General features: G+C 43.7%; 3 protein-coding genes across 3 annotated transcripts; all 3 read left to right on the plus strand.

The window, feature by feature from the left end:
- The first annotated feature begins 34,594 nt into the window (after nt 1-34,594).
- LOC134101465 (neuropeptides B/W receptor type 1-like) lies at nt 34,595-35,638 on the plus strand. The gene has a single exon (XM_062555177.1). It carries the CDS (start codon nt 34,604-34,606, stop codon nt 35,555-35,557), a length of 954 nt encoding a protein of 317 aa, XP_062411161.1. The 5' UTR covers nt 34,595-34,603; the 3' UTR covers nt 35,558-35,638.
- Nucleotides 35,639-65,374: 29,736 nt separating this feature from the next.
- Nucleotides 65,375-66,016, plus strand: LOC134101266 (leukotriene B4 receptor 1-like). The gene has a single exon (XM_062554868.1). The coding sequence runs from the start codon at nt 65,375-65,377 to the stop codon at nt 66,014-66,016; it is 642 nt and encodes a 213-aa protein (XP_062410852.1).
- Nucleotides 66,017-69,352: 3,336 nt separating this feature from the next.
- On the plus strand, nt 69,353-70,204 carry LOC134101267 (leukotriene B4 receptor 1-like). The gene has a single exon (XM_062554869.1). The coding sequence runs from the start codon at nt 69,353-69,355 to the stop codon at nt 70,202-70,204; it is 852 nt and encodes a 283-aa protein (XP_062410853.1).
- The last annotated feature ends 1,885 nt before the right edge of the window (nt 70,205-72,089 follow it).

Consider the following 72,089-nt stretch of genomic DNA (forward strand, 5'->3'; position numbering starts at 1 on the left):
CTGTATCAATGCATACACACTGTGGATGGCTTGGAATTGTATTCCAGCAAAAATGACAGATGGAGGTACGTTAGGCATTAGTAAGTCATTACAATCAAAATAATATTGTTCCTTGTGTATTTCTTAGATCATTCTCAGACAGCGTTCTCGTTTCACACTAATCCAAGAGAAGAAATCCTTTGGCATGTACATGTTGTTTTTTTTATTTTGAGGGAATGATTCACATAGTGAGATGCCAGCCTTTTCAATGGCTCCCCACTGGAAAAATCCCTGGGCGCGCTTTGGCACATAGTCTCAAGTGGCGTGGGCATGTGTTTGTACCGCATTTGTGTAAGACTGTGTATCTGTCGCGGAAGTGTCACCTATTTAGTGATGTGTCTGACTACGGGCAGTCTGACTACGGGCTTATGTATTCCATCAGGCATTACTGGGTAAGGGTGTTGTGGGCTCAGTGTGAAATTTCTTTTTTATATATACTGTATACTGTCTGCTTTTTGTGTTGGTATTGTGCATATTTCTGTGCTTGTATTTTTATATTTATTTACAGGATTTTTATGTTTACTTGGATGTGTATGCAGTACTGTATGTTGGTGTGGAGTGTGTGTGTGTGTGTGTGTGTGTTTTTGTGTGTTTGTCTATTTTTATATTGACTTATGTTTATTTGTGTACGTAATATTTTATGTTGGATTTGTGTGTGTGTGTGTGTGTGTGTGTGTCAGTGTGTGTGTGTGTCTCTGTCAGCGTGTGAGTGTGTAAATAGTGTGTGTGGAGAGTGGTGAATAGCGAAGCGAGTAGCCACGGCGGCAGGCGCGAGTGGAAGAGTGCTGATGCCGATGCTGATGCTGATCTCCAGGGCTGTCTGAGGGGGTCTGTGAACCTCTCCACAGCCGCGCAGACGAGCAGACACAAGGTCACAGCCCATCTCTGCAGATAACATCCCGCCACTGGCAGCAATGGGATACAGATACTCACACACACACACACATGCGCACGCGTGCACACACACACACACACACACACACACACACACACACACATTCATACACACACACACACACACACACACACACACACACACACACACACACACACACACAAACACAGACACACACACTCACTCACTCACTCACACAGTGCTTCAGTGCAGAGATAAATAACCAAGCCAAGCCCCATTCACTGCTATTCTAACCACTACTAGACAACAAGTGTAAAAGAGTATCTGGACCAAAAATGAAACTACTACAGTAGCCTTAAAATGTAATTATCATCTAGTGAGAAAGGGATTTGGACCATACAGGCCATAATTCTAATCAGTTACAGTACATAACTCAAAGGGTGTATTTCAATTTCTTTTAGCTTTTCAGCCCTTTCATCTTTCTGGTTTGCAGTATATTGCCGGATTAGCCCAAAGAAACTGTTGCATGTCATTTCAGCCTTGGGGGTGGCTCAGGTTGTGAAGTAGGCCACAGTATCGATGTGTTTATTTCTGAGGGTGTGTAGATTTGTCTTCTCCCTGTCGTGTGGTGATGATTCTGTTTGCTTGGGAGATGAGATTGCTCCGAGGTCAGAGCGCTGCAAATATTAATTTAGATCATGTGAGAACAGTGCCACCAGCTACTGTCACCCAGCAATTTAAAATGCAAATATCATTATAAATTCAGGTCATTGCCTATGAAGCATTTAACTGAAATAACACGGGCCATTATCAAAAATGATGAGCCGTCAGGTGGTTGCAGGCTCTCTCTCTCTCTCTCTCTCTCTCTCTCTCTCTCTCTCTCTCTCTCTCTCTCTCTCTCTCTCTCTGACTTGCTCATTAGCCACAAGAATTCCGCTACTATTATCTACAGCTTACCTGGGCTCAATCTGCCGCACATTAAAAACCTGACAAACGAAAATTAATTTTCCGTTTCCGTTTGCAGCAAACACCTGCACCCCCCCCCCCCCCCCCCCAAATCCGCGGGGGAACACGTTTGTTGCTTAGCAATATTGATCAGGGATGCAAAGAGGTATGCCGACGTTCTCCGCCCCTGAAATGAAGCCCAAATGCAGCCAAGTGGGAACATGTTGTGCATATTAAACCATCAGCGAGGGCTTGATGATTTTCCCTGGGTGTAAGCCCCCCCCCCCCACCCCATCCGCTATTAATTCAGCACACGCCGCCTTATTACTGTGCGGAAGAATGTCATAGATCAGGTTTAATAATTCATTTGTTATATTTAATATGTATTACGTAGAAGAGAAGAAGATATTGCCAGTGCAGAGCTGAGTTTTGGGCCAAGTCTTTTGAAGGGTGTGGGGTGGCTGGGGGAATGGGGTTCAGTGAGTGTGTATGTGTGTGGCAGAGGGAAAGGGGGGGGGTCACTTTTATCTCCTGTTGTGAAGTCTAACAGAAGAGACGGTGGAGCCAGGCGAGTGAGAGAGGTTGGTTGAGGTGTGCCGACCAGGTGAACATGAGAGGGTGAGGGGTGCTCTCTTGTCTCCTCCTCCAAGTGCCAGCCTTGCGCTTTTTGTACGGCTTTAGAGGAAATAAGATTCACGGAGTCACCGGGGAAAGAAAATAGTCCAAAGTTGTTGCTCTAGGCCCTGTACTCCCACCCGCCACACACACACACACACACACACACACACACACACACACACACACACACACACACACACACACACACACACACACACACACACACACACACACACACACACACACACACACACAAGATAAGAAACGATGGTGGGGGAATGCGGTTCATGAATCAACCAGCCTTGTACCCTCCCAAGCCTTTGCTCTCACCCATGGGAGTGGTATGGGCGGGGGGGGGGGGGGATGGGGGGGGGGGTCCCTGTGGCTACACACCATAAGAGCCACCACTGATCCCCGGCCCGAATCAAGAACAAGAAAGACAGCTATGAATGCAGCCTAATGAAATATAGATTGCTGGGGAACACTTTCACTTTTGATGTGCCGGCCATCGGGCGCCATGCGTCGCTGGTCTTGCGATTCAGCGCCAGGCTTGAGGCGGTTAGTGGCCGCCACACGGTTTCATGACAAGGGGACTTGTGCAATTTCAAATCCACAGAGAGACACACACACACACGCTGAAGGATGACATGCATCTTCAGGCCTTCTAGAAGCAGCAAACGGCTTTATGCTTGTCAATGATTCAGGAAGAAAGCCTAGGGGAGAACGGCACCAGCATTCCCGATGTGACTCCACAGTGAGTCCCTTGACAATCACACTGCACAACCTCATCTTTGTCTCTCTCTCTTTCTCTCTCTCTCTCTCTCTCTCTCTCTCTCTCTGTCCTCATTCTCTCGCTCTCTCTGCCTCCTTCTCTTTACAACCCTGCTTGCTCTCTTCTTTCCTTGTCTTTCTTCCCCTCTCTCTTTCCTCTACCTCTTTGTGTCTCCTCTTTCCATCTCTGTCTTTCCAGGCTGAAGAAGTTGGCCCCTCTGTGTCTCTCCTTCTCACCTGCTCTCTCTCTCTCTCTTTCTCTCTCTCTCTCTCTCTCTCTTTCTCTTTCTGTGTGTTTTGATCTCTTTCCATCTGCCTCCTCTCTCTTTCCCGAGAGCACTGTTCCTCTATGAATGGAGGACGACACAAGCTGTGCTGCTGCACCAACTCTGTGAGAGAGAGAGCGAGAGAAAGAGAGAAAATGCCCTCCAGGGAATCATTCTACCGCTGTTGGACAAACTCTGGCAGAGGACCGCGGCCCCCGTCTGCCTCCTCCGTCTCTCCTCTGCTCTTCCGTCTCTCCTCCGTCTCTCTTCCGTCTCTCTTCCGCCTCTCCTCCATCTCTCCTCTGCTCCTCCGTCTCTCCTCCACATCTCCTCCGTCTCTCCTCCGTCTCTCTTCCGCCTCTCCTCCATCTCTCCTCTGCTCCTCTGTCTCTCCTCCACATCTCCTCCGTCTCTCCTCCGCCTCTCCATCTCTCCTCTGCTCCTCCGTCTCTCCTCCGCTTCTCCTCCGCTTCTCCTCCGCCTCTCCTCCGCCTCTCCATCTCTCCTCTGCTCCTGTGTCTCTCCTCCTCTTCTCCTCCGCTTCTCCTCCGCCTCTCCTCCGTCTCACTTCGCTCGTCATTTCTCTCCTCGCGCCTCTTGTGCAGCTGCCAGTGAGATTTAAGGTTTGGCTCTGGGACTGAATGGTGGTTGCCACCAGTGACTTATTTTTCATTAAATGTGTGTTTCAGACAAAAAAATACACTAGAATTGTTTCCTGTGTCCTTGGGGATGTCCTTTAGCTGAAGGTAACTGCTCAAGATGATTTAAACAATATAGAAAGACACACAGAGAATACAGACCTCCACAAAAGGACAAATACGGCTTCTTGCAATGTTAAAGAAAATGGAAAATAAATCATGGATCTGACCTGGAATCTGGACCCACTCCAAAATATATTGGGTTCTTTTTTGCTGGCCTAGTCTGCACCGGTTAACAAACTTCCATGAAAATTGGCCAAGTAGTTTTTGCATAATCCCTCTAAAAGACAGGAATGGAAACAGCAACAAAAAACATCACCTTCGGGGCGGATTTAGAGAATTGCAATGCAAATAGATTACGACATTCAAACTGTTCAACAAGAAATACTCTAACTCAAACTAATCAACAAACTAATTTTTGACACATTGCCATAGGCTTATAAACCTGTAATCAGCATCATCTGTTATAATGCATGAGTACACAGTTAGAATAGAAACTTAATCGAATAGAAGCCATTACTGTCTACTGTAGAATTCATCATAGACACTGATGAATTTCTCAGCCCATTTAGTCCTGACCTGTCAAACGAAAACCTAATACCCATCAACATTTTGTGATGACATTTTGTGTCCCATCAGCGATGGATCTGTGTCGACTCCTCAACTCTGTCAAAATGCTGATGGCTATTGATCGCTTCACAGGTATGTTGACTCTACTTTGAATGCAAAGCCCAGTGCTAAGTTGGAAAATTGCTTTTAAGAGCACTCCCTCGAAATATCAATAAATGGACAGGATGATTCCTTGGCTGTGCTACTTGAGTCGCTCGCATATGGGATTATTATTAAAAAGATATTTCACACACCACTGAAAGAGCTTTCCATGAGTATCAATTCAATGGTGAGCGCTTTGACTGAGTTCCCATGATGCTCCACTGATGTGTCACTCAGCGAACAGCGAAAAGTGGAATAGGCAAAAAAAAAGAGAACAAAATCCTTGAAATGCGCTCACCCCTAAACCCATCTGTCACGTTGAGTAGGCTAGGCTACTGGTCTCTCTTTTTTACAGCTGAGGTATTCTGAACGACTCTGGTTTGGTTGTCATGGAGCTTTGACTGATCAAAACATGTATGAAATGTAAAGTTCGTGCTCACAGATCCCTGACGTAGCTTTATTTCGATGCCATCTGTATTCTGTGCAGCAGCGATGTGCCTTTGGGATACTGTGTTGAGCTTTTATGGTGCAGAATTATAAATGTGCAATTTTATGATGCCGACTTGCAATTTCTCTGATTCATAACCTTTCTGCTTTATATCACATATAGTATACACAGAACCCTTTCATGAGAAGCAACTTACATTCTAACTAACTCTATCATGCAGTGGTCTTGTTTTTATATATGCAAAAACCCTCCTTTCTGAATGGTTTCAGATGAACTTAGTGCTTTGCCGTGTTGTTTACTTACTTACTGCTGGGTCAAAAGATTAGTCCATTTATCAGACACCCATCTGTGCAAAAACCGGAGGTGAGAGCATTACTGTCCACCTCTCTATCACCAGCAGTTCTCTCTATCTCCTCTATACCATTAGCTCTCCTCCACTCCCGTGATCTGTTTTGCTCTTCACAGATCTCAATCTGGATTATGATCTTCCGCTGTATGTTCCACAGACTTAAATATGACGTTCCAATGAGCTGAACTGCAAAATCTCCCTCCTCTCTCAGTCTCTTGTATACCAATTCGTCAGCCCCAGAGACACTCTGTCTTTATCCTCCTTGCAAATGGACATGGACTCTGCAGCCGCATGCAGGCCACTTGTTTTTTTTTCAGTCTCTCTCTCTCTCTCTCTCTCTCTCTCTCCTCTCTCTTTTCGCTACCTTCTACCAAATTCAATTTAGCCACTGCCTGCAGCCGACAGTGCACCAGTGACACTGGCTCTGGTGTGGTCATTCTCTTGCATAGGAAGGCTGGCTGAGAGACTGGCTGCCTTATTGGCTAGATGCACTCACGACTTGTTGCCTCCTGCGCCTGGCCTGATATGGCAACTTGCTGTGGGGCTCAAGGGACCATCAGCCTCTCTAAAAACACTTAGTCTCTGGCTCAGAAAAATGCACCTGCTGCTCGGTCAGTTATGCAGTAGTAGCATACATCACCTCAGAGAGAGAGAGAGAGAGAGAGAGATACGCACCATCACTATCCTCTGTTTAAAAATGGCATTATTCCCCAGTAACAATAGTTCATACTATAGGCTGTCTATATGAATGTCTGTTTAGGCACATTACATTCTGATTATTTGTCTGTTGTTATGTCCATGTCTTACACCTGTATGTTCAATGTATGTAATAATTGCTTTGGCAATGCAAATCTCTAATTATTTGTCATGCCAATAAAGCACTTTTTTTTAATTGAGAGAGAGAGAAAGAAAGAGGGAGCTGAGAGATGGATGTGGTTCCAGTGTCACAGAGTAGCCCCTGACCACTGCACATGCCCGTTAAGACTGTTAAGTGCCTAGAGTGGCTCTCTATCCCTATCAAGTCCATGGGTATCAGAATAGGGATGAGGAGGAAAATACGAGAGACAGAGAGACAAATGGCCACGCTAAGAGTTCCATTATAGCTTGACGCACAACGTGCATTCAATAGCAATGTTTGCAGCGATCTTGCCCGTGTGGAAGCAGTTCTGTCTGTTTGAATATTCATTGGCATGCCCCGTCCCGCTTGGGAGGAAGTGGAATATCTCCGCCACACACATTTTGTTTTCCAGATTGATTTATTGAATTATGACGACTCTGTATATAGCCCTGTTCATTTATAAAATAGCTCATTAGCTCTGCTCTCTGTTTCTATAGCCTATAGCCTAAATATGGTAATAAAATATGGCAAACGAAATTGTGTTAATGCCTTGGTTACCTGGACACACAGAGGCTTATCAATTGTTGCATCTTTATTTACCACGGGTTAAAGCCGATCTCTTTTTTTCTGTAGGAGGAAAACAGGCCAAAGGCCTTAAAATAAACCCAGGTGTTATTATCAGTCACTTTCAATATGATGGCCTTGACAAGTGTGTGAAGTTGTGAAATTTGCATGAATGGGCTAAACAGCCCCCACCCCCATAACCATAACCATAACCATAACCATTGGCCTACTATATCAAACAAACATGACCATGACAACATACACCAACCCGATTAATTTGCTTCCAGTACTTCCAATTCAATAGCTTGTCACTTTAGTGAGCGCAACCATGACAGAAAAACAACAAAGTCATCAATGAGACTGAATAATACCCGGCTACATCTTCTGTCTTGGTTTAATTGTGTTTGTGTCTGTGAGAGGGACACAGGGTAATTATATAATTCCTTCGGTGTCTTAATGATATGCGGTTGGTTTAAACGCGCAGTTATTCGGCTCTTTCCTTCTACAGCAGCGTCAGACACACTTCACTCACGCGCTATACAGGGGCGCGAGGCGCAACTGTGAGCGCGGAGTCGTCGGACTCTCCGTCACGAAGGGATTTCTGTCCTCTTTTTTTTTTTAGTTCAGCAAAGCTCAGTTGCGCTGACTGTTTAAACCGGAACAGTAACACCTGCTCTTCTCTCTAGATTTTTCTGTTTCGTCCCTGTTTTATATTTTATGCGCTGTTGCCGAAGGGAGACCGGTGAAGGTAGAATGGGCGAAACCCTCAGGTTTCCTCCGTAACTCTGGAAATGGATCCGACACCCTTGCATGGATACAGAGGTACAAATCAGGATGTAATTCCACATTACAAATAGCTTACCCACGGTTCGGTGTTGTTTGTGAATCCTATTCTTGGGGAGAATAATGGAGAGTGGCGATAGACGAGAATAGACAGCAGCGTTTGTATCGACTGCTTGGCTTCGTTGCACTTGTTGAGTGAACGTGGGGATGACCGTGTGCTCGAGGTTACTGCAATAGCTCTGACATGAATGGGTCCTTCGCCTGTGATTCCCCCCGTTATTTCATATTTGATCGCATCCCTAAAATCACTCAACATGTGCAGCTTCTGATTTATGCAGACACAGGTATTGTTTATTAACCGTCTTTAATGCGAATGATTAGCTTCATCAAAACACCGAAAGTGTTGCTGTAGCCTATGCGTTACACATTTGAGCTTGTTGTTGAATGCGGTTGATTGACATGAATTATGAGCATAATGCTGAAATCTATTGTTTTTTTTATTCGTGAACAGTGAGTATGTTATGTTTTCTATGAGGATAGACTAAATGTGTGCATGCTGTCAAATATTTAGGGTGGAGTCATCTGCACCTTAAACTGGATCGACTGATAGCTCATAGAAGTTTCCTGGCATGTTGAATCACAATTACTGCGTGCCTCATATTGCAAACACATTTCGCACAAACTGCCAACACCATGTTTTTTTGTTTGTTCCAGGATACAGCGATACGATGACAGAACGTAACAAGCGCGGTAATGCGTATTTAGTGTCTTGTAGTGCACAGCTGTCCACCAGATGTTCACTACCTGGCTGCAGCGAGAACCGTTATTTAAAATGCACAAGGGCTTGCTCAGAGCTATTACGCATCATAGCTAATCAATACAAATTCATATATTAAATCACTGCGTCTCACTATAGTCTCTTCAATGCTACTGGGCAAGTGTAATATTAAATGACATGGGACTATGGCTGTGATAGAATGTGTGCACATTTGCTTTAATATCACTAATATGTTCACTAGTTATTGCACAGTTATCCATGTTCAAGGGCAATATCATGCAGTAGGTTGGCTGTTGTATGACAGATCTGATGAATGTAGTCTTGGATTTTGCCATTGAGATAATTCACTCTCAGGTTCTCAGAGGTTTTGCTTGCAGCAGAACCACTGCCAGTATGCCTTTTGTAGTTTTAAGAGATTGCAAATCTTGCCTCTTGCAACTGATTTATTGCCTACCTCCCTGAATGGAACAGACAAGACTCCAGAAAGCCAACATCAACTCAGCAAACATAAAATACGCATCTGAATTTCAAGCCTTTATGTAGGTGTGGCCCCTGGGGGCATATGCCTACAGTACATCCTGTTGAGCACTTTCCTGGCTTTTTCCAATTGCTTGACCTTGGGCTCTAACTTCAAAGGAGAAGTGAGTGAGCGTTTCATAGGGCTATTTGAAGTGTCCCCACAGAGCTATGGTTTGTCATGTTTGACATAAAGCCTATGTTACATGCATCACTGTTATAGCTGGCCTCCAGCAGGCTTTGTTTTTATTTATTTATTTTGTTTTGATTTACCCAAAAATAACACCCCGTGGAGGTGTGAGTATCGTTTTCTAGTGTAGAAGGACAGCAACAACAAAAACATTTGGACATTTGAAAGAACCAAGACCGAATAAAAATAAATAAATAGACTGAAAGCCATTTTACGAGTGAAGGGCAGTGAGCAGGAGGGTTTTAATTTCTGTATTTCAGTCTGTATTTGAACGGGAGCAGATTGGTCACAGATGAAAATAAACCCTATTGTATCGTTTGGTCATCCGCATTTACTTGGAGGAATTTGATTTCATTCTCATTAATTTCCTAAGTGGAGTGAGCCATTTTGTAATGAAGCTGTTTGATAGTGAAGAGATGCAGTGGCTTCAGAGGAGCTCTCTCTTCTCCTTCTGTCCTCCTAAATTCTAATCAGGCAGAAAATGGGTTTACTGCCATTTGGTAATTGCATCATGTACCGCGTGATTAGGGTTGCACTCACTGTGTGTGTTTTGACTGGCTGGATCTGTAGGAAACATCATGTGAGCATGGGTCTATGGAATCTACATGTATGTGTGGCATAGGATGGGTATCCATCTCTATTTGATTGCATATCTCAATGTGTTTGTGTGCATATTTTTTTCTCTCTCTCTCTATCTCGGTGTGTGTGTGCGTGTGCGTGTGCGCGTGCGTGTGCGCGTGCGTGTGTGTGTGTGTGTGTTTATGTGCTGTGCTGTGTCAAGGAATGGATACAGTATCTTCTTGTGAAAATAGCAATTGAGGTCTACTTGTTGATGGTGGAATTTGTCATAATGTAGAAGTCAACAATGATTTTCCAGGGATTTCCATTTCTTAACCCATATATTTCCATCAGGAATACAGATTCCCAAGTATAGGGTAAAGGGAAGCAGTTGGCTCTGTGGCTCCGCAGCAACAGGAATGCCCCTCGCTTCATTTATGGAGCAGTGAACTGGATTGTTAATTGTACCCGTGTCTATGCATACCTGTTTGTGTATGCGTATTGGGTTGTGTGTGTGTGTGTGTGTGTGTGTGTTGTGTGTATATGCATTTGTGTGTGTATGTGTGTGTGTGTGTGTGTGTGTGTGTGTACTGTAGCCTATGTACTGTATAGCGTGTGTGTATGTGAGAGAGAGAGAGAGAGAGAGAGAGAGAGATAGAGAGAGTGCACACATAACAGATTCCACTGCAGTGCAAATCTGCATTTGCTCACAGTGCAACTGTGGCCAGGATATTTTAATCCATTAAATATCAATTACCGCACAAACCATTTCCTCTGCCCTGAATGAAAATGAATATTGATTTTTAAGAGCTCTTAAATCAGTGTCATTCTCTGTACCCTGGCTTTATACCTTTTTTTTGGTTGTTAATTACCGATAATTCCAAACCCAATATTTGTAATTTATGAGAGGTCTAGCGGGCAAGTCCTTGGGTGTTTACCTTCTTACCCAGACTAATTATTCTGTCCTTTATCAGACAAGCACACAAACAAACAGACACAAATCTTGCGGGTGCTGAACTTCAGACCTATTGATAATGGATATGGTCAATAACTTTTACAACAACAATTTGCTTTCATAACTATTCAGTAAGAATTAAAATGAATTATGTAATGAGCAAAGAAACAGTACTAATACATAGCACCCGTGCCTTCGCCATCACTGATATGGTACATTACCATTGCAGTGTCTCTAAAGTGCTCTGATATGTTTAGTTTCTGTAATTGTAGTATTTTTCAATGTCCTAATTCCATGCAGTGTTTTATGTACTTGTTGCTTCACATTTCTTAAATACATTATAGAACTATATACAATTACATTAGTTATACATTATATGCTGTGTATAATGATATATACAATTGTCGTACACTAAATTGTGCTACATTCACTGTAATTGTTTGCAATAATGTTCCTGACACGCAGTCTCTGATGCATATAGCTCATAGCTATGCTCTTCCTTCTCCAGTGGAGAATATTATGGTAATTCTGTAGCATTGTTTCCTATTGCATCTCTTGATCTGCCCCTCTCTTGTTCTTTCTCCATCTATCTGTACATGCTCTCACTAGAGCCAGTGTTTATGCAAGGACTGAGCACTGCAGTGCTGTAGTTCTTGCACCTTGGCAATAAAAATTGAGATCCTTATATAAAAAAAAACACACCCTCATGTGGGATGTGAGGCAGCGTGTGTGTGGACTGTGATATTTGAGAGTTTTTTTGAGAGCAGAACAGAAGAGAAATGGTCAGTGTTTGTCTTTTTATGAAAAGGGTCATCTTACTAATCAGCCCATCTCGCTTTTTGTAGCATTAGATTTTTGTTCTTGTCAGGAACTACTTTTTTGCCTATTTTTCTGAGGATGTGACAGCTGACAGCACTACTCGTGTATATATATATATATATATAAGTGTGTGTGTGTGCGTGTGCGCGCGTGTGTGCGTGTGTGTGTGCCCATGTGTGTGCCTGTGTAGATTTGTGTGACGCCCAAGGTGAATACACGCACTCCGCCTGTTTGTATTCCGCCCCTTTTTTCCTTCCCCCATCGCTGCCCTCCTCTCATGGCAGCATCTGTGTGTCTTTGGCTCCGTTACCCGCCGGGCCACCTCGGGCCCCGGGGCCACACACATGCGTGCTCCCCGGGTTAGACAAACAGGACACGGAGGTCTGGAACGGGGGACGAATCCCACCCGGCAGACTCATGGCCTCATCGTCTTTGTCCCTCCTCTGGGGGCCGGAGGAGGACGTGAGGTGTGTGTGTGTGTGTGTGTGTGTGTGTGTTTGTGTGTCTCTGTGTGTGTGTGTGTGTGTGTGTGTGTGTGTGTGTGTGTGTGTGTGTGTGTGTGTGTGTGTGTGTGTGTGTGTCTGTGTGTGTGTGTATGTATGTGCAGGGCTGATCTGATTGAGCATTCACATCCAGACCGCCTGCTGAGCTCTGATCTGCGCGACATTGGCCTTGACAATGGCAGCCCCCACCCACCAACCCACCGCCGCCACCAACACCCAGCCTCCCCCACCTGCCGAAAAAGGGCTAAGACACTATTAGACAAATTTGTGGATGAGGCAGACAAAACAAACCCGGCGGGTCCGCTGGCGGGCCTATTTACAGAGCGAAATTAAACCAGGGCCATTCAGGACAAAAAAAGAGAAAGTTTCTCTCTTGGAAACCCACACCAGGGAGCAATCAATACCCGTGTTTGCCTGCCATGGCCTCCGTCTTGCTTGAGTCCTCCGGCGGGGAAGGCCCCTCTGAAGTAGGCGCCCATTCTCTTGGCTCTGCCATCGCATCCATTGCCTCCATTGGGTCGATATTTGACCAATTAGAGCCAGTGTCTGTTCGATTTGGTTGATTGTGATCTATCTTTAGTGGGGGCTGCGTTGTCACAGTCCATCTACAACTCATTTGGCCCCAGTGCTGAAGGACTTTTTTAGAGACCTGTAAGATATTCATCAAAGCAGCACATAGAGTTGCCAAATTTGATGTTTTTTCCCTTTTTTTTACCCAGGCAAGACATTTTCCTCTGCAAAATACTCAGGCTCTAAATATATCCCCTCGCAACATCTTTTGTAGTGGGAACAGAAACTGGCAGCTTCAGTAAACAACATAGTCAATTGCCATATTGTACCCATTCACAGCAAACATCACACGATAAGCCACTGCAGACGAAAACAGACTCTCATTTTCTCATTTAGTGATCAGAAAACTCTCAATTTGTCACTTGGATCAAATCCCAATGTTCCAATTAAAGCGCTGTAGTTTCTGACAGCAGCCGACATCCTGTTGAGCAGAGTTGCAGGTGTGCTTCTACTTTGCGGTGCGGATGCTGCTGCTGCTGCCTGGCAAATGCACTAATAGGTCTGAATCCAAAAGCAAAAAAAGATTTGCAGAGGCACTCCGAGATTTTTAGAAAATATAAGAAACCTTTAATAATACATGCACTAATGCACTAATAGGCCTATTTTGCTGGGGGGATACCTGGTGGCTTTATGTGGGTGAATCAATGAAGCTGTGTATCAATGAAGCTGTGTTTCCATGACATTACACTAGTCAGCTGTCTGCTGTTTGGGAGTGTTCATGAAGTCTCCATTTGCCATTCGTAATTTTCCATTTGTGTGTCTTACGCTGATGATACGCAAGGCAACTTTTTGAGTAATTTTGCATATTGTCAGTATATAAATATATATTATAGAACTGTTCTGGCACATTCCCTTTGATAGTTGGCAACAGTTTTTAGAGAACTTTAATTTTTCTGTCAGAGTACGACCATTGTATGACCCCTTGTACTTTGCAACAAAGATGGAAATGGTCATAATTCAGACTCATTTCCCTTGATATCTGTTGCCCAGATCTTCTTGTTGCTGTTGTGTGTATTGTTTTGTAAGGGTTTCCCTGCGAAAGCATCGGCTACTTGGATGATAAGTTATTACTTCTTGAAATGAATGCCCTCATACCATTGTTTTGAATGAGAGCCGTGATTAATGGTATACGTTAATAAGCCTCTCCAAATATTAATATGCGATGTGTCTGTTACTCAGTGGATTGTAAGCAAGCCCCATGCTTTATTTGAAATTAAATCAATTACAGCGAATGGTGAATGACACTGATTAGTTTTATCGTCTAAATGAATATGAATCAGGGCCAGGATTGTAATTAAAACGAGTACTCAATGCGTTTGGTTCGCCTCAGTGGAAAACAGTGATTCTCTGAAGTTCCCTCATGAACTCCAGACAGGCAAGAGGGAGGGAGAGAGAGATGGCAATGCATATTTGATGAGTGAGGTTGCTGGACCCTCCGTCTGAAGTTGTTATGCTGAGGTACTTTGACTGAATCACTGACAGACACACAGAAGCCTCGGTGGTAGTTATGTTGATGGTCCAGTGCAGCATCATTAGTTTAAAACTTGCTGTATTCCTCCCCTTTGGCAAGAGTTGGCGGAGGAGTCAAATGAGTAACTTTTCTATTAAGTGTTGAAATTTCTACAAATGACAGTGTGCCTTTTAAAACATCTTTTGTTCGCTTTTCTAAAGACCTAGACATTTAACAGATCTCGGTCCTCTGTGGGCTGAAGAAAAACTTTCATTTCCCGGTCTTTATCCCAACTTCTCTCTCAAAGGGAGCGATTTTCCATTAGTCTATCACTCAGATGTACCAGATTTAAACTATCTGCACATTTCCAATCCCCCTCCACCTCTCTTACAGCGAGTATCTCAGTCATTAGAAGGTGAACTCCATCACCCAGATTTAATTACGCCTCGCTAAATTTGTCCTCACGCTGCTGTATCATCTCAAACTCATTTTCTTGAATCGTCAAAGAAGTGGTATGCCGGAACTCAGACCTTTTCCCGATTAATGTTGTCCTTCATTGAAATCGGTTTAGCGACCTCTTCACGAAATGAGGATATTAGACAGTTTCTGGACATTTTCACTTTGTGAGTGTCGTCTCACATAATGACGGGGTATGTCTCCCCGTCTTGGATCTCATTCAAGTAGCTCATTTTTCATCTTTGGTGCAAGGAAATGACAACAATTACTTTGACATAAATCAATGCCCTTTAACATACAGCACCTTGTTAATTGTACTCGATTCATTTTAACACAAGAGTAGGACTATGCAGGGTCATTTCTGCCTTACGGACTGCCTTACAGTAAGTTACATTTGTGTTAAAACCTTGAGGAGAGATGAGAATTGATGTCAAAGACTCACTAACACTCCTATACTACAGAGTCAGCATCTGTAGATGATCGTTTATGGACAAGAGAAATCAGTGTATTGGACTTTGAATCCTCTCAACAGTTTGTTACTCGTCAGAGATGTACTCTAGTCTGACTCTGCAGCCACTTAGTTGAGTGTGTGTGTGTGTGTGTCTGTGTGTGTGTGTGTGTGTGTGTGTGTGTGTGTGTGTGTGTGTGTGTGTGTGTGTGTGTGTGTGTGTGTGTGTGTGTGTGTGTGTGTGTGTGTGTGTGTGTGTGTGTGTGTGTGTGTGTGTGTGTGTTTATTCAGTGTTCTGTTGTAGAGTGCCCCCAAGTGGCCTGATGATCTCTTTACCAATCCAGTGATGTGCAGCTGTTCATTTTGCTGTTGTTACGGTAACCATGTTTATGTTTTGTTAACCATTCACCAATGATTTCTATCTCTCAAAAAAGAAATCAGCATGTAAGCATACTTTAGAGCAGAGAATAACAATCACCTCTAGGAGAGATCCCATTTACAGTTTGAAGTGAAACAACCCATAGCACACTGAATGCCTACTTGCCCTGTGTTTGAGGACAATTCAAATCGAGTTTGAATTTTGAATATGGCTCAATGATTAGGCAGATTTGCCTATAGGTAGTTAGGTAGGCTCATGCCGCAGCACAGTTTTTCAGAACAGCAGATGTTGTAGCCTACATGCCTGCAGCAACTGATAGCTGAGGGCTGAACTGTGCTAGAAGATTCTCTCTCTACCTCTCTCCCTGACACATACACAGAGAGAGAGAGAGAAGGAGAGAGAGAGGGAGAGAGAGCTAGAGAGAGAGGAGCACCTCCATGATTCATTATTCATCTCCTCCCTCACAGCACATCAACAGAACAGCCTGATTGCACCTGCCGCTCCGGCTCCGCATCCCACCCAGCTACCCTCCGCGAGGAGTGGAGCTCTCGCTCAGAGCACAGCAGCCGACTACGCGGCACTTACCCACCACAACACTCTGGTACAGGGACACGGCCCATATTATTATCTGAACTCCGTCCCTGTTGTGGCAGTGCACGATAAGGATAGTGGGTCAGTCCATCTCAGCGTGGCCAGAGCTATTACGGAAGTGCTTGGCAGTTTGTTAGCTCAGGGAAATGGGCCCTGTCCTGAAATGTGTCAGTTGGATTACATTTGATAGCACTTTGATTTCCAACACACACACATGCACAAGCACACTAGCAAGTCACTAGCACACACACACACACACACACACACACACACACACACACACACACACCTACACACACACACACACACACACACACACACACACACACACACACACACACACACTAAGTTCACTAAGGAGATACAGTAATATATTCTCGTATTATTATGTTATAATATATGTTGTTGAGAACAAGTATTAAACAATGTCTGCTGTCCTTTTAGTTGGACCATCTGCTTTTGTACCGGTTTGTTTATCATTTCAAACATAAAACTCTGAGGCACTGATGTGGTATAACTGATATTACAGTGTCATAACACACCAATCATAAATGTTTTTTCACTCGGGTCCTTAAAAAACAATGTCCTTGTCTGTGTCCTGCTTGGCATCCAGACTGGCAAGACCTGCCAAATCCCAATGAAGAAAAGTTGGACTTGATAAGATAATGAAATGTGTCTTAAACACAGAATTAATATTTGATTCCACACTTTTTCTGTGCTTTTGAGGTGCACGCTGAATAAGATGTGGCGTAATCTTAGTTTTACTTGGCAGATCTATCTCTCTTCAGGCAAGCATTGTGTGTGTGTGTGTGTGTGTGTGTGTGTGTGTGTGTGTGTGTGTGTGTGTGTGTGTGTGTGTGTGTGCGTGTGTGTGTGTGTGTGTGTGTGTGTGTGTGTGTGTGTGTGTGTGTCTATTTACTGGCAGAATAGAATCCTACAGACTCTTGGCAAAGCAGGCAGTCTTGCTGATGGATGGCATTCACATTTAAATTTAAACACGCAAGTGTGTGTGTGTCTGTGTCTGTGTGTGTGTGTGTGACTGTGTGTGTGTGTGTGTGTGTGTGTGTGTGTGTGTGTGTGTGTGTGTCTGTGTGTGATTGTCTTTGTTTATATGAGAATGACACTATAGGGTAGCCCATATTTCTTGGTTGACAAAGCAGGCTTTTTTCCCTCGCAAGGCATTGTCACTGTCAATTCCTCTACTCTTCCATTTGCACCTGTTTTTCACCTGCTTGGGAGCGTGAAGAGAGAGAGAGAGAGAGAGAGAGAGAGAGGGAGAGCACAGGTGACAGGAAAAATAAGAGAGAGAGAGAGAGAACAACAGAGTGGCGACAGGTGTCAACTACTCACCACTCAAACTGCCTCCATGCTGTTCTAAGGAGAGAGTGAGAGAGAGAGAGGGAGAAAGAGAGAGAGAGAGGGGGGGTGGGGGTGTTGGAGAGAGACTCTTGGCTGAGTAGAGCTCTCAGGCAAAACACGAGACCTGCTTCCACTGATGATGACTGAAGAGGCTGCAGCTTCTACCTGTGTCAGTGGAGGCTTAAGCAGAAGACAACTTGCTGTGTTTTAATCCACTTCAAAATCCTTATCTGCAGGGATTCATTCCCTCTCTCTCTTCTTTCCCCCCTCTCTCTCTCACACTCCTCTCTGGCTGCCAGGCCTGAGAAGAAGGGATTTGCCTGAGATGTCAGCTCCTCTACATATTCCTCCTCTCACTCTATCTCTTCTTCTTCTTCTTCTTCTTCTTCTTCTTCTTCTTCTTCTTCTTCTTCTTCTTCTTCTTCTTCTTCTTCTTCTTCCTCTTCTTCTTTTGTTCTGCGAAACATCAAGAACCTTTTGCTTCACTCATTTTCCATTGCTCACCAATTTAGTGTCAGAGAGCTCACCAAAAGAGACAGGCCCTCTTGAGATTCTGCAAGCTAGGAAATATCAGTATGATGTTGACGTTCTCTTGTACAGTATATCTTGAAGTTTTTGGCTGTACCCATGGCCATGGCCTTACGTAAGAGCAATAATCCACTTCCTCCTCCCTGACTCCTACATCTCCTGCTCCCTGTTTGTACCACCTTGCAGTAGCGCGGGGTAGGGGGGAATCGTCTCAGCAAAAAACAAACCGACAACAGAAAACAAAAAAAAGCCCTTGATCTCAACTTGGAGAGCAACAACAAAAGAATACCACCATCTTGCCCAGTGGCAGCAACAGCATCCGCCTCAGCCTCATCTTGTGTCCAGTCAGTGAGAGGAGAGGGAAAGGACACATGATGCCGGACTTCAGAGGGCCGCACTGCCGGGTCAGGACGGATGTGTGAATCTGCGGTGACGTCCTCCTCCACCACCACGCAGTGATTTGCACTTGCCAGCTTCGCTCCTGTCATGCACTCTTGCGGCGTCTAGAAGGGTCGCCGGGGCTCAGGGAGCTCTCCTGGGGGGGGAGTGGGGTGTTGAGGGTGGTAGCCGAGGACGTAGCTGACAAAGTCCGTTATAGCTAATGTCTACACACACACACACACACGCACACACACACACACACACACACACACACATTTCTCGCCTTCTCTTGCGTAGATCTCATCCAGCCCACCAAAGCTAGCCCCCTGGGGTGCCGGGCGACAGAAGCGCCGGGCTGATGCTTTTAAGATGGCAGATTGACCACTGAGTGTCAATTAAGAAGTGCCAGAGCATCTCTGCGGGATAGACATTTGGGAACGGAGAAAAGTTCTTCACTTCACACAGGTCTTCCATGTCTGCGAGTTGAAACTAAAGAAGTGACAGCTTTTACTAGAGTCAGGCATTTGATTAATTCTCGCAATGTTCTTCTGAAACAGTGCAAATTTGTTTTTAATTCAGTGACATGGATATAATTGGAAAAAAAAGTCAATGACGGTCAGTGAATCAAAGCTTAGAAAGTGTCAGATGATCAAGCTGGCCTTTGTAGCTGTCGGAACACCCGAGGGAATCCAAGCAACTTGCGAATGTCTTAAATTCAAATTCCCTGTGGCATAGTGGTGGTAAAAAGGTCAAACAATGACACACAAAAGCACACTGGTGCTTCCGATCTCCGTCTGCGCTAATACACTGCTTGGCTAAAGACAGAGGACTATGAGCTTTGTGCTTTGCATTCTTTCTCTCCATCTCCTTTTATCTTCCCCAGTTTCTCTCTCTCTCTCTCTCAGTCTCTCCCTCTCTCTTTCCATGTCTCCTATGGGAGATTATGGTGCATATGTTTCCCTAATTGACATAATCGAGTTGTTTTTCCCCATGTAAACTAGCATAATACGTTAATATGAGAGATTTCATTAATGTTTTAACAATGAACTACACTTAACCCTCTCTTTCTGTCTCTTCCCGTCATCCATATTTTTTCCTTCTCTCATTCCTTTTCTCATTACATCTCTCTGTGTTTCCTCCGCTGTTATTTTCCCTTCTCCCGCGCACTTTGGCTACCAAACACCCTATACACATTATTGTTGTCATCTATTTTTATTTCCTGATCTCTTCCCCTTTTCCTCGCATCCTTTCCTCCGCACCTCCCTCACTTGTCATCCTGTCTGCTTACTTGTTCTTCTTGTTGTCATTGTTGTCATTCCTGGATCTTACTCGTGCTCTTGTCCTGTGATTCTATTTGTTCTCTTTTTGACATACCTCCACCCTCCACCCCCCCCCCCCCCTCCACCTTTTCTCTTGCAGACCATGACGTGTACCCGTGGGGGTGGGGGCGTGAGGCCGGCGGCTCTCGCATGAGGATGCCACTGCGGCTGCTGCAGTGGGAGCACGCCTCTTCCTTCTCCTCTTCCTCCTCCTCCACCACCTCCTCTTCTTCCTCCTCCTCCTCCTCCTCCTTCTTCTACACTACCTCGTTCAGCGTCGCCTTGCCATCCTCCTGCTTGTCCTGGTGGTCGTGGCCCATGGAGGCAGAGCCCTTTACGTTCGCCTCCTCTTCCTCCTCCTCCTCCTCCTTCTCCTCCTTCTCCTCCTTCTCCTCCTTCTCGTCGTCGTCGCTGCTGCCGCCGCCGGCGATCCAGATCCCGCACGGCCACTCGCCGCCGTACCCGGCCGCCGGCATGGTGACGCTGGAGCAGAAGACCACCTTCGCCCTGGTGCTCTTCCTCTTCCTGCTGCTGGGCGTGCTGGTCGTGCGCTGCTTCCGCATCCTGCTGGACCCCTACCGCAGCATGCCCACCTCCACCTGGGCCGACGGCCTCGACGGCCTCGAGAAGGGACAGTTCGACTACACGCTGGCGTAGAGCGGGCGTAGAGAGTCTCTCCGCGCCGACTGGCCTGGCGTAAAAAGGGGACCATTTTGACCACGCGCTGGCATATGAGAGAGACCGGACGGCTCAAGACTGGACAGTGTGACTGCGCGGTTGTAGTAGTGCCTGAGCGGATGACCTGAAGGAGGGACACATGCTGTCAGAGAGGGAGGTGGAGGATTTCACACACACACCTACAGTACACACAATGTCCAAAGGCTCTTGTGATGTTTGAAAGTGTTTAACATGACGGTTATAGGGTGGGCAAATGCTTAGTGGAGTTTGGTGGCTTACAGTGCATACATTAGGCTACACAGAGGTGTAGAGTTATACATATACTGTAGAAAATAGATGTAGACAGAAACATAGACATAAACACACACACACACACACTTATGTGAGAGGTATTGTTATAAGGATATGTGCCTATGCACAACTGATACAGATACACAAGGATGTAAAAGTAAATGACTATGGAAATAACTTTCATATAGAATTGTATGAATTGGTTACAGGTACTGTGTTCCTAGATGACCATTTTTATTGAGACCCAGTGAAAATGGGTTTTTAATGGACATCACTAAAAAACATCTTGATGACGTTTTTTCTAAACAAAGTTTATGAGGAGCCCTCTGGATAGTTGACAGCCATGCATCACGCTTGCCACTTAACACTTCTCGGAGAGTTAAACCGTCCTTACCTGCCTTGCAAAGCCTGCCACCTCCTCCCATTCTCCTACCCGCCACTAGGAGCGCTAACCCCACATTACCCCGCCCTTCTCCATAGGGGGTGTCAGTGGACATCGCTCACGTGCGATTTCCACTATAGGCATCCCGGGAACCGTGGCCTAACCAAGCCAAACATGCTTGTCCTCAGCAATCAATATCAAGCATTCCGATAAGGCAAACTAATGAAATAACTGTAATTTATTGAACCGGCCACAGAGTGACTAACCAGTCGGAGGGGATGATGACATTATAGAGGCTCCCATCATTTCTTTTCTTCCTCCACCAAAAGCCCTGCCAGGAATGGGGATTCTATTCTCTCCTACTCTGTTTCTATGATTCCTACATGTTTTAAGGGGCACTCACACCAAGAACGATTACCATAACCATAATGTGATGAAAGCATCCACACTGACTATACACTAAGAAAAGTCTCTCCTTGTGTGGATGAATGTGATGGCTAAAATTTGTTGGGTTCTGATTGACTGTTAGCTTTTTTATTGTTCTCAAAATCGCTCTGAAAGTGATCCCCAACAGTATCGTTCTTCATGTTGTTATCATCAAAGGTTATGTGTGAACGTCATCATTCATATTAACAGGAGCGATATTTGTTTATAGTTATTGTTAGTTAGCATTGTTGGTGTGAACGGCCCTTTAAGCATGGAGAGGTGAGGATATGTTCTCATGGGAGGTGTGCAATAGTAGGCAAATGAATACTGACATACACTTCTCCTCCAGAGTAGAGACACACACAAAGAATGCACGCTGATCAATGCAACTACACACTGATTTAGTCGAATGACGAATGGAACAGCATTCAGATTGGTTTCAATGAAGAAAAATAGTCTTGCCAGTAACCAACACACAGGAGAATTTAATGTGTTTACACACATCTCCAAAAGATCACCGTCTGTAAACGCACACACCTGGTCTCTGACACACTGTTGTTCACACTCTGAAACACACACACACACACAAGCCAAATACGTGCCCACCTTGGACAAATATCTGTGTGCACCACACACCTTCTTTATTTATAGGGTGTGTAAGAGGAACTCTGCTCTGCCACAAGAGACTGCAAATAGCCTCTGGCCAGTTCAGTGGCCCATGACTAGAGGCTACAGTCATACTGGGTAGTTCACTCTTTCTGTCTCTCTCCCTCTCAGTCTCTCTTTATCACTCTCTGCCACTCAGCAGACTGCGTTCTACTGCACTTTGAAATTCTCACCAATGCACCGATGCACATAAAGTGTTTGCCGACTGGCATTGATAAACAAGTGGTCCTTATCTATGAAATGGCAGGCTTTATCTGCAGGCCTCCGAGCAGAAATTCATCAATGGAACTTTCAGTGGTCGTCTCAGCTTCCCTGATTGGATTGCGTGCCCACTGGCTAATCAAAAAATGGCATCCCCCCTGTTATCATTTAGCAGTAAATACAGTGCATTAATTTTGATTACGGATCAGACATTCCGTGGCTGCTCCACTGAGCTGACTGATTAGCACAACAATACAAATAAATAAATAGATAAATAAATAAGCATACACATTTGACACACACACACACACACACACACGCTGACAAAGCGATTTAATGTCAGTGGCTGTAATTAAGTCAGTGGAATCCTATTCATTAATATCTTGCGGCTATACGCTTCTATTCATCCTGAGGAAAGAACACACGACTGAAGAAACATACACTAAAATTGCTCTGTAAAACTAAGAACATATTTTACAGCACATATGTACTTACACACCCTTACAGAGGGTACAGTACAGAGGGGTGCACATAGTGAGAAAACCACTGCCAGTCTCTTCCAGGTCGAGTAACAAATTACTTTTATTAAGGTTTTCAGAGTCCCATATGGCTTTCATTTCTCAGACTCTCTGTGTATCTTCAGTGTGTTACGATGGAGTTCGCACAGAGGTCTCCGCAAGACTCGAGAGCCATTTTAGTACCATTTGAAAAGGCTCTTTCCCGGTCCTTTTTGCACAGCCCATTGATCCTCTGATGGCCTGGCTCTGCTCTGCAGATTGACAGTAATGAAGGAAGGGCCTTGCTTCCTGCTCTGAGCCACTGCACGAGTCTAATAACCTTATCCTCCTGACTACCAGAGGTTTGTTTTGTCCTAGAGGACATCTGTAAACTTGAATATCTCCCGGACCATGCATGCTACTGAGCTAACTCCTTTCGTTCTCTCTAGAGGACATTCAGGACTTTTAATTGATACCAATGTTATGGGGGTGGGGTTTTGGGAACTTCCTCTTTTTTTCTTGTAATATCATGGGTCAAATTGACCCAATTTTCCAGGAAGAAAAAGAGGAAGTTCCCAAAACCCCACCCCCATATACAGTATTTGATATCATTTAAAAGCTCTGGATGTCCTCTTCCTCTTCAGAGAACAAAAGGAGTTAGCTCAGTAGTATGTATGGCTGTGTTAGATATTCCAGTTTATAAAGGTCATCTAGAGAGGACAACAAATGAACTGCTGGTAGGACTCAGGAGGATATCCAAGTGTTAGTTTTAGAGTCAAACATAAATATCTTGTGAGGTTTAAGCTCCGGTGTGGTCTTTCTCCATCATTTTTTGGTGAACGCTGCCACATGCTTTTGAGATGCTTTTGAAAATGTTATCAAAAAATGCTGTCTTTGTAAATTCAAACCGGTTCGGCACCTGTTGATGTGGAATCCCTAACTTTGTCCTCACAAAAGGCCATTTGGTGTGATGTTGGTTTCAGTGTCTCCCACTTGAATGTCAAACTTAACTGACCCCACATCCAGCGATGGTTTATTTTTATTGCACTATAATACTTCTCATCTGCGTGCCAGTCACTGCTATGAATGAGACTGACATTGCGTCACAACAAGTCAGACAGGTTTGTGATGTGGAGCAATGAACTGAACTGGGCTGGACTGGACTGAATGCTCAGACATGTCATCAGGTGTTTACTTCCTGTCGGTTGAAGTACTGTTAAAAAAAAAAAAAAAGACTTCCGATGACCTGCCACACCTCGGAGACCCCTCTGCCCTTCTTCTTCCATCAGACTGACTGCAAGCTGTATTCACACAAACACACCACACACACACACACACGCTGCTGTGACTGCTGGCTCCCTGTAAAAGCACTTCTCTCCTGAAGAGACTTGCTTCGCTTCTCTTTGAATAGGCTTGTACTCAACGCAAAGCAGTTAAGCAGTGCAGTGCTGAACACGTCTCAGCTTATGTCTACGTATGTGTCATCCAAAAAAAACAAACAAACAAACAAACAATGAAAAAAAAACGAGTCTAAGTATTTCCAACCACTTCCAACTTACAGGGTTCTTTGTGGGCAAAGGGGTAAGTGTGTGTGTGCCCTTCTTTGTGATTGTAGAGATTTGTAGACCTGCCTACTGTTAACAACTCTAACTTTTGTCTTCATTGCACTAGAGAACAAGTTTAAAAAAGATAGAGGTCTATTTTCAGTCTGTGAAATAAAATGCATAGATGGTCTATAGATCAGTCTGTGTGATTCTTTAATAGTGCTGTTGAAATCTATAGTGATTAACACTTCCAGTGACAACAAGCGTTCAGCCACTTCTTCGTGTGTCACAGCTGCATTTGTGTGCTAAGAGTAACTATGAATAAACTTCCCTGTTTTCCTGTTTCATTGGCCTCACTGTGTCTCAATGTATGTATGTGCAGTATGTGTAGATGTATGTATATGTATGTGTGTATGTATGTATGTATGTATGTATGTACAGTATGTATGTATGTTATGTATGTGTATGTGTATGTATCTGTCCATCCATTTGTCTGTCAGTCTCTTTTTTATCTTAATACTGAACATCTTTCTTTCTCTTCTTTTTCTTTTCATTCTTTATGACACTGAGCACAATTTTGTCAAAACTGTCAAAATAGTTATCTTGGTGTCTACCTGGTGTTTGCCTTCATTTGGAGCCAAAAGCCCAATGCAACACATGCAACACATATTTGGATATGTGAAACAATTTTCCTTTTCAGGAAATAATCTAAAATAACTTGAACAATTTCTTATGTTCCCTCTGGCACATACAGTATTTGTTTATGGAAATAGACCACAGTATAGAACAGGACCTTTTTTTAATCCAATGCAATATGCAAAACTTGAAATTCAAAGGCAAACATCAGTGGAGAGGGGAAGAAATCACATTGAAAAGAGGAAACACATGAACTTTAAAGAGTTCCCTTAAGCACCTTTCCCAATTCCTGAATGACAACATTGTCGACTCCATCATCGAACATCATGTACCATCACAACAACTCAACTTCGATTGTTATCTCCTCTGGAGAGCAAGCTGCTACCGCCATTCGCGGACTTTGCTTTCTGCTGGGAATATCTGGGAACATCGCGGTGGTGGTGTTCCTACTGTGCCACTTCAAGCGGGGCAACTTCACCTTCCAGCTGATGCTGAACCTGGCTGCCTCAGACATCCTATCACTTTTGACTCTGCCAGCGTGGATGTACAGCTTTCTATTTGGCTGGACCATGGGCCTTGCTTCCTGCAAGTTCTCCTTCTTCACCGCCTATACAGGCGTTCACGTCAGTGTGGTGACAGTAACGCTTATGAGCGTGCATAGGTATGTGCTGGTCCTGCATCGTGCACAGTGGACCAAACTTGGCCAACGAGGAGAGAGGGCTGTTTTGGCAGGCGTGTGGGTGCTTGCTGGTGCGCTCGCCATCTCCCCAGTGATTACTGCCAACGTCATTGAGGATGAAGGTAAACTCCAGTGTGAGCAGGTTGTCAGATCAGAGGGCGAGAAAGTGGGTGTTCTTCTACTGGAAATCATGCTACTTTATGTCACACCACTGACTATCCTGATGACTTCATACCTCTGCCTACACAGAAAAGTTAGTGACAGAGCCCTGTCCAACTACAGAGTAGGAACCCTGGTGACTTGCATCATAGTGACATTTATTATCTTTAGTACTCCCTATGTTATTGTGAGCGTAATGATGATGGCTTCCCCTTCAGAACCTGTTTATGCTGTGAGAAGGTTGGCCTTCAGGGGACCAAGACGTGCAGCGCAGAGCATCGTTTTCCTCAACAGTTGTGTGAATCCATTCCTGTATGCTTTCAATTTTCGCTCTCTGCGCCAAAATGCCAACAAAAATGTCACACACACCTCAAATAATATGACGGACAGCTCACAAACTATAGCAACGTTTTCATAGGTAAGCAACATTTAATTGTGGGTAGTGCAGCATACAATTATACAGTTGTAACTAGAAAAGCACTCAGAGATCGCAGACCTCTGCCTGTATTGTTTTTCGTTGGTTGTCATACATTTGAACCTAAACTATTCATCGCCACAGCGTGGCCATACCATGCCATTACACCGGCAAGCGAAAAACATAATTACCTCCTGAATCAAGACGGTGTTACGGATCTCTCCCAAAATGTAATCGTTTCTTCCTTGGGTCATCTCAGACCTTTCCTGAAAATGTCATCGAAATCCATTGACTACTTTTTGAGTTATCTTGCTAACAAACAGACAAACAAACAAACAAACAAACAGACAGACAAACAAACCCTGATGAAAACATAACCTCCTTGGCGGAGGTAATAAAGTAGTTATGGTTAGCAGTTTCTTGTTGTGTATGTATTTGTAAGTATGATTTGACAATAATTTGTAATGATAATAAAACAAATAATCTTCATAATAATAAGAAAACAGTCAACTGAAATGGTATTCGCTTAAGTGTAAAATATATAGTGTATGTATATATGTGTATATATATAGCTTTTTCCTTTTAATCTGATTGGACAGTGAGGAGCAGCAGGAAGTGAGTGGGGGAAGAGAGATGGGATGAGCACCTGGAATCTAATGTGGCACAGACACAGCAGTTTAAGTCACAGATCTACACAGGTTTCACTTGTACTTTTAGAGGAGAGTGAATTGAGATGTGAATTGCAGTGTATTTTTTGTATATTTTGTGTAACCTACAAAACTTGGGCCATTTCCCAATAAAGCATGATAACTCCTCTGCTCTCATCTAAAGTGTATATCTTTGTTGAATTGCACTTTTCAGGATGGGTGTATGGTTATATTCTCTTGTGAATTCTACACTGTATTTGTAACTTTACCTGGAATATAATGCAGTTAAGATGCACAAAATACACAAAACCTGTAGTGATGAGAGTAGAGGTGTAGATGGCAGCACTGTTCTAAGAAATTATAGTAGAGCCTTATACACTAAACCTAACTAGATGTACTGCATAGAGGTACAAAATATGACCGCCGCTCAGTCCTGTGCATTCTCCCACCGCCACACTGTTAATTTGGCTCCATCTCCTACTCCATCCCCAACTCTTGCAACTTTTTAAAATGCTTTTAGGTGTGTGTGTGTGTGTGTGTGTGTGTGTGTGTGTGTGTGTGTGTGTGTGTGTGTGTGTGTGTGTGTGTGTGTGTGTGTGTGTGTGTGTGTGTGTGTGTGTGTGTGTGTGTGTGTGAGAGAGAGAGAGAGAGAAAGTGTGTGCGTGTATGTGTGTCTGTGCATGCATGTGTGTGTGTGTGTGTGTGTGTGTGTGTGCATTTGTGTCTGCTTGTGTGTGTTTGTATGTACAGTATGTCAATTTGGCTCCATCTCCTACTCCATTCCGAACTCTTGTAACTTTTGTTTATGCTTTTAGGTACGTGCCTGTGTGTGTGTGTGTGTGTGTGTGTGTGTGTGAGAGAGAGAGAGAGAGAGAGTGTGTGCTTGTGTATGCGTGTGTGCGCTTGTGTGTGTCCGTGCATGCATGCATGTGTGTGTGTGTGTGTGTGTGTGTGTATGCGTGTCTGTGTCATCTGTGTTATCTGTTCTATAGAGCAGATAACCGATATATGTCGGCCAATAGTCATTTTTAACAAACACAATGTAAACATTTTCTCCCATAACAAGGTTCTAAACAAGGTCGGGCATTATGTATTTGAATAGACCTTACTAGATTCCTAGAATGAAATGCTCTTCATACATTAATGTATTTGTTTAAGAAATAAAGGAGTGTATAGAATATAAATAATAGTAATTATAAAATAGGTCTTTGTTCTGCCACAAACTACAATATGAACAGTTTATATTTAATGAGTTTCCCTTTAGGCAAGTAAAACATTTCATATATTCAGTTAGCCTACTTTACTTTACTTTTTGCCTTTGTAGCCTAAACCATGCTCTCCCTTACTTGAAACAAAAATAAAACATGTATCCATATTCTAACTAACTTTGGAAGCGCAACCTTTAAGCTTCGTTTTCAGGTCGAATGGCATTTAAAATGGACTGAGGTAACATGGAAAAAGGTCCTGTGGTTAGACCAATTAAAATTGGCCAAATCTGCCAATCACCTGGGCTAAAGAAGAGCAGGCCTATCCAAGTATCCAACCTCTCCAACTTGTTTTAGTGCTCAGTTCCAAACCCAACATCTATGACGGTGTGAAGGAGCATTAGTGGCTAAAGCATGGGCATATTGCACTTTTGGCAAAGCTTAAATTGTATTGTATACAGGTTTTCGGCCACATATGTTGCCATACAGACAAGGTATTTTCCAGGAAAGACCTTGAATATTTCCGGAGAACAATGCCAAAATGAATTCTGCAAATATTTAAAGCAACACTAAAAAGTTTTTCGTACCTTATAATAATGTTTCCAAAATCATTTCAGCAGTTCATCAACTCGTAACAGGGTGAACGGCACTTCTGCTTTCACTTCGTGGCCCTCTATCAGCTATACCCGCTCTAAGTAACTTTACGAGGTGGGGTAGTGTATCTGTAGTTCGATGAAATGAGACATCAGAAACTACATACAAATTTGACTTGCTTCGATCGATGTCGCAATACATCATTTCATAAAATCATGCAACATATTCTACCTTGTCTGTTATATTTGCTGGATAAACAAATAGCGTGTGTGCGACAGAGGAAAAGTCCTTTAGTGTTGCTTTAAATAGTTATAGAGTCCAGGTGCCAAAATGGACTGTCTGCGTCCAGATTTTCCAAATTATGCATATAATGGAATGAAAAACATGCTAAGAATACCCCACACTGTTGAGCAACTGGTCCTGTATCAGTGATGGGACAACATTTCACTTTCAAAACTCTAGCAAATGCTCTCCTTCCTAAACATTTACAGAACTTTTTTAAATGAAGAGGTGAAGCAACACAGTGGAAAACATGCTCCTGTCCCAACTTTTTTTTAAACAGGTTGCTGGTATCAAATTCAAAATTAAAATATATAAAATATCGTCAATTCTTTTTATATGCTGTCTACTGTATGTCCTTTTTTGCTTCTAAATATGGGTTTAGGAGACTTTTTCTGTTTTGGGGTTGTATTTGGTTATGGAAATAGACCACAGACAGCATAGAACATGTCTTTTTTCTAAACCAATGGAATACGTAAAACCTGAAATAGGCAAACATTAGTGGAGAGGGATATAAATGAAGGACACACATGAAGTTTAGACGCTTCCCTTAAACACCTCTCCCAATTCCTGAATGACAACAACGTCGACTACATCATCGAACATCATGAACCACACCAACTCAACTTCAATTGTTTTCTCACCCGGCGAAAGAGCTGCTACTGCCATTCGTGGACTTTGCGTTCTGCTGGGAATCTCTGGGAACATCGCAGTGATAGTGTTCCTACTACGACACTTCAAGAGGGGCAACTTCACCCTCCAGCTGATGCTGAACCTGGCCGCCTCAGACATCCTGTCTCTTTTGACTTTACCAGTTTGGATGTACAGCTTTCTATTTGGCTGGACCATGAGCCTTGCTTCCTGCAAGTTCTTCTACTTCATCGCCTATACAGGCATTCACGTCAGTGTGCTAACAATAACACTCATGAGCGTGCATAGGTATGTGCTGGTCCTGCATCGTCCTCGGTGGAACAAACTTGGCCAACGAGGAGAGAGGGCTGTGTTGGCGGGCGTGTGGGTGCTTGCTGGTGCGCTCGCCAGCTTCCCAGTGATTACTGTAAACTTCATTGAGGATGAAGGTGAACTCCATTGTGAGCAGGTTGTCAGATCAGAGGGCGAGAAAATTGGTATTTTTCTACTGCAAATCATGATACTTTATGTCACACCATTGACTATCCTGATGACTTCATACCTCTGCCTGCACAGAAGAGTTAGTGACAGAGCCCTGTCCAACTACAGACTGGGAAAGCTGGTGACCTGCATCATAGTGACATTTATTATCTTTAGTACTCCCTGCGTTATTGTTTACATAATGATTATGGCTACCCCTTCACAACCTGTTTATGCTGTGAGAAAGTTGGCCTTCAGGGGACCAAGACGTGCAGTCGAGAGCATTGTTTTCCTGAACAGTTGTATGAATCCATTCCTGTATGCTTTCAATTTTCGCTCTCTTCGCTCTCAAAATGACGACAGAAATGTCACACAAACTTCAAATAATGTGAAGGAAAACTCACAACCTATCTCAACTTTATAGGCTACATTTAATTTTGGGTAGTGCAGCATACAGTGACAGCTTTAATGAAGTAGTTATGGTAAGCCTCTCATATTGTGACACTTATCTGATATTGTGTTTTGCGAGTAACAATAATTTGTAATAATAATACAAATAACGATAAGAAGAAGAAGAAGAAAACAGTTAATTGAAATGGTATTCACTTACATGTAAAATAATTGTATAATATTGTATAATATTTATTATAATTACAGAATATAAAAATATATGTTTTAACTGGCAAGATAGTTATCTTGGTGTCTAACAGTTTGCCTCTGTTTGGAGCTAAAAACCCAATGTAACCCATTATGCAACACATATTTGGTTATGGAAATATATGACAGCATCGGCGCCTCCGCCATCAAACATCATGAACCATCACAACAACTCAAAGTCTATCTTTATGTCATCTGGTGAGCAAGCTGTTGTTGAAATTCACGGACTGTGCATTCTGCTGGGTATCCCTGGGAACATCGCGGTGGTGGTGTTCATCCTGCGCCACTTCAAGCAGGACAGCTTCACCCTCCAGCTGATGCTAAACCACGGCCCTTCCTCCTTAGTCCAGTAGTAATAGGGTTACCCCTGGAACAAATTAGTAACAAGCTGAATTTTTCAGGATATGTTCAGAACACCTTTAGGAATAACATACTAAAAGTCCCCGTGAATCCCCCTTGTGCTCTCTGAGATATTCAAGATGGCGTCAAAATCGCCGCTATTTGGAGATCTTTCCATATCTCAGGCTTAAAACCTAATACAAATGCAATTAAAAGGTCAAATCTTAAGCGATCTTAAGTCCGGTTACAGCCCCCTAACAACCGTCGTCAAGAACGAACTCAGAGGACAAATCCCATAAACACACTCCTAACCTTGTGGAAAGACTTCTCAGAAGAGTTGAAGCTGTTATTTATTTAACCTTTATTAATTAATGACGCAGGATCAGCACGTACCTATGCACACTCAAAAACGCACTCATATGAATGCCTGTATAGGCAATGAAGTGACACAGCACCTTAAGGATGGGATGTGACTGAAGTTAATCTGTGAGTCAAGGTGAGAGAATAGGCCTACTTTTGGCAATATGGTGTATGTGTATGGGCCATTTCCCAATAAAGTATAATCCAATTTGGTACTTCTCTGCTCTCATCTATATTTGCTGAATTGTACTTTTCAAGATGGGTGTATGATTCTATTCTCTTGTGTACTCTATACTGTGTTTTTATTTGTACCGGGAATATAATGCCGTTAAGATCTAAGATCTCTATACACAAAACCTGCAGTGATGAGAGTAGAGGTGTACTGTAGATGGCAGCACTGCTCTAAGAAATTAAAGCTTTTATTCTCAAACGCTGAACCTAATTATTTGAGCAGCGCACTCTACGTAAGTACTACATTTAAACGTTAAAACACCACACATGCATTGTACTTATGTGTTATTTACATTTGGGTTTGAACAAGTTAATGTTGTCCAAACCGTCCTACCTGCATCAGTGGGCCTAGAGGGCCGAATTCAGATCTGTTCTTTTCACATGCAACAGGTGCAAAGATTTTCACCAAATCAACAATCAGAGAAAACTGCGATGAGAACATTTAGGCAGATACGTAACTTAATTACATGTCATGCGTTACTCCCCAACACTGCTAAAGAGCCCATCTCTGCCTTAAACTCATCTCCTGTCATTTAGAAACAATATGCTGTGGTTTAGTCTGGAAATCAACAGAAAATGGATTTGCCATGACTTTTTTTGTTGCGTGTGCTTGGGAGCGTGAGATTGATGCTGAAACTGAAAGTGTCACGCCAGATGAGAGAGAGCTGGCAACCCTGGCACATATTTGATTATGGAAATAGACCAGACTGTATGGAATAGGCCAATACCATTTGTGAATCTTGAAACAGGAAGCCAAACATCACAGGAAAAGGAAAGAAAGGTTCAGACACTTCCCTTAAACACCTCTCCCAATTCCTGAATGACAACATTGTCGACTCTGCCATCGAACATCATGAACCTTCACAACAACTCAAAATTGTTATCTCACATGGTGAGCAAGCGGCTACTGCTATTCGCAGACTTGACATCATATCATCTTTTTTGCCCATCTGAAAGTTGAAAAAATCCTTCCTTCACAGTTTTTCAGGGCAAAAAGTACACGGAAAAAAATAGCCATGAAGAGATTAAAGTAAAAATTTCGAGATCAAAGTTAAAATGTCACGTCGACTTTAATCTCGGTGTGTCGACTTTAAAGTTGACCAGCCGATATTAAATTCAACATTACAGTTTAAACTATGCTAAATTCCCACTGCTAGATATGGGGATATGCAAAACTGATTGGGAAGTTTGTTGTGGGCCAGATGAGGGCCACTTCAGTGTTGGTGCATTTAGTGTCTTAATGTGCTCCTTCCAATAAAGCAAGATAACTAACACTGCCATTTGTGTGAGACATTACAATATTAGCCAAAGTGAAACACAAATCCCTGCATCTGGGATTTTTTGTAGGCTGAAATACAGTACAGGCCAAAAGTTTGGACACACCTTCTCATTCAATGAGTTTCCTTTATTTTCATGACTATTGACATTGTAGACTCACACTGAAGGCATCAAACTATGAATTAACACATGTCGAAAACAAAAAAGTGTAAAACAACTGAAAATATGCCTTATATTCTAGTTTCTTCAAAGTAGCCACCTTTGCTCTGATTACTGCTTTGCACACACTCTGCATTCTCTGGATGAGCTTCAAGAGGTAGTCACCTGAAATGGTTTTCACTTCACATGTGTGCCCTGTCAGGTTTAATAAGTGTGATTTATTGCCTTATAAATGGGGTTGGGAATCAGTTGTGTTGTGCAGAAGTCAGGGGTGATACACAGCTGATAGTCCTAGTCCAGTCCTGAATAGACTGTTAGAATTTGTATTATGGCAAGAAAAAAAGCAGCTAAGTAAAGAAAAACGAGTGGCCATCATTACTTTAAGAAATGAAGGCCAGTCAGTCCAAAAAATTGGGAAAACTTTGAAAGTGTCCCCAAGTGCAGTCGCAAAAACCATCAAGCGCTACAAAGAAACTAGCCGTCCCAGGAAAGGAAGACCAAGAGTCACCTCTGCTGCGGAGGATAAGTTCATCCGAGTCACCAGCCTCAGAAATCGCGCGTTAACAGCAGCTCAGATTAGAGACCAGGTCAATGCCACACAGTTCTAGCAGCAGACACATCTCTAGAACAACTGTTAAGACGAGACTGCCTGAATCAGGCCTTCATGGTAGAATAGCTGCAAGGAAACCACTGCTAAGGACAGGCAGCAAGCAGAAGAGACTTGTTTGGGTAAAGAACGCAAGGAATGGACATTAGACCAGTGGAAATCTGTGCTTTGGTCTGATGAGTCAAAATCGGAGACCTTTGGTTCCAACCACCGTGTGGGCTGCAGAGTGAAGGCAAAAGGGCCAACAAGTGCTAAGCATCTCTGGGAACTCCTTCAAGACTGTTGGAAAACCATTTCAGGTGACTCTTGAAGCTCATCAAGAGAATGCCAAGAGTGTGCGAAGCAGTATTAAAAGCAAAAGGTGGCTACTTTGAAGTACCTAAAATATAAGACATATTTTCAGTAGTTTCACACTTTTTTGTTAAGTATATAATTCCACATGTGTTAATTCATAATTCTAATGCCTTCGGTATGAATCTACATTTTCATAGTCATATGAAAGTAAAGAAGGGGTGTCCGAATGAGAAGGTGTGTCCAAACTTTTGGCCTGTACTGTATATGGTGATATCTTTGCATATAAAATTGAAATGGTACTTGTATATACAATTGTATATAAAATTCAAATTTTACTTTTATAAAATTCAAATTTTCATTCAATTGAAGGCAGGATGGCCTTTTCTGAGCTGATGTGGACAATTTCATCCTGTTTTCTCTGGCACATATTTGATTATGGAAATAGACCACAGAGACAGACTGAAATATGTTTTGTTTTTTTAATGAAACAGGAAGGTAAACATCCATGTAGAAGCAATCCCAAAGACGAGGGGGAAAACATGAAGTTTAGACACTTCCCTGAAACACCTCTATTAATTCCTGGATGATGACATTGTTGACTCTGTTATCACACATCATGAACCACCATAACAACTCAACTTCGATCTCTACCTCACCTGGAGAACAAGCGGCTACTGTTATTTGCGGACTTTGCTTTCTGCTGGGAATCTCTGGGAACATCGCAGTGGTGGTGTTCCTACTACGGCACTTCAAGCGGGACAACTTCACCTTCCAGCTGATGCTAAACCTGGCTACCTCAGACATCCTGTCACTTTTGACTCTACCGGTGTGGATGTATAGCTTTCTATTTGGCTGGACCATGGGCCTTGCTTTTTGCAAGTTTGTCTGTTTTGTTGTCTACACAGGTATTCACACCAGTGTGCTAACAATAGCGCTCCTGAGCGTGCATAGGTACGTGCTGGTCCTGCATCGTCCTCGGTGGAACAAACTTGGGCAACAAGGAGAGAGGGCTGTGTTGGCGGGCGTGTGGGCGCTTGCTGGTGTGCTCGCCATCTCCCCGCTGATCACGTTCAGCATCATTGAGGATGAAGGTAAACTCCATTGCGAGCAGGTCGTCAGATCAGAGGGCGAGAAAGTGGCCATTCTTCTACTGGAAATCATGCTACTTTATGTCACACCATTGACTATCCTGATGACTTCATACCTCTGCCTGCACAAAAAAGTTAGTGACAGAGCCCTGTCCAACAACAGACTAGCACCACTAGTGACCTGCATCATAGTGACATTTTTCATCTTTAGTACTCCTTACATTGTTGTTAGTATAATACTGATGGCTACCTCTTCACCGCCTGTTTTAGCAGTGAGAAGGTTGGCCTACAGGGGACCGAGACGTGCTGTACAGAGCATTTTTTTCCTGAACAGTTGTGTGAATCCATTTCTGTATGCTTTCAGTTTTCGCTCTCTGCGTCAAAGCTCTGAGAAACGATCTTTAAATAATGTGAACGACAACATACAAAGAATAGCAACTTTATCATAGGTAACGTAAGCATAATTTAACAGTGTAGTAACTTAATGGTTCGCCTTTATCACACATGGTGGTCTTTGTTTCTGTTCTGAAATCCCTCAATGTATTTAATACTCTCGCATAATATAACACTTATGTTATATTGTGTTGTGTGAGTCAGATGTGACAGTAATTTTAAATAACAATAATTGGTAAATTATTTGTAAATATTTATCTATACATTTAGAATATATTTTGTAGGAGGACTTTTCCCCTTTAATCTGATTGAACAATGAAGAGCATGAGGGTGAGTGGGAGGAGAGTTGGGGTGGGAACTGTCGACCTTCAACCAGGAAAAGACTGTTATAGGAATTCATAGGAATCCATATCGATTCGTTTTTTCACCTGTCCCTTTTGAGGAAAATGAAATGAGATGTGAATTGCAGTGTACTTTGTGTATATGGGAGTGAGTACAACTATTAGACTAAATAGACATTCATTTAAATTTTCCATAGGGGAGAAGTAGAAACAGAGAATACAATACTGCCTTGGGCCACTCCACAATAAAACAAGAACCAATAGGCTATATTGCTTTGCTGTTGTCATGTCATATGTAGTATTTGCTGATTTGTGCTTTTCAAGATGTGTCTGTTTCAGTTCTGTTGTGAATTCTATACTTTTTTGAAAAGTACTGTACTAGGACTATGATGCAGTTAAAGGGGAACTATGCAGTTGTTTTGTTTCATTTGCAGAGGAAGCGATCCCCATTTTGCACCTATAGACATTAACTATTTTGCTCTGCCTAAACAATCTTTCTTTCTATGCAGTTTTGGCAATTTCTTAGCTGTTTTCTCGCTTTTGGCTTGCAGTTTCTCTACGGAGCTCCCTCTACAGCTTCAGAGTTTACATTTTACAACACACCTCACAGTCTCTCTGCCGGTTCCTCTTTCCCTGTTTCTCTGACAACGGTTTCCTCACTTTCCGCTTCTTTTCACCGGCTCCACCATGACAAATGTCTGAGAAACTCCATCTCTACCTTGTAGCCAGTGCTGGCATGTATGATGCAAGGCTGATTTTTCCGCTCACAGACGCAAAAGGGAAACAAGACGGTCACCATTAAACCCAGAAGAAGTCGATAACCATTCCAATGACTCCGAAGTTAAGAAAAAAGACTGCATAGTTCCCCTTTAACTGCTCCAGAAGACAGGCTGAAACAAGACCCTTTCCAGTCTGGAGCAGAAACTGTATAGATCATCCTGGTCAGACACATTACAAACCTGATCTAGCCTAGAAATCTAGACGCACCCTAGCGGCAAAAAATATTTGTTGCCTATCAGGATGGTCTAGGGTCGCGCCGTTAAGGCCAAGCCTGCATTCGGCATCAAGTCAGCCTGTCCAATTAGAACGCTCTATCTGTACGGAGTCCTTGAGCCTGCCTTAGCTCACCTTCGGCTTCCGATATTGACGCCAGGGGGCTTGACCATGCGTCCTTGTTGGGTGTGAGACCATGTTGCAACAACCAGAGAACAACGAAAGATGGATGAGGCTAACAAAGCGCGCTCGTTTGAATCGGCTTTGGAAGAGTTAGACTTGCACTCTGTCTCAAACCGACTACTTCCGTGAGTACACTTTTGTGCAGCACCCTATGTGCCCTGTGTGCTTACTGGCATAGTGTGCACATTTTAACAGAATAGTGTCGTCACATATCAAACGCTAACGTCTGTGCACTTCACGGAAATGACGATCGTAACGTTTAAATATGATTGTATTGGTGTCCTCAATTTCACTGTAACATGGTCGTGCTGTGTCAAAACATGAACCGTTTATGTTGTAACTTGCTTGTACCTCTGTAAATTGTGTTTTCCACCGCTGCTGATTCAGATTTCTCTACCGCGAGTTTGTCTGTTTTGTTTCCTTCACAGGCATTTACGTTAGTGTGCTGACAGTAATGCTTATAAGCGTGCATAGGTACGTGCTGGTCCTGCATCATCCTCAGACCAAACTTGGCCAACAAGAGGGCTGAGGGTGCTTGCTGTGACAAGAGTCCAGGTGAAGATGGCATCATTGTTCTCAGAAATGTATGTAGGACCTTAAATGCTGAGCCCAATCATACAATGTAGGGACACAGGGCAAGAAGCAAACAGCCTTGCCTATAGTGCGCTTATAGTGTGCTTTATGATGCATTTTGGGATATGTAGTGCAGGGAGGAAAAACTATACTAAAGCAGTCACTTTCACTTTAAAAATTTTGTTTTTTGTTGTCACTTCATTTATTTGATTACCACATGGTCATCAAGGTAATTCACATCCTCCTGTTTTCATGCTGCCACTATGCTGACTGAACGAGTGAACCATCTCACCCGCTGAGGACAGTCCTACCGACTCCTCCTACACCCTCTGCCCCAGAAGACAGACAAAAGATAATAAATCAGTGGTGTTGAGTTGAGTGGTCCAGCAGACCTGCATTTTCTTGCTGAGCCAAGACTGGATTTCGCCCTGCAGCTCAGGCTTGAAAACTGTACATTTATCTCTCCTGCCTCCGGTCCACTTTTGCTGGAACCAATCACAAACTGGCTTATCCACCAGGCACACCTGGATCGTTGTAACACCATGCACAATTTTCACCTTAACTCTTTGAATGCTGCACTGTTTTTGGAAGCTATGTCCCAGAGTGCCAGCAAGCTAGATCATTTTTGTAGAGCCACAGCGTATTCTATGTTATATGGACACATACTATGGCTCATTTGAAAGGTGAGACTCTGAGCTCTCAGTGGGTGAAAACTGTTTTTTATTTCTACGTGTCTCCATTTCTCATTCCTGAGAAATCCCAAGCTAAACAGTGGCTGGTTTTCATCAAAATCCCTGTTTGTCTTCTAGAAACGGAGATATAAGCCGCTTTAAGACAGACATACATTTCCGCAATGTTCACGGACTTTTTACGGAAGGGGCTTTTTTTTTTTGTTGTGCTGTCTGAATTCATATGTCCGTATATCTACCAGCGGAACCTTTCCTGCTGCCGACCTATGTTGCCGCCACAGATGTGAATACAATCGCGGGCAAAATCTGCACTTGTCAGGGATGATCAAGGGAAGTGTTAGCCTATGTGTATTTAAAGCGCCCTATGTCAATAAACAGTTCGTCTAGTTTCGTAATTAAAAAAAAAAAAACTAAAAACGCAATATTGCGTTTTTGGCACTCTACGCATGGGAGCTAAAAACGCAATATTACGTTGTTGGCACTGTCACGACCCCGTGCCCTTACTGTCTGCAATGGTCCAGACTTGGGGGACGAGGAGAGTGTGTGTTGTGTTGGTGTTCGTTTGGGTATTGTGATCTGTCTTGTGTTTTGTATGTGCGGTGGTTTTCGAACCGTTACATGACTCAAGTCAACATTATCCCATCCCATCCACATTTCTCTGCTTAACTAAATGAAAAACATTTAGGCGACCAAACATGGACATGGATCCCTGCCCGTTCATCAGGGTCATAATAAACACACTGCCGTGCTTCTTAAAGGTAAACTATGCAACGTTTTTCAGTTAATCAATTCGTTCCACACTGTTATATATGATTAAATGAGTCATTACCGGTCGAACAATGTTTTTTTCGGCCGCCCCAAAGCCATCGATATCTCAAAGTTGCGACAGCCGTTGACTTCCATGTTAAAGCCAGATTAGAGCGGTCACGTGGTTAGTGGGTAGGCTCAGTAGTTCCCTCGGTCCCTGGTTTACTACGGGATTGACAGCAGCGATCGCATTAATATTTACGGTAAATACTCGATGAAAATTACTATAAACTGCATTTCCACATACATATACTACTCAATGAAAATGCATTATTATGCACACGACTATAAGTCATGTAGAAAAATCTTATTAGATATTCATTCATTCTCAATGGAATAGTTCCCGGAAGTGCCGCCATTGTTTGTACACGGGAGTCAATGGTAGTGTCGCAACTTTGAGATATCGATGGCTTTGGGCCGCCCTAGTGGTCTGTAGCGGTAGAACCACACTTGCAATTTCAGGAGCCCTCGGGCTCGCATCCATGATCTACTCCAGGAAGTGTCACGTAAAGTCTCATGAAAAGGCACGGCAGACTGACCGATTGAGGAGTTTTGCCAAATATAGTAGCTACATGTCCCCATGGACACCCTCTCTGAATCCAGAACAATCTTGAGGCTTTCTCAGCTGCCTTGGTGGTGTTCTTGGTGGCTCTGCTCACAAGTACTTACATATTTTGCTGCATCCATTCTTACAAATTATTTTTTCTTCTGTCTCTGATATGATAATGGTATTGAGCCCTGCACATATTATTCAAGTTTCAATTCAATTCAAGTTTATTTATAATACAGTAGCACATTTCATATGGTATACACACACTCAATGTGCTTGAAAGATATAGAAAACACTACCAACCATGTGAGGGTGGTTAAATAGACAGTAAAACACATTCAAAGTAAAATAAAAATGAAAAATGAAAAATAAATATTATAGGACTTGTTGCACTGTTGTTATGGTTTGTATTATGACTTTATTTTACAGGCACAAACACACACAACGTAAGTATACATACAGACATACAAATGACAGTAATTACAGCATACAGTGGTTTGTTCCAAGTATGTCGTGTGGCACTTAAGCGGCCACCTAAGCTGTGAAAAGTCTGTGGGAAGTGATGTACAGTAAGTGTGAAATTGTTATTTTAAGGGTTTATTTCTGTCTGATCTCATGCTGATACCATTTTAGGTGAGGAAGTTTCTCTTGAAACCATGAACCACCAGACAGATCGTCTGACATCAGTGACTACTCCACTATGCAATTCAAAATATGTACGATATCACTCAAAGCATTGTGCTGTGCTAAAGTCTACATGATTTAAAGATTCAAGAGCTTTAGAAAAAAAATACCACACAGTGTAAAAATGAAGTTATCAAATTAAAAGTTGTCATTTAACTAACTGTGAGTAGAGGTTCAGGAGAAGTCAGTGGAGGCCTGTGGGGTGTTGATCTCAGTTCCTGAGTTTTTGGCCCAAAGGCTGCGATAGTTAAAGGCATAAAGCAAAGGATTGACACAGGCATTGAGGTACGCGATTCCCTGACCCACTCGTCTGGGTCCCCGGTAGGCGACCCTCCGCACGTATTGAACTGTTTTTTCCAAGGGTGCAACCATTGTCATCACATTAACAATATGATATGGTATGCAGAAGATAAAGAAAGCCACCACAATCATGGTCACCAGAATAGCCAACCTCTGATGCGACCCTTGAGCTTTTGCTCTAACTTTCTTGTGCAGACAAAGGTAGGAAACCAACAGTATGCTAAATGGCACAACAAACAAAAGCACCGTCTCTAGCAGAAGAACCCCCACTTTCTGTTCTTCAGATCTGAAGACCTGTTCACATTTCTGCCTGGTTCCATCCTGGATGACGTCGTAAGTGGCCGCAGGAGAGAAGGCAAGAGCACCAGCCAGTACTCATACGAACACCAAGACGCCGCACTCTCCTCGTCTCCCAAGTTTGGACCACTGCGGACGGTACAGGACCACCACGTACCTCTGCACACTCATCAGAGTTACAATAAACACACTGGCGTGAATGGCGATGTGGGTGACAAAGACGAAGAACCTGCACAAATGGACATCTATGGTCCAGCCCAAAAGAAGGTTGAACGTCCACACAGGTAAGGTTACCGAGCACAGGGTGTCCGCGACTGCCAGGTTCAGCATCAGTTTTAAGGTGAAGTTTTCCCTCTTAAAGTTGCGCACAAGCACCACGATAACGGTTATGTTCCCACACGTGCCTAAAAGGAAGCAGAGGGCACGAATGGCTATGCCAGCTATCTCCCCTTTAGGAATGAGGGCAGTGTCTGAGCTGTTGATTGGCGTGTCCATTATCTCAGGAGGCAAACTAAACAGTGTTGCAAGACAGGAAGTTGTGGACATACTAAAAGGAACCATTGTAGTCTTGCCCTCCCCTTTCTAAAAATGTCAGCAAAAAATATAGATAGAGAGAAAATAATATATGAGTCATTCCGTGTCAAATCAGATAAGGTTGTTGCTGCATTGTCTCAGATTTTGCTCAAACTTGTCTACAGTATATCATCAACGGGTCCTACAATCATGGCCTGAATATTTCTGTGCAAATCATCTGTCATATCATATTTTTTTCAGACCTTGAAATGGTTTCCTTTTTTAAAAACACATGCCATGTTTGGGCATTAATATCTTGATAATATGTTCCTTAGCCTCCGCAAATTTCAGATCAACTCATAATATGCATATGTAAACAATTTAGAGTCTGTAGTAAATGTCATTAAGTGTGATATTGAGGGTAAATAAAAAACAGTTAATTTTTTTCACTTGGTATCAGTCACTATTTTCTATTAAAATCCATCAGTTTATTAATGTTTTCCCACGCATGGGGCTCGATACAATATTGATACTTTACACACTAAATGTCCATATACTTTGTGCTTTCCACATACATTTTCATGGTCCTATTAGCCTACCTATCCCACATAGCATTTCAGGTGTATGAAAATGACACAAAAATACAAACACGTCTTGTTATATCGTTATTATTGTCATGACCTAGCCTGGGTGTTCCCATGCTGGCTTGCGCGCGATTTGATTCATGCTGCTAAAGCAGCGTGGAAACTACCCCCCTAATTTTTACCTCAGATAGGGGACCAATCACAGAACAGGGGGGAAAGCAAGACGATGATGAGCTATGCACAGACGCATTTCATAGACATCTGTGGCGTCCAATAAACGGATCTGGGCATTTTTTTCAAATACGACCATTTGAAAAGTGGTGGCGTTAGCCAGGCTAGTCTTGACCATATGTTTTGGAGACTTCACATTTTCAGACAACATTAACAAAGGATTGTATTTCTAGAGAAAATACTCATTGAAGGCAGGTGTGTCCCAATAAAAGAGTTTTGAGACTCCTCAATATTACTTTTTTTCATGTTTTTTCAGAAACTAGGGATTTCTATACAACCAATGAGACTGTGGTACAAACTTTTAATCACTGAATCTTTCTGAGAACATGCTTGTCTTCATTCTACGTATAAAGTTTAGTCTGGCTAGGAATAATACTTTTTTAGATATTAATACCTTAACATGGCAGCCTCCAAGATTAGGCCATTTAAAGAGTGTAAAAAATCAAGAGCAAAAAGACTAAAACAATAGAATTTAATAAAAATATTTTATAGGTTTTAGTTATGGAACCTAAAGATTGTGTAGACAAACTTTGAGGAAATTCGGAGTCGGCGCTGTAACCATTTTCCTGGATTTTGTCTGATTTCACACGGAATGACTCAAATTAAAAGCCAACCTTGTTATTGTTTGTATTATGGCTTTATTTTAAAGACGTAAACTCCACACACACACAAACTCCACACACACACAACATATTAAATAAGTACTGTATGCATACAGAAATACAAATGACTGTCCACAGTAATCAAAATGCATACAGTTGTTTGATACAATGGCACTTACTGTAGGTGGCCGCCCAAGCTGTAAAGCGCTGTGGGTAACATTGGAAGTGTGAAATCGTTATTTTGGGGGGGTTATTTCTGTCTGATCTGATAGCAACCATTTTAGGTGAGGAAGTCTCTCTTTCTAGCCTACCAGAAGATTTATCTGACATCAGTGACTCACTATGCAGTTCAACATTTGTACAATATCACTAGTATTGTGCTGTGCTAAAGCCGAGTTTGCATGATTTAAAGATTCAAGAGCTATAGAAAAAAATATCGCACAGTGTACAAATTGTAAGTTGAAGGTTTACAATTGACAGATTGATTTAAAAGTTCTTATTTAACTAGACCCGAGAACTGTGAGTGATTCAGGAGAAGTCAGTGGAGGCCTGTAGGGTGTTGATCTCAGTTCTTGAGTTTTCGGCCCAAAGGCTGCGATAGTTAAAGACATACAGCAGAGGATTGACACAGGCGTTGAGGTACCCAATTCCAACAACCACTCGTTTGGGTTCCCTGTAGGGGATCCTCCACACCGACTGGACCTGTTCTTCCATGGGGGCAACCATTATCATCACATTAACAATATGATATGGCATGAGGAAGATAAAGAAAGTCACCACAATCATGGTCACCAGAATAGCCAACCTCTGATGCGACCCTTGAGCTTTTGTGCTAACTTTCTTGTGCAGACAAAGGTAGGAAACCAACAGTATGCTAAATGGCACAACAAACAAAACCACAGTCTCTAGCAGAAGAACCCCCACTTTCTGTTCTTCAGATCTGAAGACCTGCTCACATATCTGCCTGGTTCCATCCTGTATGACGTCGTAAGTGGCCGCAGGAGAGAAGGCAAGAGCACCAGCCAGTACCCAAACGAACACCAACACGCTGCACTCTCCTCGTCTCCCAAGTCTGGACCACTGCTGACGATACAGGACCACCACATACCTCTGCATGCTCATCAGGGTCACAATAAGCAGACTGGCGTGAAAAGCAGTGTGGGTGACAAAGGCGAAAAATGGGCACCAACGCACATCTATGGTCCAGCCCAAGAGAAGGTTGAACATCCACACAGGTAGCAGTGCCAAGCAGAGGGTGTCCGCAACTGCCAGGTTCAGCATCAGTTTTAAGGTGAAGTTTTCCCTCTTGAAGTTGCGCACAAGGACCACGATAACGATTATGTTCCCACACATGCCTAAAATGAAGCACAGGGCACGAATGACAGTTCCAGCTATCTCCCCTTTGGGAATGAGGTCAGTGTTTGAGATGTTGATTGAAGCGTTCATTATCTCAGGAGGCAAAATAAACAATGTTGCAAAACAGGAAGTTGTTAATATACTAAAAGGAACCTTGACCTTGCCCTCCCCTTTCAAAAGATGTCCGGAAAAAAATATATATGTATAGAGAGAGAGAATTGTAAATACATGTAGTTATACAACACACAACATCGTGCAAATACATTATGTAGCCATACGTTACTGTAACTAGTCTCTAGTTGTCACATTATTATATTCTGATGATCTCAGTGGCAAAATAGACTATTCTGCAAACCAGGAACTTGTGGACATTCTAGAATGCGTCTGAAGTCCACAGTCTATTCCTCGCTCTTGCTCTCCCCCTCTTTTGCTCTGTTGTTAGACAGTGCTCACTTGGGCTACTCTACTGTATTGGGAGGCTGAGATGCCGTGACCCGACTGGCAGCAGTAACCAGCGTCTCTTCTGTTCCCTTCTGAGACGGGCTACCGTCAGGGTATGTTTGTCTCATATCCATGGGGTCTGTGTATCTGTGTGGCTTCAGCAGCAGTGGGGTATACGGTAGCAAAGCAGCAACAGACTTTTCAATGTGATGGCAATTACCTTAAATACAGTATACACCTTGTGTTTTAACATAAAAACCCTTTTAACTAAACTTGGTCACCAGTTGAGTTTCGTCTTACCCCCTGGGATCCGAATGGAGATAGTCTGACTTCGGGCCCTGTCTATCGAGGCACCCAGTCAGGTCAAAAACCTCTCAATCCTATTCCCTACTTAGGGTAATATGGCAGAGTGCTATTTTACTCACCGCTATCAGAAGGCAAGACACATGGACTGGCAATAGAGGCGGGAGGTCAGTTTTTAAAAAATGCAGCAAAAACATTTGTACTTTTTCTCAAAACACAAGCACTTGTATAGACCCTTTCAAACCGTTCTGGTTGAAACATGAGATACTTTGAAATGAAAATGGATCAAAATTGGACTGGAGGAAAGCTTAATCTTATTCAAAATGCTGCTAATTTAAATTTTTGTTTATCCCTAAGATAACATTAGCTCAACATTGTTTTCTGTGCCACCAGAAATGCCTTGGAATGCACATGTTTGTTCTCGCTGTTGAAAGGGTCTATACTTCTCCTCAATAGTGAGAAGTGTGGTTAACATTAGAGGCACTACTGTTTTTATAACGTCAGAACCAGGCACATTTTACCAAGTTCATTGAGGCATGTGTCAATATTCATACACAATATACCATCCATGTACTGTAACTTCAACTCTTATATGGTCTTGTTGTAAACAAGGCTAAATCGAGACAATTTGCAAAGTTTGGTACAAACTATGTAATATATTTTACATTCTAAGCAGCTAAGGCACTTTATGAGCTGTGGGAGAGGCTTCGGCCTTCTATGCTCACATGCTATTCTTGTCTTCCTCTTTTGCACATGAAAACTATTAGTGCATGATGTTGCAGATGTACAAGATAACAATCCCTAGACCAGGTCATGTACTGACTGTACAGTATGTGGCTGAGCTAAGAACATTATAAACATCAACTAAAGCCTACCACACACTGACAGACTTTGACAAGATTTGGGAGAGATTCTTGTCTTTTGAGTAAAGCTTGTATGAGGGGCATTAGTTAAAAGATTACAATCTTTCAAGAATCTTTCCCAAATCTTGTCAATGTCTGTCAGTGTAAGGTAGGCTTAATACAGCAGCATCTCCCAAGTATTTTGCTTTTCTTTCATTATATGACTTTTATATATCACTTTAATAGATAGACTGTTAAATTTCTGTTGTTTTACATCATCATTAATACTTTCACAAATTATTTTGTAGCATGGCCTGTTTTTTAAAAAAAAAACTTAACTAATGCAAGTGTGTGATTCAGATACTTTATACAACTCTGATCACTGGTTCCGGTGTTTATATATCACTGATCTTCAATCATGTATATAATATTCATGCAAATATTTTAGCTAAGTATTCATGTGTGCTGGATCACCTACAGAGAAATATTTCCACAACACAATGAAAACCTTTTGTGTTAGTTTTGAATTTGTCACAGGCATCTGTAGCACTTATGTTTTGATCAGATAGGTTTCTTTGATTGTCACGAACACAAATGAAAAAAAGCTGCATTGGCAATATGGAGTATGGAGCAATACGCCGTGGTGCAGCTAACCAATGCAGAACTTGCAAGCCAAAGTTGTGTCTATGTTGTTAGTAGTGTAAAATGTCATGTTTAACGTGTCTTGAACAGGACAGGAATACGACGAGAAACTATGACGTGGCACAGTAAATATGACGAGAAACTACAATTAATCTGAAACTGGAGCTCTTTCACAAAGGGGTCAAACACGCAGGAATTTGAGGTTCTCCTCCTCAGTAGATGATTGGCGTCTTGGCAAACCAATCTGGGATGTGATATCAATCCACCTTGCAGAGCATTTTTTTTTTTTGTTGTTGTCCTTTTCTGCATTTGGGTAACGTAATGCCCTCTTCTTTTGTTTTGTCTTCTTATTAACCAAACATATCCGTGAAGTTGTGGTCACAACCCGTAACTGTCTATATAGCCGGCAGGCAGCGGTCATTACGTAACAGTCAGCAAAACAAACTGAAAAACCTGAGTTATGGAAAATAAAGAGCTGACGGACAAGGGTTTCTCCGACCGCAAGCACTTTGTGTTCAGAAGAACCTTCTCTGCAGAGAATACAACTTTGTCCTTTGCCCTCTGTGCACATACATTTTAGGCTATAATACTCATTCAGGTGTTTTGCAGTATACATGTACCAACTTTCACACCCTACAGTACATGCTCAGTGTCTTTTCCAGTCTGCTTTTCCACTGCTCAGTAGGCCTTTTTGGATATTAACTCTACTGCAAACTGCTTTTCTTTCTTCTTAGAGAACGTTTACAATGTGAACATGCACCAACAGCATGTTACAGTACATACAGTACAAGGATTATACTTTTTGGGTCCTCTCAATCTCCACTAGCAGTAGACCTAATTTCAACATTAGGCCTACACTACTCCATTTAATTTGTAACATGCGTACAGTAGAAGAGGGAGGTACAAGCGGTCCCTTGCTTGACTTAGGCAGACACTGATGATGGGGTTCCTTTTATGTCCACAACTTCCTGTTTTGCAACATTATTTATTTTTGCCTCCTGAGATAATGAACGCTTCAATCAACAGCTCAAATACTGACCTCATTCCCAAAGGGGAGATAGCTGGAACTGTCATTCGTGCCCTCTGCTTCATTTTAGGCATGTGTGGAAACATAATTGTTATCGTGGTGCTTGTGCGCAACTTCAAGAGGGAAAACTTCACCCTAAAACTGATGCTGAACCTGGCAGTTGCGGACACCCTGTGCTTGGCACTGCTACCTGTGTGGATGTTCAACCTTCTCTTGGGCTGGACTATGGACCGCCATTTGTGCCCATTCTTCATCTTTGCCACCCACACTGCTTTTCACGCCAGTGCGGCTATTATTACCCTGATGAGTGTGCAGAGGTACATAGTGGTCCTGTACCGTCAGCAGTGGTCCAGACTTGGGAGACGAGGAGAGCGCAGCGTCTTGGTGTTCGTATGGGTACTGGCTGGTGCTCTTGCCTTCTCTCCTGCGGCCACTTACAGCGTCATCCAGGATGGAACCAGGCAGATATGTGAGCAGGTCTTCAGATCTGAAGAACAGAAAGTGGGGGTTCTTCTGCTAGAGACGGTGGTTTTGTTTGTTGTACCTTTCAGCATATTGTTGGTTTCCTACCTTTGTCTGCAAAAGAAGGTTGGTAAAAAATCCATGGGGTCGCATCAGAAGTTGGCCATTCTGGTGACCATGATTGTGGTGACTTTCTTTACCTTCTGCATACCGTATCACATTGTTAATGTGATGACGATGGTTGCACCCTTGGAAAAAGAGGTCCAGATGGTGCGGAGGGTCGACTTCAGGGGACCTAGACGAGTGGTTCAGGGAATTATATACCTCAACAGCTGTGTCAATCCTCTGTTGTATGCCTTTAACTATCGCAGACTTCGGGCTAAAAGCACAGGGACTGACATTGACACGACACAGACCTCCAATGACTTCACTTGAAACTGTTTTTTTGTCACACAGAAGAATATACTACCAGGTGGTGTGCATGCATGTCTAAGTCTTCATGCGGAAAAAAATAGAAAGAAAAAACATGGTCACTGCTGTAAAAAGTAAGCTATTTATCAACCTTTAAATTTGCCAAATACTTTAAGTCTACAGATGTTGTACTTAGCTGTGTTATTTTGTACTTCACTGATAAATGAACTTAATTTAATTAACTTAGGATAAACTGCCAGTTTATGTCCTCCTTTGCTGGTATTTCATAAGTGGAATTCAATGACATTACTTAACCTAAGCTGTTGTTCTACCATAAAAACTGATACATTCATATTATGTTTTATTGCTTATGAATGAAAAAATAATATTAAAAACAAATGCGCACGTTTTTGTAACCATCAGTGTTTTGAGTCTCAAATCTAGCAATATGCGCCCTAGTCAAAAAATGTAATCGGATATGTCCAATTGGAAACCGAAAACGAATGCAGTGAGCGTCATAATCGTGATATACTCTTGATCCATGTCAACAGGTTACGATAGCCACACTGCTTCCGTCGTATCTACGGCTCTGTGACACAGCTAGAGAATAGAAAGGACATCTTTTTTCCCCACTTCTGTGCAAAAATACATCGAAATGACTACTGTAGATGATAGTCATAACTTGTGTTTAAAAGGGGAAGTTGAGGGTACATGTGCATTATAAAAGGGAAATAGGGTGACCACCAACCAGACAGTACACATGTAGCCTCCACACGTCTTCAAGATCTCTTACATACTTTTTGTGCTGACTGGGGCAGGGCTGAGTGTGGTCCAACACAACACAGGCTAAAAATGCATATACATTTACTGTAGGCCTATATCCATATTATGTATGATTACGGTCATTATGGTTGTAATGTAGCCTATTAATTCCTAATCACTGTCAAACAGAGCTATTAGCAATATTAATAGACATGTTTGTAAAAAAAAAACCAAATAAACACCCAAAATCTTCAATGTCAGTTTTTGGTTAATGAACTCCAATGAAACCACTATAAATAAATAAAATAAATAACATACGCTAACTGATGCCATTTGTTTTATACCTCTTGGAATGACATCTTTACTGGTTTCCGCAGACTATGTTTGCTTGCTTACTAGTCTTCAGATTACTGACAGGGGAGAGTACCCATGGCATGCACATGCTTCTCTAACTTTGTTGTCAGGTGCCCTCTACAGGTCATCTCAATTATGGAACGACATTTGTTTCATTATTGAGCAAACAAATATATAACTGCAAGCAAACAAATATCAATATTACATATGAATATAATATTTATACTGGTCCCTGCTCCATCTGTTATTAAGAATACTCTATTTTTCCTCATGCGTGTCACGTGATTGTGCGTTGAGGCAAGGATAATGGTCTCGTCAACGACTTTTTACTTGATAAATAAAACGAAACTTGACACCGCAATGTTACTGCAACTAGTCTACGTGTCAACTGACGGTGAGTACAGACAATAATAATGGTCTCGTCAGCTACTGTTACTTAAGAAATGAAACGAAACTTAAAGAAAGAACTGCCGGTGTCCTCTACGATAGATACGGCCATGACCAACTGCAAAGTTATAGGCTACGTGACACCTGACGGTACGTTGAGGCAATGATAATAGTCTCGTTGGCCAGTTTTACTTACAGTTTTTTCTGTGTTTTTTATTTGTTTGGCTCATTGATTGAAAAATATATTACATTCTCAAAACGCTATGGTCATTCAGCAAAACGGTCTTACAGTTCAGCACTAACTCACTTGCAAAAGCTATTTACCTCTCCCAAAGCTGTAGTCATGTTCCAAAACGACATGCCTTTCCCATATAAAAGTGCCACGAAATTGCAAGATCCTTCTCAATTGCGTTGACTCATTTCTGAACGCTCTTGGTGCTTTTGCCAAAATAACCTAGATGGTTGAGCACAACTCCGTGGTTCACTTGCAAAAGCTTTCATCTCTCTCCTAAAACGCTTACTCATGCGTCAAAACTAGATTTCTCTCTCATGTAAATAGGCAGTGCATCTAGGCTACTAGCTAACAGAATGCAATGGTGTATAAAACTGGAAAAAAAACAAAAAAAAACAATAAAATAGGATTTTACAGTAAGAGTATGCTCCAAGGTTTGACATCACACATTGCACTCACACTGCCAAGGAAAATGTAACCATTATTATTCAAACACATAAAGTAACTTCCATACATCAGAGTAAAAAGAAAATGTGTACGCATAATATCTTGCAATATAAATAAACACATTAACACAAAGGGAAATTAGGCTATTTCGCCTAAAGTGCTGTAAAAAAAAATTCCATTCCATTGTTGCAGAACGGCAACATTCTTTTACTGTCTTTTACTGTCTATGCATTCCACTGATCTATAAGGTGCTGTGTCCACCAAATGCGTTTTTTACAGCCAGAGCGCCCAAAACCTCCTCCTCTCGGCGCTTCGATAAGTGTTTATTGTTGCTAAGTTACCAAAACCAGAGACGGTTTATAACGAGACGTGCCATTGACGAGCCCGGCGCTGTTCTAAAAGTTGAACAGATTTCAACTTTGAGCGCTCTGAGCGCTGCGACAAAAAACGGTCGGCGCCGACTTTTTTTTCCGCCGAGGGCGCTCAGCGCTGTGAGCGCCGAGCTACATAGACTTAACATTGAAAATTGTCGCCGTCGGCGCAAAAAACGCGTTTGGTGGACACAGCACCTAAAGAATACCTGGATAGAGCATCTACAGTACGTCAGAATTCTGGGGCCGGTTGCACCAACATGCTTACGCCCGGTCTTAAGCTACGTCGGTCCTAACTCAGCGTTCTAAGTCCAACCTGATAGATACGCCAGTTGCACCATCTAGGCTTAAGCATTCTTTTCGCTAAGACCGGGCGTAGATCTTACGCCTACTCAGTAGTAGGCGTAAATTCTTAAGACCAACATTTGAGCACTTCTCACAGTCGTTTCTACAGCGCAAACTACATTGTTATTATTCCCATACTCGCTTGTTGGTCAGCTAGCATTCGTTTTAGGTTGACACTTCGCTACGCCAGCCTGGCAATCATTTAGGGGCTTTCGGTATCATTCACGAATTAAAAACCTTTAGTAACAGCTTATTGTACATTCCTAATAGGGATAACCAGGCTACACTTGGAAACATTTGAAGATGCATAGGTAGGCTATTTAGCCCGCCCTACAATTAAGTTTAGTGCATAAAAATAAACCGTGTAAGCTAACGTTACATTGCCTACCTGTTACGGCATTCCTAGCACAACGTGGCTGGTTGGCTGACGTTATTCCGTATTATGGGTCTAGCTCTTTACATAACATAAACTTTTTACTTGCATTTTACAGTGCAGATAACGCTTCTACCAGTTAGTGTTGTTCTGCCACAGCCTATTGGTAGCCTTATCTCTGAAAGGATAAAGCTGTAATGCGTCTCCTTTGCTTATTCTTGACATAATGAGAAGGAACTACAGTAATTGTTAAGTTATTTATTTAGCGAGTTAAATAGGTGCCACGCATTAGGCATTAGGCTACATGTCATTCACTTTAACAGCGGTTTCCTCCGAACGGGGGACGTGATTGACAGCAGATATAGTTCTAATCTTTAAAACAGGCAAGTTGTCATTGTTCCGTAGGCATTCACATGGACGCGCATCGCTAAGACCGGGCGTAGTTAAGACTAGGCGCAAGTTCTGCTGGTGCAACCGACTTTAGTTGAATTCTAAGGACTGGTCTTAACAAAGACCAACTTAGCAGTTAGGACCAGCCTTAGTAAAGACCAGTTGGTGCAACCGGCCCCAGAAGCCTACATGGGGGCGGCCATTATGGGACCACTTGCCATAGGAATGCAAAGACAGTAAAAGAATGTTGCCGTTCTGCAACAATGGAATTGGAACACATCGCCGCCATTATGGGACCACTTTGGACAGTTCCATTGGCTTCATTGTTGATGGGTCAGCAACAATGAGATAGTCTATCCAGGTATTCTTTATAGATCAGTGATGCATTCCTATGGCAAGTGGTCCCATAATGGCCGCCGCCATGTAGGCTTCAGAATTTTGACGTAGATGCTCTATCCAGGTATTCTTTATAGATCAGTGGCTACAGGTGGGCTGGGGAGCAGGTGGCCACACTGCTGATGGAGAGCCTGCTGCTGTTTGTGCTGCCGTTCTCCATCATGGCCTCGCTGTACATCGCCCTGCACCGAAGGGTGAAGCAGACCGTGCGTTCGGCGGGTCACCGGAGGATGAAGAAGCTGGTGGTCAGCATCATTGTGGCGTTCTTCATCCTCTCCATTCCAATCCATCTCGACAACGTGCTTACCATCGTGGCTGTTTCTTTGGGATCAAATGACCTCCTGCAGTTTTCGAAGGTTGCTAGCAATGTTGCCGGGACAATGACCTTCATGAACAGTTGTGTGAATCCCTTGCTGTATGTTTTCTCACACCGGGCGTTGCGTCAATCCACAGCCAAGTCGCCAAATCCTGAACTCCACCCAAATAACACACCGGCAGAGGAGATCAAATCCTCCAATCTGTAAGTAATTACACTATATTGCCAAAAGTGTTTGCTCACCTGCCTTGACTCACATATGAACTTGGGTCACATCCCACTCTTAATGCATGGGGATTGATATGACATCGGTCCATCCTGACCAAACTGTTCCCACAAAGTTGTGAGCATGGAATTGTGCAAAATCTCTTGGTTAATGTTGCAACAATCAGTTTCTTTCACTGGAACTATTGGACCAAGCCCAGCTCGGGCATGGCCCCTTTCTCTTCCAACATCACTGTGCTCCAGTGCACAAAGCAAGTTTCATAAAGTCATGGATGACAGAGTTTGTTGTGGATGAATTTGACTGGCCTGCACAGAGTCCTGACCTCAACACCTTTGGGATGAATTAGTGCGAAGACTGAGAGCCAGTCGCCTCGTCCAACATCAGTGTATAACCTCACAAATGTGCTTCTGAAAGAATGGTCAAAAGTTCCCATAAACACACTCCAGAGGAGTTGAAGCTGTTATAGCTGCAAAGGGTGAACCAACATCATATTACACCCTATGGATTAAGAATGGGATGTGATTGAAGTTCATAAGTGAGTCAGGGCATGTGAGCAAATGCTTTTGGCAATATAGTGTACAGTATGTGTCCAGCAGTCATCTCAAACAGTGACCTGAAACTGGAGTAACTGATAGAGTACTGATGCATTGATGTTGTACACAATAAATACTAAAAAGAGTGCTGTGCATGTATGTAAAATATCATGACAACATAAGAATTAGTTTATCTCAAACTTTTCAATGTGATTCAATTCATCTCTGTAAAATTTCTGAAAACCAATTTCTGTAATCATAAATACTTTGTGTCACTTGTCAGCTGTCTCTGACCACTATTTTAAAAAGCCAGAAATTATTATTTGAGGTGATACTGTAAATATCAATTCAGCATACTGTATGTCTTGGTTCTTCACTTCCTCTCACAGTGTGGTTGTTAGTGCTTGTTTTTCCCCCCCACAATGATGGTCTTGTCTTGCATTCTATTTCTAAACTGATCTATTCTGAAAATAAAGATCACGGTTTCCTTACACAGATGCTTTAAGACATGCATTGTCTAAAATAAAATAGAGAAATCAACCTGAAATTGACATGCAAGCAAAAGAAATGCCAAAGAAACATAATACTAAAAAATGAAGATGTACATTTAAGAGAAAGACAAACAAAGGAGAAGGAAGGCTAAACGCCAGATCTACCTGTGCTATTTGATGAGGATAAGCATATTATGGTCCAAAAGGAGCAGCATATACTGATTCTGAAACTGCCTGTCACTGTTTGGGGTTTTGCGTCACGCTCTTCATGTCACTTCCTGTTCCTGTGTCTTACTTCTGTCATCCATGTGCTTCTTTGTTTCATTTGTCATGTCTCTCTGTTCCCTGTGTCATGTCTGTGTCCCTCACCTGAGTGTTTGTTGCCTTATTACCTTGTTACCTGCTCTTTAGTGCTGCCCGGTCCTGAGTCTCAGTAGCCAGCTTTGCATATTTTCCTCACCTGATCTCCAGCCTACACTCCCAAGCTTGTTTTCCAGCCCCATCCATGCCTTTCCTCAGTCCCAGGACCTGCCCAGATCTCAGTCTTAAGTGCAGACCCATTTGGGATGAGCTGTGGCTGACTTAGGCTGGCTTTATATAACAATGTTAGCTTGAGATTTTTACCGGGAGGAGTTAGATGGCCCCTTGTCCCAAACAGTCCTGCTGCAGTTTGCCTGACGTGGCTCGCGGGAGACATCACGGGAGAATTTTGTGTGGAACAAATACAGTATAACTTTCATTCTTACTCGCTGAAATGATCATGATGACTGAAGAAAACTAAATTGCTATGATTTAGTTTAAATAAACCACGGTTGTCATACAGTTAACAGGCCTGCATTGTAGCACATTCATTCAATATCAAGTGTTATCCGTAGGCTCTGTGTCTATCTGTTTAACCAACAGCATAAAAATGACAGAATATCCAAATATTTTCAGTACGCTAGCCTAGAATTTTTCCAAAAATCACCTATAATCACCTGTATCCCTTTGATTTCTGCTCATTTCCGCACATTCCAACACAATAATCCAGGTGTGCCTGACCTCAGTAGTCACCAGTGATGCCAGTAACGCGTTACTGTATTTTCACCACTTTTTTCGGTAACGAGTAGTCTAACACGCTACTATTTCCAAACCAGTAATCAGATTAAAGTTACTTATCAAGTCAATGTGCGTTATTATTTTTGTCATTTTCATTTTGCTTTCTTCTTGTCATGTATGCTCACGTTTTCAGCATGAGGACAACTCATGTGTAAGTACTTGCATGTGTAGGCTCCACGCAGCGACACAAACGTAAACAACAATGCAGGGAGAAGAGAGATGTGCGTTTTTTAGATGAAAATAGTCAGTAGACATATTTTGAGTTTGTGTCATCTACACATGACAACATTAAGGTACGTTGTATACTCTGTGTTGGCGACAAAGTGCTGTCTAGTAGTAAGACATCCCGAGTTTGTATACTGTATAGCGGCTCCCCGACGGCCGCAACGGAGAGGGAGAGAGAGGGGTACGTGTGCCCGAGACGCATCCAAAACAGAGTGCACCCTGACTGGGCTGTTTCGCTATATCAACCGATACGTTGTCAGTGTAGGCGGGCTTTTATCTCTTTTCTCCCGAACTAAATTAATTAGTTCAATGTATATGTTACAATAGCGTCATGGCAGAGTCTTGCACACTGCACTATGACTTTAGCATCGCCCATGGTGGATTAAATGATTGCAAAAGACTAATTTCATTGACATATTCTAAAAGGCTGTAGAAGGATATACAGATATTTTATTACCAGTTCCTATCTATAGGCCTTCCTTATTTGGTATAGGCTACTGACTAGACATTATTGAACAAACATACTCATCTGATAGATAGATAGATACTGTAGATAGATAAGGGGAAATTTAAGCCAAGGGGAAATTCAAGAATCTGTAGGCTATTAGGCTATCTCAGTAGGTTAAAGTATTTTTAGATACCTCCCTGAAATTACTTTTTGCAGGTTGTGATGTCTTAGCCTACATATTGTAAACGTTACTGCAATAAAGTGAATATTGGCAAAACCGGTTGCCATTTTTATGTTGAGGCGGCGGGGGGCTTAGTTTAAAAAGTAACTAAGTAATCTAATTTAGTTACTTTTAAAATCAAGTAATCAGTAAAGTAACTAAGTTACTTTTTAAAGGAGTAATCAGTAGTCAGTAATCGGATTACTTTTTCAAAGTAACTGTGGCAACACTGGTAGTCACAACAACAATAATCAGGCACACCTGGTTTAATCAGTTTGTCCAGTAATGGCAGACAGGAAACAAAGGAGCTGGCTGAAGTTCAGGAAGTAGTGCAGCTGTGCATAAAGCTGATTGCAGTTTGTAAGTGGTTGACAAGTGGTGATTTTAGCTTTCTTGTAGGCCTGTATGCAAATGTAAGGGATACTGGAGCTTGGTTGGGGTGGTGGGACTGCTCGCGGCAGGCGCCGGAAAATTTCCTGTATACTGTATAACTACATGGTGCATAGTTGCTCGATGTTCTGTAACTACATAATGTTGCTTGTAATAGAGTCTCTCTCTCTTTCAATAGATATACACACACAAATACATTTCTTTACGTCATTATTTCCGTCATTAATACAGAGTGGGAGACCAAGACCACAGTGGTTGTTTCCTTTTAGTACGTCCACCAGTTCCTAATTCGCAACATTGTCTATTTTGCCTCCTGAGATAATGAACGCTTCAATCAACAGCTCAAACACTGCCCTCATTCCCAAAGGGGAGATAGCTGGCATAGCCATTCGTGCCCTCTGCTTCATTTTAGGCATGTTTGGGAACATAATCGTTATCGTGGTCCTTGTGCGCAACTTCAAGAGGGAAAACTTCACCTTAAAACTGATGCTGAACCTGGCAGTTGCGGACACCCTCTGCTTGGCACTGCTACCTGTGTGGATGTTCAACCTTCTCTTGGGCTGGACTATGGACCGCCATTTGTGCCCATTCTTCATCTTTGCCACCCACACTGCTTTTCACGCCAGTGCGGCTATTATTACCCTGATGAGTGTGCAGAGGTACATAGTGGTCCTGTACCGTCAGCAGTGGTCCAGACTTGGGAGACGGGGAGAGCGCAGCCTGTTGGTGTTCGTATGGGTACTGGCTGGTGCTCTTGCCCTCTCTCCTGCGGCCACTTACAGCGTCATCCAGGATGGAACCAGGCAGATATGTGAGCAGGTTTTCAGATCTGAAGAACAGAAAGTGGGAGTTCTTCTACTAGAGACGGTGGCTTTGTTCGTTGTACCTTTCAGCATACTGTTGGTTTCCTACCTTTGTCTGCAAAAAAAGGTGGGTAAAAAATCCACGGGGTCGCATCAGAAATTGGCCATTCTGGTGACCATGATTGTGGTGACTTCCTTTACCTTCTGCATACCGTATCACATTGTTAATGTGATGACGATGGTTGCACCCTTGGAAGAAGAGGTCCAGTTGGTGCGGAGGGTCGCCTTCAGGGGACCCAGACGAGTGGTTCAGGGAATTATATACCTCAACAGCTGTGTCAATCCTCTGCTGTATGCCTTTAACTATCGCAGACTTCGGGCTAAAAGCACAGGGACTGACATCGACACGACACAGACCTCCAATGACTTCACTTGAAACTGTTTTTTTGTCACACAGAAGAATATCCTACCAGGTGATGTGCATGCATGTCCTGCAGTGTTCATTAAGTCTTCATGTGGAAAAAAATAGAAAGAAAAAAATGGTCACTGCTGTAAAAAGTAAGCTATTTATCAACATTTAATCTTTCTAGAAATTTGCCAAATACTTTAAGTCTACAGATATTGTGCTTAGCTGTGTTATTTTGTACTTCACTGATATCTTTCAAATGAACTTAATTTAATTAACTTAGGATAAACTGCCAGTTTATGTCCTCGTTTGCTGGTATTTCATAAGTGGAATTCAATGACATTACTTAACCTTGAAGCTGTTGTTCAACCATAAAAACTGATACATCCATATCATGTTTGGTACTTTGCATGTTTTATTGCTTATGAATGAAAAAATAATATTAAAAACAAATGTGCAACGTTTTAGTAACCATCAGTGTTTCGAGTCTCAAATCTAGCGATATGCGTCCTAGTCAAAAATTGTAATAATCGGATATGTCCAATTGGAAACCTAAAACGAATGCAGTGAGAGAGTCATAATCGTGATATACTCTTGATCCATGTCAACAGGTTACGATAGCCACACTGCTTCCGTCATATCTACGGCTCGAACCTGCTTCTGTGACACAGCTAGAGAATAGAAAGGACATTTTTTTCCCCCCACTTCTGTGCAAAAATACATCGAAATGACTATTGTAGATGATAGTCATAATTTGTGTTTAAAAGAGTAAGTTGAGGACATGTGCGTTATAAAAGGGAAATAGGGTGACCACCAACCAGACAGTACACATGTAGCCTCCACACGTCTTCAAGATCTCTTACAGACTTTTTGTGCTGACTGGGGCAGGGCTGAGTGTGGTCAACACAACACAGTCAACAAATACGTATACATTTACTGTATATCCATATTATGTATGATTACGGTCATTATGGTTGTAATGTATTCATTCCTAATCACTGTCAAACAGAGCTATTAGCAATATTAATAGACATGTTTGTAAAAAAGAAAACAAATAAACACCCAAAATCTTCAATGTCAGTTTTTGGTTAATGAACTCCAATGAAACCACTATAAATAAATGAAATAAATAACATATGCTAACTGATGCCATTTGTTTTATACCTCTTGGAATGGCATCTTTACTGGTTTCCGCAGACTATGTTTGCTTGCTTACTAGTCTTCAGATTACTGACAGGGGAGAGTACCCATGGCATGCTGCACATGCTTCTCTAACTTTGTTGTCAGGTGCCCTCTACAGGTCATCTCAATTATGGAATGACATTTGTTTCATTATTGAGCAAACAAATATATAACTGCAACTACTTCACTCGTGGCTGTCCTCCCTCCCTCTCCTGACGGCCGCCCTCCTCACTCTTCTGGCTATCCACAACGCTGCTGTCTGTCTGGCCACAAATTCTCCTCCACATCACAGCGTATGTTCTCCCTTGCAATGCAATAAGGGAAGAAACGGTGTGCATATCGCAACCAACCCCTACACTGATCTCCTGTAATATCTTCACACGCAGCAGCGTCCATTGCATGGAGCAGGGACCTCTACACTGTCCACCTCCAAGCGGAGAAAAACGTTAGGCTATTTCATAGCCACGGTTCTCTGAGGGAGATGAGTGAGACACAGACCGTGACTCTATGGGATAGCGCCCTCGCGCGACCGCTCTTGAAGCCCTTTTAAACACGCCTATTGGTGGAGAGAGCTGTCACTCACAGGTAGCCCCGCCTACCTATAATAAATTACAGTGACGCTCGCTCCTCATCACATTGACCAGCTTCTTCAAGACGAGCATGCAGAAGGGGCATCGTTGGTCTGTGTCTCACTCATCTCCCTCAGAGAACCGTGGCTATGAAATAGCCCAACGTTCTCTTTCGGTCGACTCGTTCGACACAGACCGTGACTCTATGGGAGCCTTAAAAACGCCCCTGATGCCCAGCCGGTACAACATGACTATAACCGGAGCCAACTGAGTCCTGCACTAAGCAGTGTCCGTAAGCCCCGGCCCACTCACCCCGAGTACAGCGTGCGCAACAGCCGGCGCCGTAACATCAAGGCGGTAATGCTTAACAAAAGTATGTGAGGAAGCCCAGCCAGCGGCCGCACATACAGTCTGAATAGGCACACCTCGAAAGGCAGCCCAGGACGCAGCCACACCTCTAGTGGAGTGCGCTCTGACCGCACCAGGGGAATCCTTACCCTTGGCCCGATAGGCCATAGATATAGCCTCCACAATCCAATGGGACAGTCTCTGTGTAGAGAGTGCGCGTCCCTTAGCCCCAGTTGCGAAGCACACAAACAGTTGCTCACTGCGTCGGAAAGATTCGGTCCTTTCCAAATACACGCGTAATGCACGGACAGGGCACAGCGCATGAAGTCTCTCCTGCACCTCCGAAGAAAACGGAGGGGGGCAAAAGGAAGAGAGCCGCAGATCAGAGCAGCCATAAGACATAGGCACTTTAGGCATGAACGCAATGTTAGGTCGTAATGTAACACTGTCGCCACCTGCACCGAACTCCAAACATGATGGATGTGTGGAGAGGGCATGAATCTCGCTCACTCTTTTGGTAGAAACGAGTGCGAGCAAGAGCGCTGTCTTATAGGAAACAACCTTTATGTCCGCTTGCTGCAAGGGCTCGAATGGTGCATCGCAAAGAGCGTCCAGCACCATGGCTAGGTCCCAAGTCGGAAAATTATGTCTGGCCGCCGGACGGAGGCGGCGGACGCCCTTAAGGAACCTGCTCGCAAGGGGGTGTGCTCCAGGGGAGACGCCGTCATAGCCTACATGACAGGCTGAAATGGCTGACAAGTAGACTTTAAGCGTCGAGTGAGCTTTGCCTTGTTCAAACAGTTCTTGAAAGAACGTAAGCACTGTCGCGATCGAGCACTGGAAAGCGACAATGCCTCTATGGTCACACCACTTTTCGAATGCTGACCATTTCAAGTCATATAGAGACCTCGTAGAGGAGGCTCTGGCACTCTGAATGGTTGCGATAACATTCTGCGGCAGCCCTGCGGAGCTCAGCGCTTCCCGCTCACGAGGAAGGCGTACAGGTTCCAAATGCACGGGTTCGGATGGAGGAGCTCTCCTCCCATCTGAGACAGGAGGTCCGTGTGGTTGGGGAGGCGCCAAGGCACTCCGACCAAGAGCTGGAAGATTTCCGCCAGCCATGGCCTGTTCGTCCACCACGGGGCGATCAATATGAAGGTGAGGCCCCCGTCCCTCACGGTACGGCCAGATCTGTCCGGCACTTCACTTTGTCGTGTCGCAACCCGCTATTTCCCTATGGGTGACGTCAAGCGACTTTAACGGACCCGCAAAGCATTCCGGGAAGGCAGCGCTGCATTTGAAAACCTGTCGCGCGACAGAAAAGCTGGCCGATCCCCAGCTCTATGCAAATGAGTCCGTTGAACGCGAGCCGTCTGTCCAATGAAAGCACGAGGTAGTAGGTTCGTCGTTGTAGGCCTAGTACAACAGTGCCCGTGAAACTAAATTCATGTTTAAACGAACTCTTCCACGACCAGCTAGTTGTCCATAAAATAAACGAAACTTGGATTTGGAGAAATACATTGACTGTTGGTGTTTCTGGTGAGGATTTGAGATTGCATTGAGTAGTTTAAATAAAACAATATTTCAAAATGGCTTGCATAGTTTGTGTAGGCTATTAATATTTTCGTATGCTGTTAAATACACGCCTTAAATGGTGTATATTTGTGAGAAACACTTTAGACAAGTTAAAACGAACTGCTTATGAACTGCTAACTGACAATTCAAACGAAACGCCCACTCACGACAAACGAGGGGAAGACGTGCGACACCTTCCGACACATATGTAGTGCATATGTGTCCACACCGTCACCCTCGTCAGCACGTTCGGGACCAGGTGAACTGGGGGGAATGCATAGAGAAGGACATTCGGCCACGTATGCGCCAGCGCATCCGTGCCCAACAGTGCGTCCCAGTCCAGGATGGAGAAGAACAGTTCGCAGTGCGTGTTCTCCTTCGACGCAAACAAGTCGATCTCCGCCCGTCCGAACCGAGCCCATAGATGTTCTATTACTGACGGATGAACCCTCCATTCCTGGTTGGAGAGGGAGAGTTAACACTTTGCGCACAGCTATCAGGCCCATTGAAGCACCCCGCGACAGCAGCGAGGGGTCTCGCCACATTCGCAGTGCTTGCATGCACGATGTCGAGACGGATATCATTTTGTTCATGTGTGCGCCCCGCTCCGCACACAAGCCCAGGGAGAACACCCATTTTTGCATATCCCTCATAAACAGTTGGCCCAGTGGCACTACTGCTATCATTGATGCCATCAAGCCTAAGAGGCGAAGGCAAGTGCGAAGGGGGGCGGTAATCTGAAAGTCGGCCGAATATCTCGACTGTCCCAAGTGAGTTAAGGCTACGGGACTCATTACAGAGCAACCGTGTGGGTGCGCTGATTTTATTCTCACCACAGACAGGGATTTTGTGTTTGTGGGGTGACAAGTTTGTGTTTGATCTAAACCCAGAGGAGTAACCGTGGGACTTAGATAATCTGAGTGAGGGGACACTTGTGGGCATGAAGCCTTTATTTTTGTCACGTAGAAGGGACATGTGCTTGTGTGACACGATGAACTCCCCCAGAGCTGAGCGTGGGGGGGTTATGCATGAGTGTCGGGCAAGGCGTGATATAGCCGGCCCGACACCTCGCATGTATGTGCGGGGCTCGCACTCCCGCTACGCCGGTTTCTTTTTCTTTTTCAGCCATTGGGCCACGGCGTGGCGGTCGGCCAGTGTCGGCGTCGAGCTGGATCGACGGACGTCGTGCCCAGGCGCCCTGCACCACCGCGGGGGATGGTTGTGGCTGTGGCTGGGACTGGCGGGGTGTCGTCGACTGAAAACGCTTGCTCGGCCACTGGCGTGCGGGCTCAGCTGGCTGTGGCGAGGGAGAGCGTTGTGCAGCAGCCGAAGTCGAGGTCGACGGGGCAAGTCTGCGGGGGAGGAGGTAGCTGAAAGCCTCGTTCTCCTTCTTCTTAGACTCACAGCGGGTCTGCATGGCCTAGACCGCTGAACCGAACAACCCGCTGGGGTCCACAGGGGCGTCCAGGAAGGCGTGCCTATCCTTGTCAGGGACCTTAGACAGATTGAGCCAGAGATGTCGCTGGGCTACCACTGTCAGCCCCATAGCCCTCCCGACAGCCTGGTAGGAACAGCGCGTGGACCTCATGACGAAGTCCATCGCGGTGCGGATTTCAGTCCACAAGTCTTTCACCGGTTTGCCATCTTCGAGGGCTACACCCATCTCAGCCTGCAACTCAGCCACATAGGCGAGGAGCAGCGACACAGTGTTTTGAGCTCGGGCTGCCTGACCAAGAGCTTTGTAGTTCTTCTCCAGTAGCTGGGAGGTGAATTTAGGCTGCTTGTGCGGCAGTTGGGAGGACGCGGTCAAGCCCATGTTGGTGTCCGAAGCCAGGTAGGACGCCAGTGACAGTTCAGCCCTGGGACAATCCAGCAGCCCCCTCTCAGCGGCGCCCTCCATCTCCGTTAGAGAGCCGAAACCACCGATGACCACCCGGTTAGAAAACGGCTTGCCCCAGGTCTTCGCCACGTCGTCCAGACAGTCCTGGAACGGGGGGACCGAAGGCTTGGGAGCTGGTAATGGAGGGGGGAGGAAATTCCCATCTAGCCTGTTGATCACAGGCGTCGGCGGCGGACGCGGCCACTTGACGCCAAGCCGGCTAGCAGCGCGTTGGCACGTGGCAAGGAACAGCTTGCCCGCTGTGGTGTGAGACTCCGCCGTAGCAGACTCCCCCATAACCGACGCAGCAGTCGAGGCCGGTGCGGGCTGAGAGAGGGGGAAAAGCAGTTCGCCGTCCACACACTCCTCCATTGCTACGTCCTCCTCGGAAGAGTACTCCAGCGCTTCCAGAGCGGGGAGTGGCATCGGCGATGGACGCGCCTTGGAGGAGGCTCCTTGCGACCCAGACAGGTTGAGGAGCTGAGCCTCGTCCTCCTCGCTCATTACGAGTTCGGAGAGCAGGGGGTCCGAACTGTCCTGAGTCGGGAGATTGAGTCCAAAATCGTCAAACCGGCGCTGTAGTGTTCTGAGCCCGAAGCGAGAACAGGCAGCGCATCCCTGCGGGTTGTCCAAGGCCTCTCGGGCATGTTGGAGCCCCAAGCAGAAGACGCAGGCGGCATGGGTATCCTTCCTCTCAATCGAGTGGCCACAAGCATTAGGGCAAGGTCGAAGTTTGGGACGTACCGCAGAATGCATGGCTTAATTTAAGGCAAATATCTAGTTGCAGGCTACAGTAGCTAGTGGAGAAGCGGGCAAAACGCGGCTAGTCTCCAGGCTACACGGCAACGTTAGCAAATTAGCTAAAGTTCGAAAAGAGGCGAGCTGAAGCGGCCAGATATTTCGAACTGTCCTTTTTTCTTGTTCTTTTTCTTTTCTTTCTTTCTTTCTTTCTTTTTTAACTAGTGTCCCGACGTTTCGTGGGGTCGAGTATAGCCTCTTCCCCAAGGAAACAGTTTAGCCGGAACACTCGAAGTAAGATTCGTTGGCGTGGGTAGTAACTCTTCAGTTACGGCTTCTTAGCGAGTCTTGAAGAGCGAAAAATGTGATGAGGAGCGAGCGTCACTGTAATTTATTATAGGTAGGCGGGGCTACCTGTGAGTGACAGCTCTCTCCGCCAATAGGCGTGTTTAAAAGGGCTTCAAGAGCGGTCGCGCGAGGGCGCTATCCCATAGAGTCACGGTCTGTGTCGAACGAGTCGACCGAAAGAGAACTCCTCAATAGGATTGAGGAAAGGAGAGTACAGTAGGTGGTAGGAACACCCTGACCATCCTTGGATGAGTAGTGAACCTGGCCCTGATGAGTGGTGGGCTTCCTCGAGCAGGCAGTTGCCATTGTTCATGTACTTGGCCAGGTGGTGCCTCCATGTTCAGAAATTGAATTGGTAGATGATGAATAACCCAATTTCATAAAACAGTGGTGTGTTCCTTTACGTAGACACACTGAACACTCCTGAAACGCAGACTTAAAAGCCCCTTTTGTTTCTCGGTAAGAAGGACAACCTATTTTTACTATTTAGTTATCAAGCAATAGTACACACACAGACACACATACTTTCCCACAACCGAGGGGTCAGACAGAGAGGATACAAAAATGGAAACAAGCAAGCAAACAAGCAAACCACAAACATTACACTCTTAAAAACAAAGGTGTTGTCCCTATCTAGACACAGAACGTGTTAAAAAAAATAACTTTGTTGTGTTATTTTCAACACGTATTGTGTAACAAATTTTTTAAAAAAAGGAAATGACAGAAAATGTGTTGTCCATATCCATAACTTCAGTTATATTGTTTTCAATATACATGCTTATGCTATTGGTTCTTTGTCCATAGCAGCTTACGGTGACCTCAATAAACATTACACTGTAACATGAAGTACAGAATAATGGCAATGACCAAAATATATACAAGATCAGTAAGGCAGATGCGCTCGAACTCCGAATTTTATAAAGTCTTTGGGTGCGTAAAAAGAAAAACTAGTTTAAAGCAAAATAAACGCACTCTCGAATATGTTAGCCGAAACGCGTCCGTCTTGTTCATGCTTTCAAGATAAATAAAGTAACAAGATTATATTCGAGAGTGCGTTTATTTTGCTTCAAAATATATACAAACCACAACTCTGCACTCTGCAAGAAGTATATATCAACAGCTTCCTCTTTTTTGCTCATGCTGCTGTCAAGGACTGCAGTGATCACACTGCTCCAGCAGCGGCAACAGCCATGTCCACCAACACTCAGCAGCAGCTCAACACCTCCAATGCCAGCTCCGCTGTGCAGGCCTCGCTCGAGATCCGGGCGGCCAGTGGCCTGCTGGGCCTCTGCTGGGCTCTGGGGGTACCTGGGAACCTGGTGGTTCTGGCCGTCCTCCAGCCCCGCCTGGCAGGGGGGAGATTCACGCTCTGGCTGATGCTGAACCTGGCTGTGTCGGACCTGCTGACGCTCCTCACCCTGCCCGTGTGGATCCACACGCTGCTTCACGGCTGGAGTCTGGGCGCCGTGCCCTGCAAGCTCCTCTCGTGCCTGGAGTACTGGAGCCTCTACACCAGCATGCTGTGCGTGACTCTGCTTAGCGTGCAGCGCTACCTCCAGGTGCTCCACCCGCAGCGCTGGGCCGAGCTCAAGTCCACGGGGCGCCGGATTCTACTGGGGCTCGTGTGGGCCCTCGGAGGCGTGATGTCCTCTCACGCGCTGGTCCAGAGAGAAGTGAGAGCGGGCATGGACGGCTTGCTCCACTGCCTGCCACGCTACAGGTGGGCTGGGGAGCAGGTGGCCACACTGCTGATGGAGAGCCTGCTGCTGTTTGTGCTGCCGTTCTCCATCATGGCCTCGCTGTACTGTACATCGCCCTGCACCGAAGGGTGAAGCAGACCGTGCGTTCGGCGGGTCACCTGAGGATGAAGAAGCTGGTGGTCAGCATCGTTGTGGCGTTCTTCATCCTCTCCATTCCAATCCATCTCGACAACGTGCTTACCATCGTGGCTGTTTCTTTGGGATCAAATGACCTCCTGCAGTTTTCGAAGGTTGCTAGCAATGTTGCCGGGGCAATGACCTTCATGAACAGTTGTGTGAATCCCTTGCTGTATGTTTTCTCACACCGGGCGTTGCGTCAATCCACAGCCAAGTCGCCGAATCCTGAACTCCACCCAAATAACACACCGGCAGAGGAGATCAAATCCTCCAATCTGTAAGTAATAACACTATATTGCCAAAAGTGTTTGCTCACCTGCCTTGACTCACATATGAACTTTGGTCACATCCCATTCTTAATGCATGGGGTTTGATATGACATCGGTCCATCCTGACCAAACTGTTCCCACAAAGTTGTGAGCATGGAATTGTGCAAAATCTCTTGGTTAATGTTGCAACAATCAGTTTCTTTCACTGGAACTGATGGACCAAGCCCAGCTCAGGCATGGCCCCTTTCTCTTCCAACATCACTGTGCACCAGTGCACAAAGCAAGTCTTGGATGACAGAGTTTGTTGTGGATGAATTTGACTGGCCTGCACAGAGTCCTGACCTCAACACCTTTGGGATGAATTAGTGCGAAGACTGAGAGCCAGTCGCCTCGTCCAACATCAGTGTATAACCTCACAAATGTGCTTCTGAAAGAATGGTCAAAAGTTCCCATAAACACACTCCTAAACTTTGTGGAAAGCCTTCCCAGAGGAGTTGAAGCTGTTATAGCTGCAAAGGATGAACCAACATCATATTACACCCTATGGATTAAGAATGGGATGTGACTTAAGTTCATAAGTGAGTCAGGGCATGTGAGCAAATACTTTTGGCAATACAGTGTATGTGTCCAGCAGTCATCTCAAACAGTGATCTGAAACTGGAGTAACTGATGCAGTACTGATGCATTGATGTTGTACACAATACATATTAAAAAGACAGAGTGCTGTGCATGTATGTAAAATATCATGACAACATAAGAATTAGTTATCTCAAACTTTTCAATGTGATAATTCATCTCTGTAAAATTTCTGAAGACCAATTTCTGTAATCATAAATACTTTTTGTCACTTGTCAGCTGTCTCTGACCACTATTTCAAAAAGCCAGAAATGATTATTTGAGGTGATACTGTAAATATCAGTCCAGCATGTCTTGGTTCTTCACTTCCTCTCACAGTGTGGTTGTTAGTGCTTGTTTTTTTCCCCACCACAATGATGGTCTTGTCTTGCATTCTATTTCTAAACTTATCTATTCTGAAAATAAAGATCACGGTTTCCTTACACAGATGCTTTAAGACATGCATTGTCTAAAATAAAATGGAGAAATGAACCTGAAATTGACATGCAAGCAAAAGAAATGCCAAAGAAACATAATACTAAAAAATGAAGATGTACATTTAAGAGAAAGGAGAAGGAAGGCTAAACGCCAGATCTACCTGTGCTATTTGATGAGGATAAGCATATTATGGTCCGAAAGGAGCAGCATATACTGATTCTGAAACTGCCTGTCACTGTTTGGGGTTTTGCGTCACGCTCTTCATGTCACTTCCTGTTCCTGTGTCCTACTTCTGTCATCCATGTGCTTCTTTGTTTCATTTGTCATGTCTCTCTGTTCCCTGTCTCATGTCTGTGCCCCTCACCTGAGTGTTTGCTGCCTTATTACCTTGTTACCTGCTCTTTAGTGTCGCCCGGTCCTGAGTCTCAGTAGCCAGCTTTGCATATTTTCCTGACCTGATCTCCAGCCTACACTCCCAAGCGTGTTTTCCAGCCCCATCCATGCCTTTCCTCAGTCCCAGGACCTGCCCAGATCCCAGTCTTAAGTGCAGGCCGTCCTCCCTACCTGTTCTGGTGGTCTGTCCCGCATCATGGCCACTCTTCCGAGCTTGATGGTCTTTTTTGGCCCCCACCGTCAACTTTAAGGCAGCACTGCCATCATCGACTTCACTGCCTTGCCTAACCCAACCCTGGCCCAGACCCAGACCATATGTCCTTCCGAGCTGCTCCAGTGCCATGCCCTGCCCGCAGGTCTTCCGCCTGACCAGACCCTCCTTTCTTCTTCCCCACCTGGTCGTCCTGCTGAGCTGCCGCGATTGGCGCCTGGTCTCTCAAAGTGCCGGCCCAGAGAGCATTCTTGTCATGCATTTGGACAGACCTGTCAAGTATCCCGTTTTGGCCGGGAAAGTCACGTATTTTATCCTTCCTTTCCACTGTCCTCCCATATTAGTATTTTCACGTAAATATCCCATATTTTACCCTGCTTTGTTAAAAATTATTAGACCCATTTGGGATGAGCTGCTGACTTTGGCTGGCTTCATATAACAATGTGAGCTTGAGATTTTTACCGGGAGGAATTAGATGGCACCTTGTCCCAAACAGTCCTGCTGCAGTTTGACTGACGTGACTTGCGGGAGACATCACGGGAGAATTTTGTGTGGAATAAATACAGTATAACTTTCATTCTTACTCACTGAAATGACCATGATGACTGAAGAAAAATAAATTGCTATGATTTAGTTTAAATAAACCATGGTTGTCATACAGTTAACAGGCCTGCATTGTAGCACATTGATTCAATATCAAGTGTTATCTGTGGGCTCTGTAAGAAGGTATCCCTTTGATTTCTGCTCATTTCCACACATTCCAACACAATAATCCAGGTGTGCCTGACCTCAGTAGTCACAACAACAATAATCAGGCACACCTGGATTAATCAGTTTGTCCAGTAATGGCAGACAGGAAACAAAGGAGCTGGCTGAAGTTCAGGAAGTAGTGCAGCTGTGCATAAAGCTGATTGCAGTTTGTAAGTGGTTGACAAGTGGTGATTTTAGCTTTCTTGTATGCCTGTATGCGAATGTAAGGGATACTGGAGCTTGGTTGGGGTGGTGGGACTGCTTGCGGCAGGCGCCGAAAAATTTCCTGTATACTGTATGACTACATGGTGCATAGTTGCTCGATGTTGTGTAACTACATAAATAAGTTGCTTGTAATAGAATCTCTCTCTCTTTCAATAGATATATATACACACACACATACATTTCTTTACGTCATTATTTCCGTCATTAATACAGAGTGGGAGACCACAGTGGTTGTTTCCTTTTAGTACGTTCACAAGTTCCTAATTCGCAACATTGTGTATTTTGCCTCCTGAGATAATGAACGCTGCAATCAACATCTCAAACACTGACCTCATTTCCAAAGGGGAGATAGCTGGCATAGCCATTCGTGCCCTCTGCTTCCTTTTAGGCATGTGTGGGAACATAACAGTTATCGCGGTCCTCGTACGCAACATGAAGAAGAACAACTTCACCCTGCAACTGATGCTGAACCTGGCGGCCTCTGACATCCTGTGTGTGGCAATGCTGCCTGTCTGGATGTGCAACCTTCTCTTGGGCTGGACCATGGACATCCATTTGTGCAGGTTCTTCATCTTTATCACCCACATCGCCATTCACACCAGTGTGTTTATTGTGACTCTGATGAGTGTGCAGAGGTACGTGGTGGTCCTGTACCGTCCGCAGTGGTCCAGACTTGGGAGACGGGGAGAGCGCAACATGTTGGTGTTCGTATGGATACTGGCTGGCGCTCTTGCCTTCTCTCCTGCGGCCACTTACGGTATCGTCCAGGATGGAACCAGGCAGATATGTGAGCAGGTCTTCAGATCTGAAGAACAGAAAGTGGGGGTTCTTCTGCTAGAGACAATAGCTGTTTTCGCTGTACCATTTAGCATACTGTTGGTTTCCTACCTTTGTCTGCACAAGAAAGTTAGTGCCCAAGCTCTGCGGTCGCATCAGAGGTTGGCAACTTTAGTCACCAGCATCGTGGTGACTTTTTTCCTTTTCTGGATACCGTATCACATCGTAAACGTCATGATAATGGCTGCGCCCTCAGAACCGGCCCAGTTGGTGCGGAGGGTCGCCTACAGGGGACCCAGACGAGTGGTTCAGGGAATCGTGTTCCTCAACAGCTGTGTCAATCCTCTGCTGTATGCCTTCAACTATCGCAGCCTTCGGGCTGAAAACTCACAAATTGAAATCAAAACCCCACGGACTTCTCTTGACTCTGTTTCATGTCATGTACAAGAACATCCTCCCAGGTGATGTGCATGCACACAGTGTCCTGCATTTCCCTTTAAATGCTTAAAAAAAGAGACAAACAAATGGTTACTGTTACTTTCTGAGGGTAAAACATTGCCAAACACTTTTCTCTACCAGGCAGATCTTGCAATTATCTTTGTTTCACTTGATTCATGTTTTTTTTTTTAAATTAGCTTGATGCCTGTTTAAATCCTTGTTTGCTAATTGAGTTATATTTACATTAATTACACTAAACCTAAGCTGTTGCTGAATTACCAAAGCTGATACATCTGTGACCTGTTTTGTTGCATAAGAACAAAACAAAATGAATAAATAAATATGCAGGCCTGCTTTATAATCATCATTGTTTTGTGTCTTGAATTTTGGATGATTATAGTCCTTGTCAAAACCCTTTTAAAACTTTTGATAGTTTTACATTTCAGTTCATTCGAGGACAGGTGTGGTATAGCTAACAGGAAAGAACAGACAGAGTTGTACATTTTTTCAGGTCTGTCTGATTCGGAAGTTAACACAAATTCAGTGAGAGCAAAATAGTGAACTATTTCAAATTGGGTTGGGAAGTCAGTCTACACGCGTCAAACAGAGTTATCCCACAGTCGTCATGACAAAATACATGACCACAACATATGGGAATATAAAGGGCCAAAGCTTATGCAAATATGCTTATGTGTTTGACAGGACAGAACAGAGGCCTACAGTATGATCGCGTGAGAGAGAGAGAGAGAGAGAGACAGACACAGACAGACAGACAGACAGACAGACAGACAAACAGACAGAGAGAGAAAGAGTCTGGTGGCAGGGTGTTGAGAATGGCCGGCAAATAAATATTTGATTGTTATGCTATGTAACATGGATCAGTCAATAAATCATTTAATTTGAACAAAAGAAAAGAGAGATGGAGGTACAGTAGGATCAGAAAGAGCACAACAAAGAGGGAAATCACAAACCTTTATGCCAGCTGTCTGACTTCCTTTAAAACTGTTTATGTTCTCTGTCAGATGTTTTGCAAATAACTGATGCTTCCTCTTGACTTGACAAATGAAATAATAAAAAAAAAACACTCCATTCTATGTTGATTGTTTGACATTTGTAGAAGGGTGAAAGAGAACCTTCAGAAATGTCTTCTCCATTATAGTCACTAAGTGAGTGCAAACTCATAGTTCTGGTCTCAGTAAGAGGGACATAGGGACTATATGGGACATTGTGCATGTTCGGTCAAACTTTAGTTTAGTTTTCTTAGTATTGTTCTAAAAGGTTTGTTATAAATATATAGCCTATATATGTTTCAGATTTCATATTCTTCACCATTTACCTTAAAGACAACTAATTGCTTTCAAATTAAATTGAGTGGAAGAAAAACAGCCAAAAAGTGCTCCAAATGTATGGGAATTCCTTCAAGACTGTTGGAAACCCATTTCAGGTGACTATGTCAAGTTGGTTGAGAGACTGAACAAAAGGTATCTACTACAGTATATGTAAACTGAAAGTAAATAAAAAATGGCTTCTTTTGCTTACTACATAGGCCTAATTTCATATGTAAAAATATGTTCCATAACTTTCCGTATTGTCACTCTGTAAAAAAAATCTAAGTAAAGAGAAAAACACAAATAAGTTGGTGTGTCCAAACTTTTGACTGTAGTGTATGCCGTCTCGTCTGCATCCAGTGTTTTTCTAGAAAGCAGATGTTGACCAACAAAACAAGTCAGTATGTTTTAATTTTTCTAGTACAGTGATAGTGTCCCCCCGCAACAACACATTGCCCATGTTTAATCGCACTGAAGAAAATTCTCCGGAAAACATTCTGAACTAGAAAAGCACTGAGAGAGCGCAAACCTCCGCCAAGTGAACACATAACTGCCTCCTGCATGCAGAAGGTCATACGGATCAA

This window comes from Sardina pilchardus, chromosome 14 (assembly GCF_963854185.1).
Source record: "Sardina pilchardus chromosome 14, fSarPil1.1, whole genome shotgun sequence".
NCBI classification, from domain to species: Eukaryota; Metazoa; Chordata; class Actinopteri; order Clupeiformes; family Clupeidae; genus Sardina; species Sardina pilchardus.

Bases quoted from the DNA above. Each gene is read 5' to 3' on its own strand.
- LOC134101465 (XM_062555177.1), top strand. From the start codon at position 34,604: ATGATGACATTGTTGACTCTGTTATCACACATCATGAACCACCATAAC.
- LOC134101266 (XM_062554868.1), top strand. From the start codon at position 65,375: ATGTCCACCAACACTCAGCAGCAGCTCAACACCTCCAATGCCAGCTCC.
- LOC134101267 (XM_062554869.1), top strand. From the start codon at position 69,353: ATGTGTGGGAACATAACAGTTATCGCGGTCCTCGTACGCAACATGAAG.